Source organism: Pseudonaja textilis, chromosome 1 (genome assembly GCF_049901715.1).
Source record: "Pseudonaja textilis isolate UNSWEBS1 chromosome 1, rPseTex1.2, whole genome shotgun sequence".
Lineage (NCBI taxonomy): Eukaryota > Metazoa > Chordata > Lepidosauria > Squamata > Elapidae > Pseudonaja > Pseudonaja textilis.
The window spans coordinates 271,929,665-272,001,753 of NC_141990.1; the positions used below are offsets into that span (position 1 = coordinate 271,929,665).

Below are 72,089 nucleotides of genomic sequence, written 5' to 3' on the forward strand. Positions count from 1 at the left end.
TGTTGATGATCCAAACTCTGTCAAGGACCTTGGAGTACTCATCTCTAATGATCTAAGTGCTAGAACCCACTGTAACTACATAGCCAAAAAGGCATTAAGAGTTGTTAACCTAATCCTACGTAGCTTTTTCTTTGGTAATATCACACTACTAACTAGAGCATACAAAACATTTGCTAGACCAATACTTGAAGACAGCTCATCAGTCTGGAACCCACTTTACGTATCTGATATTAGCACAGTTGAGAAAGTCCAGAAATATTTCACAAGAAGAGTTCTCCATTCCTCTACTCATTGTAGAATACCTTATGCCACCAGACTTGAAATTCTAGACCTAGAAAACCTTGAATTATGCCATCTTCGGTCTGACCTAAGTATGGTATATAAAATCATACATTGCAATAACTTACCTGTCAATGAATACTTCAGCTTCAACCATAACAACACAAGAGCACACAATAGATACAAACTCAAGGTTAACCGCACCAAACTTGATTGCAGGAAATACGACTTCAGCAACAGATTGGTCAATGTCTGGAATACTCTACCTGACTCTGTGGTTTCTTCCCCAAACTCCAAAAACTTTAACCTTAGACTGTCTACTATTGACCTCACCCCTTTCCTAAGAGGTCTGTAGGGGTCGTGCATAAGCGCACCAATGTGCCTACTGTCCCTGTCCTATTGTTTCTTTTATTTTTCTTATATGTACCCATTTCATGTATTCATAACTATGTATATACTTATACCTATTATCTTGTAAGTGATTGACAAATCAAAATAAATAAATAAATAAATAAAATTTTGTTGCCTTCTGGGGTTTACATTCAGAATGAGATGGAAAAACTCCCAAGAGTCTTAATCCACTGGCATTTTTCTCTTTTCACCCTCACCTCCACTTCCAATTAGAGCCAGATACACTTGTGATGCAGCTTCCAGTTGCATTTTTCCAGTTTTCTTTTAGCATGCAGCCCAGGAGGAGATAGAAGAATACTGGAAGCAAACAGCTGGCTGTATAAACTGAATGGCTTTTGTACTTCAGCCTTGGGATATGCAGTATATCTATGATGAAGGGACTTCTACCGGTTCCGTTTTCCTGAAAACACAACCTACCCTGAAAGTAAGTCCTAGCTTGATTTTTACATGTGTGCCCTACCCCAAAATAAGCTCTAATTAAGATTCTGTCCACTTCAGAGTGCACGGGTAAAAATTAAGCTAGGGTGGGGATGGGGGGGGTGGAACTTCCCTACTACTTACCTTTGGACAGTTGTAGCCAGGCCTCACACACCCCAACACCTGCCTTGGCAGCCCATTTCTTCTGCAGCCAGCAAGGCTGGCGAGGCTTTTCTGAAGGACTCTGTAGCTGATAACAAAGCTCCGGATCGATCCGGAGTTCTGTTATCAGTTGCAGAGGCCTTCAGGAAAGCCTTGCCAGCCACAGAAGAAAAAGTTCCAGAAGACCTCTGACTGAAAAAGAGGCCAGGGCGACACGTGCAAGTGAAGTTAGCCAGTGGATGACATCCCCCCCAAATAAGGCTGGGGGCTTTTCTGGTGGCAAAAAATATAAGACAGGGTCTTATTTTCGGGAAAACACGGTAGTAAGAAATGTGCTGTCCCTCAGAAAAGCTGAGAAGAATTTGTCACCTAGCAAAGTTGATCCAGAGGGTTTGTAAACTGACTTCTGTAGGGAAGAGCAAAGAGACCCTCACCCTCACCCCACCCCCAAGAGTGAAGTGCCAGGCTAGGAACAGGACTGGGACTGATACAAACAGATCACAGAGACATGGCTAGCAATGAGAATACAAGAAGGAAGAAGCAACATCCTATGACCCCAGGTTTCCACTATCCTGTGCAAATGGACAGAGTATGGGGAACTAATAGGAAGAATTAGAAATTTCATTGGAGGAAAGCAAATTATTTTTATATATTTATTTTATTTATTAAAATTTCTATGCCGCATATCTCCCCTACAAGGTGACTGTGGGCAACTTACAAATTAGAAATGCAATTTAGGAGGCATCATGTAAATCTGGTAGGATGAAATTCATGAGGTGTATGCAAGAACTGAAAAGTATTGCATATTCAAACTCTGAACAGCAATATTTGTTTTATTAAATTTGTTGTGGCTGTCCACATCAGCAGACTCTGGGTGGCTCACAAAATCCAAATGCACATTAAAAATATAAAAAAGCATAAAACAGAATGTTTCAGCATGAACTAAAACAGCTTAAAACAATAAAAACATAACAGAGATCCCACAAACAGATTAACCCCAGACCTGAAAGCAAAGCCAAGTCTAAAAGGCTTTCTGGAAAGGATCAGGACTGTACATTAAGTTATAGTTCATAGATTTACTGCTCAAGAATGTACACAGGAATCTAGTTAACTGAAGTTCAATGCAAAATTGGCATCAAAGAAGGGTCAACAGAATTCAAGAGGGGTTTATGGCAATTCCAAGCTGATGATGTACTTAACTCACACACACCCCTTCACATGCGCACCAGCTGTTCTCCTATAGAGCAGACTGCCTTGGTTGGTGATGGACTCTTGGTTGCTAATATTTCATCAGAGGATGAAAGATGATTTGACAGGCTATAGTTCTAGATTCCTATACAGGTAGTCCTTAGATAGCAACAGCCTCAATTACAAACAATTCAGAGGTTGGACAGTGATGAAAAAGTAACTTTAACCCAATGCTCATATTTATGATCTTCAAAGATCTGTAAAGCAAAGGAAAACTAAAATAAGGTAATAAGCACATTCGTGGCTTAGTTAATGACCACGTAATTAAATAACTGAATTGCTGGTCCAAATTTTGGTCGCTAAAAGAGGGCTATCTGTATCGACATAGAGTTGGTATACATCAGGGGTGTTAAACTGGATTTCTTTGAGGGCCAGACCAGCATTGTGTAGTTCTCCGTGGGCCAGGAGGGAGGGAGGGAGGGGAGATGGGACAGACGCCTCCTGCAGCACCCTGCCAGCCAAAATGGGGTGCAGTGGGGCCATGTGCTGCCCCCACGCACACCCCTTTGTTTGGCCTAGATGGCCTCCTGCTGCACTTTGCCGGAGAAAACAGGGTTTTCGCTTGCAGAGGCACTGCAGGCCGGTCCTTTGCTATTTCCAGGCTGGCCTCAAAGGCCATATTAAGCACCCCATGGGTCACGGGCCTTGAGTTTGACACCCCTGGTATACATGATTTCTGCGATACAGGCCAACCTTACCTTCTTCTCCTATTATTGGCTTTTTCACTGCAGTGATTTTTTTAGTCAAAAGCTACAACTGAATAGGTTTGCACAGCACGTTTACCCACAAACTACAGTTAATAAAACATAATGGCTGGGTTTATGAAAAGCAGATTTTCCTAAGATAAAGCTGTCCAGCTATTTTGTACTCCAATATCCATAATATTCATTTAGTGTGGCCTGAGGACATGGTCACTTGAGAAAGAAGACTGCTCTAAGAGCAGTAAATGATTGGCATCTGTGGAAGTGTGTGTATGTCTTTCAATCCTTAGGCTATAAATAAATTGTGTTACCACCAAACCGCTAGTTTCTCCATGAGCTTTGCAACTTCCTTGGTACTTCTGAACATAAAATACCTTTATAGGATAATTTACAAGTATTACTTTCATCTTTTTAAAAGCAAACTGTTCAACACATGCAGACAATAAAGAGATGGGCAGACAATTAAGTGAAGTAGAGACATTGCTGATACATAGCAGTGGTGGGATTCAAATTTTATTACTACTGGTTCTGTGGGTGTGGTTTGGTGGGTGTGGCAGGGGAAGGATCTCCATTCCCACCCCACTCTTGGGGGAAGGTTACTGCAAAATCCCATTCCCTCCCCACCCCACTAACGTGCTTTCCAGCTCCGATCTCCTGTGCAGGGCAACCAAAGAAGACCCAGTCGATCAGTTGGGACTTGGGAGGCAGAGAGTAGATGGGGGCAGGGCCGGTCAGAGGTGGTATTTGCCAGTTCTCCTAACTACTCAAAATTTCTGCTACCGGTTCTCCAGAACTGGTCAGAACCTGCTGAATACCACCTCTGATACATAGTATTGATATAGGATTGGACCGATTCATAGATGTCATGGGGGTTAATGTCTATTGGTCTTGATAGTACTAGGACCAAATCTGAAGGCCACCTACAGGAGACTAAAGAGTTTCTTTGTGCAGTTGTGAGAACAGATTGTTAGACTAGATGGGTAGGACTCTGATTTAGTAGCATAACATATGTTCTTATTCATCCATTTTAAAGAGAAACAAGATCCGAGTAGGCAACATAATAGAATAACAGAACAATTTTTACTAGGAAAACTGGACTGATCTCGTTTTGCAAAGGGTCAAGGTATATTGTGGTTATCGTGAAGCCAATGAAAGTGGGATTCAATTCACAATTGTTTGTGCCACAATGGTTTGCTTTGGTCTTTGAGGTGCTACAATTCTCTTTTAATAGCTTTTAAATTAAAGAACCACAGCCCACTAGTGACACTCTGTGGCCTGTTTGAACATTTGAACCTCTGCTTCGTTGTACAGACTGACAATAGCATTGCCTCATCCCTAGTAACACTTGGAGAGATTGATCTATTTAGGGCAACTCGGCTCTTGACAACCTGGGACAGGTCGTTGGATCAAACGGCACTATTTAAGCCTTGATAAGCCTGTACTGTTTCCAAGCAGAATTCACACAGCCCTGAAACAAAACATAAAACATTGCAGTATACCTTTTCTTCCTCAAGAGAGTGCTCTTGTTCAGGATTTCAGTGTCATTGAAACAAAAAAATTCAATTTTTCTCTGCTACCAAAGTTCCCTCTCACTGTCCCCACCTCTGCTTTTTCCCAAGTGTTATCCAACCGTTTCACCCCCTGCTAACTTATTTGGTCCCCAATGGAGTATTTGGAGAACGTTGTGTTTATTGTCTCATTAAATTTGCTTTCTTAAATGCTCCCCTTTCAACTTCTGTGGTCTGAGTGGGGGCAAGGGGCGGCACTGGATTCTCTCAAGCATAGTAATATTTTTCTTTTATTTCTCAGTAATTTTGTGTCGGTTCCCATTCTTTCAGAACTCTACAAGATTGTTATTAGGCAGAATCTGTAATCTCCAACAACAAGCCTTCACAGAAGGGAAACCCTTCCTCAAACTCAGCTCCTCCAGATGATGATGTGGATGCACTCATGGAGTTTCTTCGTCACAATAACGAAATTGTTTGCCATCACCTTTCCATTCTAGTCTACAAAATGTAGCAATATTATACTAGCAGTATTTTACCCACTTATGGTCTTGCCACAATTACACTCTTGTTGAATTGGAAAGGAATAGGAAAATAGGATTGGCCGTTGTCTTTTACTATGTTTGCATATCACAGTAAGCCATTGTTTATTGACTAAACTACAACTGACTGCTAGTAAGCCATATTTTGTGATTTTCAACATTTAAAGTATTGAATTATACCCTGCGTAAGTCCCTTCTTTGTGTGGGGCCCAAGGCTACTGCCCCTTTACACTCCCCTTTTCCCAAAGATCCTGGGTATAAGATTTAAACCCTCGGCTACCATTTAGATTAATTGGGAAAGAAAAGCTTTTGCATGGCTACTCTACTGAATCTTACCATTTCCATGCTGCAAACAATAGATTGGGAACTAACTTGCAAGCCCCCATCTACATAAATGAGCCACCAGATTAGATATGTAATTTTCTGCTCTAGCATACTGCTGGGCACTGAAGACCATAATCTACGGAGACTATCCCTCAAACTTGTTCTAATATTTGTCCATTTCTTTCTTTCGGTCAAGTCACATTGACAAGCTATCGAGAACCAAGTGTCATTAACATTTTATGGGCAAAGATGCATAATGCCCATACTTCTCAATGAGCATACAGATTGAAAGTTCAAAGACCAAGCTATAGAAAAACATACACCAGAATGGCATGGAAGACAGAAATATGCACAACAGGATTTCCGGTGGTGTTTCCATTGAATATGCAACAGAAACTGCGATCGTGCATGGCTTTGATCCATGCTTGCCCTTTTGGAAGGGTGCCTGAGGGACCGGAACCATTTGACCCACCTTGTAGGGGTGGGGGAAAGAGGGGAAGACTGCCAGCTGGGTCGAGGGAAGACTGCCAGCTGGGTCGAGGGGAGCCACATCTCACCTCCCTGGCTTGGTATTCACTCCCCTAGAAGACAGGGAGAAGTGGCAGTTTAATGGCTGCCCTGAAAACGGGAAGCTGCCGGGACTTAAGTTTGTGCTGGAGAGTGGAAGTGGGGAGTGGTATGTAACCAGATAAAAGACTTTGAATATTTTTTTTGATAACCCCGAAAAGCAGAAAGAAAGAGCCGTCATTTGGAAGAGTGGTAGCAGTGAATGGGAAATAAGAGGAAAATATAAGGTAAAGAAAAAAACGGAAATAAAAGAATTATATGAAATCAGACATTAAATTTGGAATAACATACAAAATTGGACACTAATTAGGCATTGGACTAAATGCTGGACTTATTTCGAATGGATAATATTTAACGTTAATACTACGGAAAAGAGAATTAAAAATAAAAGAACTTTGAAAAGAAAGTAATATAGAGCAACACGTAATGGTTAAAGATTTCCCTCTCTTATGTTTCTATGGAAAATTACTGGTTGTATAAATATTTGAAAGAGAGAAGAAATGGAATAAAAGATTATTAATACAACAAGAAATCTGGAAGTTTTTTTAAAAGTATGGACTACTTTTCTGCCTTCTGCAGAGAGGTGGATTTGAAGCTGTACAGATGCAGATAGATAACTCAACAAGACGTCCATAACAAATTACATTTATTGGTTCATCAGGTATCCTCATAACGCACGTTTGTGACTAAGTTATTTAATGACCAATCCTTTGTATATCTCTCTTGTAGTAAAAGATGGTTATCTCCTAACCCATCTCGTAGTGATAAAAAGATGCCATGAGTTAGAGAGTTCAGGCAAAAGTGAGGAAAACCTCCCCCAACCTCTCAAGAGTCAAATTAGTGACCAATCAGGATGACAGATGTGGCCACATGACCTGGACTACATTTCCCAGGGTACCTTTAACTACATTTACCATGATGCCTTCCCTTAAGGGGACAGCTCATAATTCCTAAGTAACTATCCAATTCCCATAGACTGACTGGGACAGCACAACTACAGTAAAATATAAAGGAATGTAATAATTTGGGACTGTTGGAGGTTGGGACTCTTGTCACTGTTGGACTGTGACAAGAAAACAGAAGAAAGAGAAAGTGAGATAAACGGAGACTTTTGGCAAGGACTGTAACAGGAAAAGTTGATCTTTAATAAAACAAAGAATAACTCAATAGATTAAAGAAATGGAAGAAATAAGCAAAGAATGTAAGTCAGAGCTGCAAACTGTGAGAGGTATGTTAAAAGAAAGAATGAGACTGCTGGATATAATGGTTAGTAAAGTAATGGCGTTGCCGCTCACAGAAGAACAAAGAAAGCCCAGAGAGGACGAGTTAAAGGAGGAAAACAACAGCCTAGATGAATATGGAGAACAAGGACCATTGCCAAAGGACATAAAAGGACTTAAAATAGAGACATTGACAACAAATAAAAGAGATAATGCTCCCAAGACTAAGCAGAAGAAGGAATTATATAAGAAACCCCAAAAAAGAGAACTGAAAAGGGTGGGGGAAAACATGGCTGACAAGCAGAGGGAAATAAAAATAATACTAGAAGAAAAAAAGAAGAAAGACTGGGGAAACTTAGAAAAGGGAAAGCTGGCTAAAATTAGAAGAAACTTTAAAGCCGAGAGATTTAGAGATAAGGGTTAGGAATAGTATAAAGGGGATACCACATGGGAATGTATATTGGTATTTAGTTTTAAACTTGCTGGGAAATATTTTAGGATTGTATAACTATATATGTATAATTGTATATGAATTATGATGTTATGAACTCTTTCTTTTGAGGATTAAAAATAGGGGAACGGAAATATATTAAAACATAAAAACTTTGGCTAAGTGGAAAGGAAGAAAAAACATGATTATTAATGATTATAAGAAAAGTGAAGATAAAATGAGACATATTAAGAAGTTATTTTAGCTATTTTTATGGGGGGATGCTTTAAAATATATACATTTTAAAATATAGTTGATTATTTAATGGATACTAGAAGTGTATAACGAGAGTATTTTATTATGATTAAAGTAGGGGAATAAAAAATTATTATATTAGATAAATTGAGGGGATATACCATGTGGATCCTAAATATATTGGCCTTATTTTATTTTTACTCTTTTTAGATTATTTATTATATATCAGCCTAGAGAAAATTAAGGATAATAATGATGTGTAATGTAAAATAAAATAGGTGGTAAGCTGAAAATGGAAATAATAGGGGATAAAGAACTGAAAATTTATGTGTGAATGAAATGATATTGATATTGAATTAATGAATTGAAATATGAAATGGAAATTTATTTAAAGATGAATGAAATGGATAATGATATGAGGTGACATTATATAAGATTGATGGAAATGAAAGTATGACCATGTACAAGTGTTATAATCTGGAATCACCTTGTTCACGTGATGTGTAAAAATAAAAAAAAATAAAAACTTTTTGGGAAAAAGAAGAAATATGCACAACAGCTCTAGTATGATATTGATTGCACTCACACATCGCAGTAAATTGCAGTATAATTTGCTTGATTTCAGCTTATTGATATATGAAGGCATCCAGTGTGCTTTACCAATAGTATCTATAATTATGGGTGAACCCAGATTGTGGTAATATATTTTATTCTGCAAGTCCTTGTATAGCTTTGCATAGATCTAGGGACTAAAAAGTGCCCCTGGTGGGGGGCATTTCCGCCTGCTATGGGTGTTTTTGTCCTGTTATGACCTGCAAAGCTTAGGGGACCAGATATGTCGGTGAAAGGTCATAGTACATAGCTGAGCCATTCCCATGGGAATTTCCGCAGATGTATATTCTCATCCTGTTTATTCTCATCCTATATATCCGGTGGAAATAACATCCTGTTGAGGTCACTTGTTTTCTGTATATGCATTTTGTTCTCAATAAAAGCTGGTACCTGGGTTTACTCGGGGCTGGCATTTGCTCAGACGTTTTCCCTGCGTCTCATTTTCAAATGTCAGACCACCACAAGTGGTGACCCCGACGTGATAGTTTGGAAGGCTATACGTTTCGACGTGATAGCTTTGGAAGGCTATACGTTTCCTGCATCCTATACTCATCGTCGCGGACGTCGACTGGGCCCTCATCTTCTTCGCTGGACGGAGATAGATTCTTTTCGTGAGTATGGGAGGAGATTTCTCGAAGGCTCAGACAAAGCATTTCAGGGAATTGAGAGAGATCACTGGGAATAGGTTTAAGTTTGGAGTTCATAGTAGAGGACATGCAGTAGGAAAGAAAGAAATTGAGGACTTATTACAGTATGTTTGGAAACATATTCCGTGTTATCCAGAGGGAGGTAGTATTAAAGTAGAGTCCTGGAAAAAGATAGGGAAATTTTTGCACGAGGAGCCTCGTGCCCCTTCTTCAATTTTGTTAACCTGGAGGGTGGTTATGGATGCATTAGCTACTCATGAACAACCACTCCTAGCACCCCCTGAAGAAGGTTTGCCGCCTTACCATGCGGTACGTTTATTGCCACCGACAGCACCTCCAGATAAATCCAGAGGACTGTCAGGCACTGAAAATACTTTGTCAGAAGATAAGAGTTTGCCTTTAAGAGTTCAAGTAGATGCAGTTACTGCAGCTATTCAGGAAGCAACAAATAGAGGGGAATTATCAGGAGATGATTTGGTAGAATTTGGAGTGGAAATTCAACTTAATCCAGTAGAAATTGGTGTAGATGCTGCTTTAAATCAACAGAGAGATAGAATGCCTGAGGAGGGGTTCGTTCTTCTCCCACAGTTAATTTTCCAAGCCGTGGGGGCTCTCCCTGACGGCGAAGGTGGTGAGAAGACCTTTACTAACATCAAACAAGGGAACAATGAACCCTATGAAAATTTCATTAGCAGATTGAAATTGGCTATTGAAAGGCAAATTGACAATCAATTTGCCCGGAATGAATTGCTTTTGAAGTTAGCGGTAGATCAGGCTAATGTAGATCGCAAAAGATCCTTAATCCACTTATTGCAGTGGAAAGCGAGAGATCACAGATTTGATAAACGCATGTAGGAAGGTGGGGAGTCAGACTTTTAACATGGAAACTTTAGCTCTGGCTCTGCAGGCAGGAAATGCTAAAAAGGAAACTTTTTTCAATTGTGGGAAGCCTGGACATTTTAAAGCACAATGTTGGGCTCCTGGAGGGGGTCAAAGTCAGCAAAAAAAGAGATCAATGGGACAGAGTGTGACCTAAATCAGCCTATATCAGATGCTCCTAAAGTTTTTACTGATGGAGAAAAAAAATTTTTTTGGTGCTTGTGTTTGGAAAGATAAATCTGGAATTTGGCATACAAAAGTGACATCAGAGCAGAAGTCTGCCCAGCAGGCAGAACTTGCTGCTGTAGTTTTGGCTTTTCAAAATTTTCAAAATCAGGATTTTAATCTAATAGTGGATTCCTTGTATGTATATAATTTGTTACCCTTTGTAGCAGGTTCTTATTTGTCTCCTGGAATATCACCTAATATTCTACGTTTGCTTTTGTTGTTGCAAGGATGTTTGGAGCAGCGTGTGAATGTGTGTTTTGTTGCCCATATTCGTAGCCATAGTAATTTACCTGGAATTTTATCACAAGGCAATGCCAAAGCTGACAGTGCTGTAACTTCAGTTCTCACTGTCCAGCCGTGGACAGCCATAGTTATTTTCATCAAAATGCTAAAGCGTTGGCACATCAATTCAAGCTTACTGCTGCAGAAGCTGCTGCCATAATTCAACAATGTCCAACTTGTTCAAAACAGGGCACGGCTATTCCTATGGGAGTCAACCCCAGGGGTTGAAACCTTCAATGATTTGGCAAATGGATGTTACTCAGTATCCATCATTTGCACCTTGGAAGTATATACATGTGACTGTGGATACTTACTCAGGATTTCTAATGGCTACTCCTCAAAGAGGTGAAGCGGTTAAACATGTCATCAATCATTGCATTAAGACATTTTCAGTTGCTGGTACGCCTCAAACTTTAAAAACAGACAATGGTGCGGCTTATCGGAGCACAGTCTTTGATCAGTTTTGCAAACAGTGGTCCGTGGAACATAAATTTGGAATTCCATACAATTCCACAGGACAGGCTATTGTGGAGCGTTATAATGGCACGCTCAAGAACATGTTAGCTAAATTAAATAAAAAAGGAGGGAAGCTCCTGGGGCTTCCGGCAATTCAAGATCAATTAAATCTAGCCTTGTATACTTTAAATTTTTAAATTTGTCTGGTAACCCCCTGCGAGTGCGGCCAGCAGGCATTTTCTTCTCCTTCTACAGATGCAGCGAGGCCTCGAGTGTTGGTGCGATTCCTTCCGGATCCGGCATGGGTTCCCGCTGAGCTGATTACGTGGGGACGTGGTTATGCAGCAGTAGAACATCTTGGTCAAATTCGTTGGGTTCCTGGTCGATGTATTCGGCCTGATCATTCACAGGCGTCTTCGCAGGTGCCAGTGAGGGAGGTTCCTGATTCTCAGGATGGCGTTTCCGTGGTTCCTGATTCTCTTGATGCCGGCAGTCCAGGCGCAGCGCTGTGAAGGCTGGGAAAAGACGACTGCTTATCTGAGGTTATCAACTTGTATGCAGCAGGTTCCTTTGGGGAATCGGACTAAATTGGTCTGCAAACAGCGGCATCCTTTGACTTTTCCAGCATATTGGTCCTGGCATAAGGGTCAAGACATTCTTTACTCGGGACCTGATAAGGATATTATATCTTCAGCCTGTGCTACAACTCTGATCCTGTTTAATGTTTCTGTTTCAGACTATGGACAATATAGATGTCAATTGGAGTTGCCTAAGTTACCTTACACAGACTCTCTTTCCATTTGTCTTATGCCTCCACGGACTCTAATACGGAGGCGGAGAGCTGCTATTATCTCAGAGACTAGAGACCTTGGTGATAATTTATGGAAAGAAAACTCCTACATCAAGGACATTCGGATGGCGGCTAAGGGTTTAAATGTAACTAATTGTTGGCTTTGTATGCATGTGCCTGGGTCTGGGAAAGGTGGAGTTTTGTTACATGGTGTTCCTTTGAATGAGCAAAACAGTGCTAATTTTGATTATAATGATTTTAAACATTGGCTTTACTGGGGTCCAGACCCCGAAAAGTGGAATCAAACATTATTCACAACAAAGGTAACTTTCACTACCAAAGCATCGGTTTGTTATTACCGCCCCCCTGTAGGGACTCAATCTATTTTGCTGGGAAATACTACACCCTGTAAGAAGGTGATTCCTTTGGAAGGAGGATGTATGAGATGTGTAAAAAGCATTACTAGTAAGAGCAACTGCATAAATCGGACATCTTCTACGTTATCCAAGGCTTTGAAAGTTTCCCGTGACTGTTGTGTAAATCGGACAACCACTAAGAGGCCTGACATTGGTCACGGGGCATATATTCTCTGTACTTGGATGTGGCTAATGTGGGGTTGGGAAAGTCAGGCCTCCAATAATATCTATCATAAGCATTTAAAATACTTTCCTCTTCCGGATGGGTTATGGTTGCTATGTGGGGATACTGCTTATCAACAATGGCCAAAGGATTGGTCTGGGGTGTGTACGATTGGGCATGTCATCCCAGTAATATATAAGTTAGACCAACTGCCCAAGGCCGGATTCGTAACAGGAGGGAGGTGGATTCGGGTCTCACCACGGAGGGTGGTGGTTAACTCAACTTTCCAGGGCGGCATTACCACCTTTGGGGGTGGCTATGAATTATCGGGATCTGCATATTTTAAATAATTTCACTGTTGCTATGTTTAATAATACTGTTAAGAGCATTAAGATGTTAAATGAAGAAGTGTCTGAAATTCGCCAAATTACTTTACAAAATCGTTATGCTTTAGACATAATATTAGCTGCCAAAGGAGGAGTTTGTGCTTTAATTCATTCACATTGTTGTATTTTTATACATAATTATGAGCCTAACATTACAAAAACTGTTCATGATATGGAAGACCGCATAGCTGAACACGAAGCAGGAAAAGATGGCTTTGATAAGTCACCTTGGGCTTTGCTATGGGATTGGCTTCCTGACAGCTCATGGTTACGTTTATTGCTTCAATTAGTTATGACAATTGTTATTATACTTATTATGTTGTGTTGCTGTATTCAATGTATTCCTAATCTATTTCAAATGTGTACCTCAGCTTTTCAACGTATGGGACCAAGTCGCGAAAGTCGCGAGGGAACTGTGTATTATGCCACTAAAACACCCCCTATCTTTGAATAAATAAAAAAGGAGGGAATGTGGTAATATATTTTATTCTGCAAGTCCTTGTATAGCTTTGCATAGATCTAGGGACTAAAAAGTGCCCCTGGTGGGGGGCATTTCCGCCTGCTATGGGTGTTTTTGTCCTGTTATGACCTGCAAAGCTTAGGGGACCAGATATGTCGGTGAAAGGTCATAGTACATAGCTGAGCCATTCCCATGGGAATTTCCGCAGATGTATATTCTCATCCTGTTTATTCTCATCCTATATATCCGGTGGAAATAACATCCTGTTGAGGTCACTTGTTTTCTGTATATGCATTTTGTTCTCAATAAAAGCTGGTACCTGGGTTTACTCGGGGCTGGCATTTGCTCAGACGTTTTCCCTGCGTCTCATTTTCAAATGTCAGACCACCACACCAGATTTAAATTGATATAGCAAATTATTACTGTAACTAATATACTGTATGTGCACAACTCGAAGTATATTTTATTAGCTATGGTTTACTAAAATTGGTTAAAGAGGTCAAGGCATTAAACAAGAAACCGGAAGACCATGAGTTCTAGTCCTTCCTTAGGTATAATGTCTATCACTTTCTCTCAGCCCTAGAAAACAGGCAATGGCAAACCACTCCTGAAATCTTGCCAAGAAAACTGCAGGGACTTGACCAGGCTCTGGCCAGAAGTCAAGACTGACTTAAACCACCACTCCTTCTCAAAAGCCAAAACCAAGCCAAATATATTATGGCTTAAATGTTGTAATAATCAAAAGAGTCTGAATTCTTCAATTCTCTGGGCATTTCCACTAGTTGTTCAATACAATATGTGAAGTCTTTTATTTTACTATTAATATAATGTCACTGTAGCTGAATATTTTTAAACTGCAATCCTATTCAAATTCAGCTTTATACTAGTCCAGTAAACTACGGTTCTCTATTCTTTCTTTCTTTTTTTGGTAGTTTCTCAAGGATATCTGACTAGCCATTGCAACAATAGAAGAATAGACCAAATAAAATTTTTGTTTTAATCAACCAGGTTCTTATTATCACAATAAGCTATATTAAATGGTGCTTACTTCTCAGTAGTTCCAAATAAGATTGCACTGAACGTACATGCTTATAACATCAAGGCCCCAAAGCCATGGTTAATTCCTCAAAAAGTACAATAATCAAAAAATACTAACGGATATTTATGATGGAAGTAAAATGAGTCAATTTTTACCCACTAGTCATTGATTAATATAATTTGTATTATAACTATCTATGGACAGCCATTTCATTAGTAGCGAATGCTTTCTGCTTCTTATGCTCCTAATTCCAAACTACTCCAACCAGCTGAAATCATGTGTGCCCTTCCTTTCTTCAGTATTTTGTCTCAATGTACAGGAAATGTTCTCCAAGTCACAGTCTCTCAAGCCTAATTTCAACCTATTGATGTATCTGATATGCCATTGAATCATAGTTACTAAAGGCTTGTTTTTTGAATTATGGTAAGTCTGGAGCTTCTTCCTTTCTCTGAGCATGATACCAGCAAGATCCTAAGCCTTTCTCAAGCTGGCAAGAAATACCCTGGGACTGAGAAAAAAACACTGATCAGGCAAGCAAGTTATAAAGAAAATATTTTATTAAAAATTTCACTGTCAGAAAGGAGATTCAGAATTTGAGGGCTCAGAAAGCAGTGAAGAGGTACAGAAAGAGAGGGAAAAGGTAAGAGTTGACAGCTGTAGCAACATGGAATAATCAAGCCAACTCCAAAGTACTATGAATAATCTTTCGTCTCCTCTCGGTAAGGCACAATGACCAGGTCTATCATTTTCTTTCCCACCCCATTTTGCGATTTCTCATAGATGCTCAGCCAGTTCCATACTTGAGGTGATTTGGACCTTGGAGAAATAAACAGCTGTCTTTCCTTCAGATAATTCCCTAATAATCATTTCTCCTGTTCACTTTGCTGATGACTCTTCAGCTTAGCCAGCAGAGGTTTACATCCAAGAAAGAATCCTTATATACAGTACATCAATAAAACAAAATCTCATAACATCTACTAAAAAAAGAATAAACAAAACATCACCTCTCATTTGTATCATAGAGTATGTACAACGTTATGTACAACGTCAAACAGAGTGGATTTCACATGCTAACCACCTGTGCTAAATAAACAGAGTGGAAGATGATTCAAATTCAAAAGCAAGATTTGGATTTAAAAATAATATCCAGCTTTGCTATTGGATTCTCAAGAAGGTCAGGCAAGAGCTGGACCTGTAATACAAGCCAACTGTATTACAAGCCAATTACAGGTCAACCTTTCATATATTCCACCACTGTGAACTCCTTCCCGTTAGCTCCTGGGAAGATTCAGTGCCCTCAGAAATGTTTGAAGTCACATGTAAGCTTGACGGATGATGGGAGTGAACCCCATAGTGACCCCAAAGGATAAGCCCTTATTGCAAGAGCCCCCCTTCCATACATAAGCAAGTTCAGAGGAGTTTTCTATGCATCTTCAAATGATCAGAAATCAAGAAGTATAGCCTGATCAACTATTTTTTGAACTACATTTTGAAAAGAGATGGGAGAATTTATTCCAAGCATCTCTACCCATAAAGTGAACCAGTACTTAGGCATAACTGTAAATTATCAGGTGCCAAAAAATGTAAGACATCAATTTCCAAACTGGGGCGTAGGTCAAAGTGGGAAGAGGAAAGGGATTAAAACACCTCACCTCAAACAGGAAGGTAAATGAAAAAAACATCACAGGCATCAACCTACATATTTCACGTAATATATTTGTGGAAAATTGGGACAAACCTGTATTCTATATCTGGGCAACACCTGCTACTTTCTCTATATTTAAGCATAGCTGTGCAAGAAGCAGAGTCTGTCAGCTTTCATGACTCTCCTTTTGTCCAAGGATCTTGTGAAAATTAGCTCTGAAGAAAAGTCAATTTTGAAACTGCCCCTATGTAAGTACATTATTTAACTATTTAATGAGATTGTATAGTTGAAGACAAATTAGAAAATGAGGAATGTCTTCTTTTCTGTTACAATTTGATTGTAAAAATAAATAGATATGGAAGAAGAACTCAAAACAGTAAGATTAAACTAGAAATGATAACTAGAAGGTAAGAACAGAGGGGAAATCCAGAAGAGAAAGGCAGGGCCAGATTTTCGGCCATGACCTAATTTCTGTTTCCTTTTATATGCATTCAGATCAAATCACAATGTTGTCTGTTTTCCATTCAGCAATAATCTAGATACTTGGCATAGATAAGAGGAGCACAGGCCTTAGTACAGACATTAATAGATTTGTGAAAAGGACACCACTTTCACTTAATTAGTCCATCAAAGTATTCCATCAAAATACAAGTTTAAAAACTGTATCACTTTTTGTACCAGTTAAAACACAGGGAGGGTGGCTTTAAGGCAGCACAGGTTTTAAACAGAAAGGAATAGGAGTAAGAAGTGTGTTTTCTCTCTCACACACACATACACACACAAACACACACTCATACAATTCACTGAGTTTTGTGGGAAGAATAATCGCATTCACCAGATTAAACTAAGTTTCCTTCAATAGATATAGTAAGTCCTTAAACTTAAAATAACCTTCATTATAGAACTTGGGGAAACATGAACTCAAAACGCCATCCATGTATTGTCAGAACGGGCTAATTTTCTGCTCAGTCTTAGAAACTATCACAGGATCAGGACAGGTAGAGCTTGTAAGCAGCTAGTGGATAGTCTAAGGAAACTTTGAAAAAAGGAAGGAAAAATCCTTCAGTAGATCCCCTCACCACTCTCCCCACCCCATAACAAGCATTATGAGCAGTTGGTAAGACTGTCCTTCCCAGAAATGGAGGATAACTCTACAGAATCAGATGGGCTTTGTGGTGCTGTTGTACACCAGGTGTTCTGTGTCTTCAGCAGTTGATAAGACAGAAGAAAGTGTCGAATTAGCTGCAGTAGGGGGCTGACGACGTCTTCGGTACTTTTTTCGGTTCTTGAGGAAGAAGTAGCCAAGGACTACCAACACTATCATGATGCAGACACAGAGGAGCACAGCAATGGCCACTTCAAAAGCACCTGTGAGAGATGGAGCAGGAGTGGAAGATGGATAGAGAAATCATGATTATACTGAAATTGTCAGAATGCTTTGTTTTGCAAAAAATTTAAGATATGTTTTTGCTTCATGCAGGCTTCCCAATCCATTCAGAAACAAAGTAAGCACTGTTTGTAGGACTCTTCCATAAAAAAAATGACAGTACAGTATCAGCCTAAATCCATCTCTTGGTCACCTTAAGAAAACTATAATTATAATGTAACATTCTTAGGTGTGCATACCTGCTGACGTGATATATACAAACAAACTGGGGGTGGAAAGGGAAATTATTCTTTGAAATGCTGGTCTTCATTCAGGTTCTAAAAGCTGCTGAGTTCTGATATCTAAATTATACCATACCCCACAAAAACAAAACAAAACAAAATGTTCTTGTGGTAGGGAAGGTTAGAAAGAATTCTTGAGCCAGTAATTTTGTGGGAGCAAAAGTGCAAGTTGGGTAACATCTTATTTTCCCATTTTCTATGGTGTTTTTTTTATTCTTTTGTAATATGTGCTTTGTTATCAGTAAAATAAACCATTTTATTTAGAAACAGCCATCCTTCTTTCCTCCCACCCAAAAATTCCCGGCAAGTTGCTGTTAAAAATAAAAATCGTAACAAGCAGAAAACAGGAACTCAGAGTTATTTGGAATGTTGTTACATACTTAAACTAGCATGTTGATAGTCATATCCTCTCCATCTCTGATCAATCATATGTTGCTCTATATTAAAAGAAAATACAGGATTATGTAATAATGTTCAGAATAATGGAGACAACAAAGTACTTATAATATTAAGTTACTAGGAGTTACTTAATAGTTAAGTTACTATTAAGTAACCATCCACAGGAGGGCAGGGTGAGACCCAAGGATTGTGCCCAGAGGTTATTTATTAGTTACTTAGTATTTATATCCCGCCTTTATTATTCTTCTAGGTAACTCAAGGCAGCAAACACATCCAATGTACCTTCCTCCTCCTATTTTCCCCACAAAGACCACCATGTGAGGTGAGTTGGGCTGAGAGTGTGTGATTGGCCCAACATCACTCAGCTGACTCTCATGGCTAAGGAAGGACTTGAACTCAATAGTGTTCAACTTTCTATCTCGTACCTTCGCGACTAGACCAAACTGGCTCTCATAATAATCAAATTCATACAGCCGCCTATCTCCCTCAAAGGATACTCTAGACTAGGGATCTCCAATCTTGGCAATTTTAAGACTTGTAGACTTTAACTCCCAGAATTGAAGTCCAAAGCAAAGCTGGCTGAGGAATTCTGGGAGTTGAAGTCCACAAGTCTTAAAGTTGCCAAGGTTGGAGATCCCTGTTCTAGACAGCAGACAACAATAAATAAAAGAGTCAATATAAAAATGATAAAAACTAAATGGTCACTGTAATAAATAGCATAACGACAAAAATAGTAATCCTAAGTGGATAAAAATGGCATCTTTAGCAGTCAAGCCAACAAGACAGATCTCTGGTCCCCTTCAAGCCCCAGGCCTGGCAGGATCATAAGATACTGAAGGCTTTATGGAAAGTCAAAACAGAGATGTCATTTCTCTGATGTCTACCAGGATCCTGGCCCACTTGATTTTTTAAAAGAATTTTTTAAATTAACGTAATTAAATAAAAACTAGCATAGTGCAAAGCAAAACACCAGCCTCTGGCAACAATACTACTGTGTGCTGTAGAAGTCTCATTACAATGATAAAAAACCCTCTAAGATTTTCTTCTTACTTGTGATGCCTTTACATGATTTCATACATGTTTCTTCCTGCTCGAAATTATTTTTGTTGCCTTCACAGCCTCCATAGGTGAAGCGACCACACTTCTCAGTCAAAGGGTTGTAGTACCAGCGAGGTATACTTTCTTCACAAGGTCCAGTATCAGGCATATCCACACAATAACCTACCAGAAAGGAACAAGGAATATTGTTAGCTCTTAATTAACTGTATTCCCAATTCTATTGACCTATCATGATTAAGTATTTGATAAAACCATTAGCACTCAGAGAATTGGCCTACTACCTGTGTAGTACAGTAGCTTTTTTAAAACTTAAAATGTAATCCTTGACCTATAACCAATTGTTCAGCGACCTTTCAAAGTTACAATGGCGCTGAACAAATGGTAGCTAGGACCAGTTCTTGGAGTTCTGATTGTCCCAGTCAGGTGAACTGAGATTTGACTGCCCGACAACAGGTTCACACTTTTGACCCATTGCTTTTGACCCTGCAATCACATGAACATCATTTGTAACCTTCTCTGCAGGCTTCACCAGAGGGTCAATGGGAAAGCTGGCAGGGTAGGTAGCAAGTCACTGGGGAAAGTCCCCCCCACTGGGCACCATCCTCTAACCCAAGGGTCTTCAAACTTGGCAAGTTTAAGACTTGTGGACTTCAACTCCCAGAATTTCTGAGCTAACATGACCGGAGGAGGAATTCTGGGAGTTGAAGCCCACAAGTCTTAAAGCTGTCATGCGTGAAGACCCTTGCTCTAACCCCTCTGCCTTTGCACCATGCTGACCAATAGTGCACCCCTGCATAGCCATCTTGACATGTGACACTTGTCACACATAACCTTATACCCTTCCCAATCAATGCCTCTTGCACACATCTTTGCACCCTTCCAGATTCAGGACTCGTGCACATCCTTGCACACCAACTCCAAACTCCTATATTCATACTTTCCCTCACCTGATATTAGTCATTTACCTGCCTGCTGGCTTCCCCATGGACTTTGGTTGTAGTAAGCCAGCAGTAAATTCCCTTGCCTTAACAATGACCCTGGGATTCGGTTAATGATGGCAACCAGGAATGTAGGAATCGCTGTTGCTAAGCAATGCAGTTGCATTTTACAATGCACTGCTTAGCAACAGAAGTTCCAGTCCCAATTGCAACCATAAGTCAAAGTCTATCTGTATTAATTATAATACAAGTAGTAACGATAATAAACATATTAAATTTACATGCTGCTTGACCCCTGATGATTCTAAAATTTACAGTTTAGAAAACTACTTTACCTTGCACCAGTTATAATGGTTATTGTTCTTTTGCAACTGTTAGCTAATCCTAACATTATAGGATGAAGGCCAGTTAACAAACATTTCAAAAATTATAATAACAATGATTAACACTATTACAAAATGACGATTTCATCCACTGTGCTTATGTAAATGTGCCCTGCACTGGCTCCTCTGGCCAGTATCATGTGCCCCAGGTGACCATTGTGGCTTATGAACTAGAAAGGAGGCTAGGGGAGATCTCAGGGCTACCAAGTCCTTTCCAGATGCGTAAAGGACCTCTCTAATGCCAGATCTGCACTTGAGGCTTCACACTGACTATCTGAAGTCTTAGCTAGGATGCATCCTGATTACAACTAATAAAGCCAACTAAAATGAGTATAAGCTTAGCAGTAACAATGAATTGCTATTGTTATTTTTTGGGAACAAGTTCTACTTTATTACAGCTTGTAGTACATAAGACTTTGCAATAGTGGTGAATATCTGTAGCTAGGGTGTAGGATGGAGGTCAAGGTTCATTCTCTGAGCTTGAGGGTTGGTTTCTAAATGTTTAGTTACCAGGCAAGAACGAACCTTCACCCTCATTACACAAGACTGCCACAAGCAAATTTACTACATGTCCACATTTATGCTATATTTGACTTTACAGTTCCACATTTTTTTCATCTTTAGCTATTTTAACCATCAAACTGTGCTACTTCAAGCGGATCTGCGTGTAAAGAAACATGATGCTTTAAAACAGCGGTCGCCAACCGGTGGGCCGTGAGAAAATTTTGGTGGACCGCAGAGAAATCTCACCCCCAGAGCACCCCCCACAAAGCAATTAATCCAGGTTGCGCAGAAACGCAGGGCTGCATCACCCACATGGCTCGCGGGAACCCTCCCCGCCCATTCACTCCTTTACCCAGTAAACTTGCTTGCTAAATTTCGATTTTTCCTTTTTCCAACCATCATCTGTTCTGCTGTGCCGGAAGATTTAGATTAGCTAGGAAGCAGGAAATGGTTGGATTTCTTGCTTTCTAACTAGTCTTTAGATCTTCGGCTCTACTTTTAAGCACAGCTGAACCTCCCTTAGGACTGAAGGTTTGCTTGCAAGCAAATTCCGTACAGACTCACGGAAAGCGAATTTGAGAGACTGAGCTAGCCGATGGCAGATAGATAGATCACTGAATGATTCTGTGAGCAGCTCAATCTGCCTGCTTTGCCTGATTTTGGGTAAAAGTTGCTCTTTTTTATAAAAAAATCAATATTTACATACATGGTGTGTTGTGAGTGAATTTTATGAGTTTGCTCGCAAGCAAATTTTATGTGACAGACTGAGCTAGTTGATGGCAGATAGATAGATCTCTGAATGAATCTGTGATTCTGTGAGCAACTCAATCTGCCTGCCTGCTTTGCCTGATTTTGGGTAAAAGTTGCTCTATTTTTATAAAAAATTCAATATTTATATAAATATTTATAATATTTACATTCATGCCCAGCCAGTCACACCCACAAATTAGGCCACATCCACAGAACCAGTTTGTCGTCCCTGGGATGTAAAATTATGAGTTTGGTGGTCCCTGAGGTCCAAAAGGTTGGTGACCCGTGCTTTAAAACACTTGGCAGTTGGACAATAGCCAACTGAGCATATCTGTGGTGGGACAAATTTCCCAATAATAAAAGTTATTCAAGATTACACTCAAATTATGTCCAGAGTAGTTAATTTCTTAACAGAATCCAGTTCAAATTCTACATGAATACAGTCATCTTCTTCAATTACATTTGGAGAGATGCAAACATAGATTTTTAAAATGTGGTAAAATTTCTTTCAACTGTCATCATGTATTTTATAACATACTTACCTTTGGCACTAATATTGATTTTCTGTAACTTATCGAATCCTTGAATATCTGAAAGATACAAAGAGCAGGCAGCAGAATAATTAAAGACATGCATTTTATTTGAAAGTGGAAATAATTATTATGAAGTATGTCATAAACTATGTTACATATTTTAAAATCATTTTTGTCTGGTCATTTTGTTAATTCTACTCTGCCTCTATTTCTTTACCTCATTTACTAATCTGCTTTAGACAGAACTAGGCATATTTAACACTAAATGTTAAAACAATATTTAAAATTGATCCTATCCAAGGATCATGTAAGAAAAGAGAAGTTTTATAATAAAAATAAATGATGCAAATATTCTATTTTATTTTGTTGTTAATGTTAATTTGCTGTTTTGTTTTGCATAATAAATAGATTACATTTTTCTTTCTTAGGACAGAAAGCTGTGCATGACAGTGGAGTACAATTAAATGCACATTTAAAACAGCTGTTTTAAATTCAAAATAAGTTATTCTGACCTCTTAGGAAGTTTTCTGACCTTACCGGAATTGCTTTGAGCTAAAAACAATCCTATTTCAATCTCAAACCCGAGCCTTACTTACAAGGTCAGAACAGTTTCTCTTCAACTTAAAACATTTTAAATTTTGTGTTTGTGTGTGTGTGTGTGTGCTGCGTGCGCACGCACACATGTGCGCACTGTATGTATTATCTTCTACCAGGATAATTAAGAGGTCACATCACACCAAAGGCCTATCCAACACCCCAACTACAGTTTCACAATAGCCTTTAGATGCCCACCAAAAATTCAACAGAAAAATATAAGTCATGTGTTTGGGATATGCTCACATTCAGTGTCTTGTAATGAGCAGATTTGAACTTGGTGGCCTTCAATTCATCTCTATTTTTATTATTCTAAGACAATTCAAGGGTCACCCACTTACATGAATCACAAGATCTCTCATCTGACCCATCTTGGCAATCTGGAGTTTCATCGCATTCCAGAGTTTTATCAATGCAGCAGCCATCTTCACATTTGAAATGGAGGGATAGGCAGTTTCCATTGCATGCTGTGTAAGAAATATGAGTTAGTTCTCAAGGGTTCTCAGCAAAGATGATTAATCTTTGTGACATTTGGGTAAAAAGATGTTTTTCTTTCTTGAGCACGGCAGAAATACAGTACAGGTAATCCTCGACTTACAATAGTTCATTTAGTGACCGTTTCAACAGCAATGAAAAACGTGACCCATGACTGTTTTTCACACGTATAACTGTTGTTTGGCAACTGACTCATATTTTATGATGGTTGGAATGCTCTGGGATCATACTGAATCTTTTGTGACCTTCTAACCAGTAAAGTTAAGGGGAAGCCAGCTTCACTTAACAATTGTGTTACTAACTTAACAACTGCAGTGATTCACTTAAACTGTGGTGAGAAAGGCCGTAAAATGGGACAAAACTCACTTAACAACAGTCTCAGCAACAGAAATGTTGCTGGTTGTAAATTGAGGAATACTCATTAAAAAAGTATTTACAAGTGCTTCACTGCAATGCTACAAAAGCACAGAGTAAGATATCAACCAAAGATGTACCTCTAAATCTCATATCACTAAGGAAGTTCAAAAGAAATTTGAATGCTATCATGGAAAAGTACAGAAGAACTTACTTGGTTCTTGACGTTTTTCTACAGCACCTGAAAAGAAGGAAATTAGGGTGAGAATATTGTCCTTTCAATTTTTCAACTAGTTCTAATAAAAAAAAAAATCAGTCCAACCACTTTACCAATTCAGTTTTTTTTTAAAAAAAATGCGGACTTAGGGAACTGCCAACCCAGGAACTACAAACCACGTACTTTATATACTATTCTGGTATGCATAGAAGCATACTAGAAGCATACATCTAATGCATAGAAGCCACTTTCCAATTATTTCTCCAACACATAGAAATGCAGTGGAGGCAATACTTTTCATTCAATCACATGCCAATCATATGCTTCCCTGTACTGGTACAAAGACAAAGTGTCCCTGATTTTATAGCCTAGCTCAGCCTTCTTCAACCTGATAATGTCCTCCAGATGTTGAGTGATAGTTAATAGCTGTGCCCCAGTCTTGCTAATTGGAATTTATGTGGGGTTTAGCCTAGCGAATCCTTAAAGTTCCAGTTTGGAAAAGGTTCAATTCAAAGTCTCCCTTTTAATGTTTCTCTGACTCAAGCATGTGCAAACTGAGTTCACAAACTGAACCCAATAACTGTATTTGAAAAGCATGTGATTTTTTTGTTATGTGTGATTTGGGGGCACTATGATTTACTCAATAAATCATGATTAAAATGTTAGAATGAAACCAATCAAATCAGCCGAACTTGATTGAAAGTTATAAAACTGAGTAGTGTCAAAATAATTCTGAATTGGTTAGGTTTCCCCACTTAAATCTCTAAAACAGAGAAGCAATGTCTTCTAATATACGAACCTTGAACATTCTTGCAGGCAAGATCACATTCCTCTTTTCTTACATAATTGTTCTTGTTGGGATTGCAGCCACCAAAAATGAACTCCTGACACTGCTCTGTTTCCGGATTGTAGTACCAGCGATGGAAGGAGCCTCGACAACGTCCCACTTTATAAGGAGCCAAGCAATGATCTAGGAAGAACAAGGAATTTGAATTTATTTAGTTAATTATTTTGTCAAGCTATTATAAGATAACAGGTATAAGTATAAACATGGTTATGAATACATGAAATGGATACATATAAGAAAAATAAAAAGAAACAATAGGACAGGGATGGTAGGCACGTTGGTGCACTTATGCACGCCCCCTACAGACCTCTTAGGAAAGGGGCGAGGTCAATAGTAGACAGTCTAAGGTTAAAATTTTGGGGGTTTGGGGAAGAAACCAGAGTCAGGTAGAGTATTCCAGACATTAACTAATCTGTTGCTGAAGTCGTATTTCCTGCAATCAAGTTTGTATCTATTGTGTGCTCTTGTATTGTTATGGTTGAAGCTGAAGTATTCATCGACAGGTAAGTCATTGCAATCATTGCAATCATAAAATCATTGTATGATTTTATATTCTATACTTAGGTTGGACCGAAGGCAGCCTAGTTCTAGGTTTTCTAGGTCTAGAATTTCAAGTCTGGTGGCATAAGGTATTCTCACAGTAAGGGTAAGAGAAGGCATAAATTACATCTAGCCTATTTTCCCAGGTTTTACAGTGTTGTCAGTTGGAGAAAAGAGGGGAGCAGGCAACTGTCAAGAAGTTTGCTTCTAGCAGAATCGCTAAATATATTTGAATAGCAAATATGAGAGGTCAGTGTGCTCAGGGATCTCTTAAGATTATCTTACAACAGAATATTAAAAAGCCTATAGTATATCAATATGTCTAGCTGTCCCCAAATAAAAGCTCTGGGCCTTTCTTACCATTTGGTAGAGAAGGGCTAGCATTGGCTTTAAACCATAACGCCTTATTTATTGGGTAAAATATTCATACTCCATTTTTCTTTATATATATATATATATATATTGTAATACCCACATTTATATTCATATTCTTCATACAAATATAAAATAAAAAAAGAAGCAATGGGTTTCAAGGGGAAAATAAGTAAGAGCTTTTTGATGTTTATAAAGTGATGATGGGAGGAACTTTAACCATTCTAAGAAGTAATTGCATTTTTATTTGTGTATAAAGGTTCCTGACCTAAGATAACAATCCAATCTACGCCATTTCAAGACCTGGATGACTGAGAATCTCTACAGACTTTTAGCTATACAATTTGGGGTGAACACCCGTTGAATGGGGTGGAAGTAGGAATGGATTTCCAAAGGAAAAATTGCAAACTACAGGAACCAGGAGCACTATTCAAGTGGCCCTGAGGACACAGATAAACCTACAAGTGCTTCAACAACCCTAAAAGGATGCAAATGACCAGCTGTCTGCAAGGAATGTAAATCCTTCTATTCCCCACTATCCTGTCAGAGTTGAAGAAGCTTCTTGGATGAGAAGTGAAACGTCTTAAAAGAAAAAACAAGAAAGTCCAGTTGCCTCCTGAAAAAGCACCTTTGGGGCAACCATGACCTGGATGACTGAGAATCTCTACAGACTTTCTGTTCACATCTACCAACCCTTGCAAATTCCATACTCTAGGGAAACGGAATGTTTTGGGCTTCTTAAAAATGGCATTAAATGTACTGTATTTTAGGGATTAATGTAGAGTCTACATATTTTCTACCTCAAACAGTGGTAATCTATGGCATCAATTTTTAGCAAATTGCTATTGGCACCAAAAATCAGCAATAACAGTGTTAAAACTCTGAATAGCTTTGGGGCTATTTTCTTGTGTTACTTAAAACATTGAAAAACTAAGAACAGTATTAACGTAAAAAAAGGAAAAGTTTACTATCTTTTATAAAAGCTCAACTTTTTTTGTCTTCATACTTGTAACCTATATATGACTCCTGATTGTGGCCTTGGCAATCTGTAATTGATTCCAGGCTAAAAGGTGCACCTACAAATGACTTACCTGCAGTGTGTTCAGAATTAAGTACAGTGACAGTGATGTTGATGGAGTGCTGCTGATCTGCAGTATCTGTTACAGTGAATTGGAAGATGTAAATCCCTTCATTCAGATTTGAAAGCTTCATAATATCGTTCTGTTTCTGAAAGTACAAGAAAAAAAAATCAGAAATAAAAGTGACCTAAGCAAAAACAGATCACCTTGGTTTCCCTCACTTCAGAATTTATCTATGCAACTCTGAGGGTTGGTCATATTATAGAGTCCCATCATGTATAAATATAAGGAGTTGCTAAATTCAGAATTCTTTGTAGCACATCCCCAGAATTATGTAGATGCTTTAGAATTGTTTAGGTTGTGCAAATAGTTCATGTTATTTCTCTCTATACCAAGTAATGCTACAAACTCTTAGCAAACAATTTACAATCCAACGCAAGTTAAATAAAGTGGCATTTTTCCACTATCTAACATTTAGGAAATGGGCTATTTCATAGCTTATCAAATAGCTGTGTTCATTTTTTTCTTTCCTCTGGATTGTCTTAATTATAAAACAAGTTCTATTACCATACCGTACAAGGCACCTTACAAAACAATGGAAGAGAACTCTTAATAGTGACACATTTACAATATGCAAGTTAGAAGAATAAATTAAAGCATTATTACTATTAAACAAACTTCAACAGACCTACATTGATTAAACACACTGTTCCTAAGATGCAGCAATTAAATATAAAAGATGTCCAAGGTATATAGTTAGATTTAAAAATGACTGGTTTTTTTTAAACTTATACTCTAATGTTTTTGTGTATATATTTTTGATGTCCTTTGATTTACTGTTTAGATAAGCACTTCCTCCAATACTGAAATTGTGCAGGCAATAAATGTTTGTGAAAGAAAGAAAAGGGAAAAGGGAAGGAAGGAAGGAAGGAAGGAAGGAAGGAAGGAAGGAAGGAAAAGAAAGAAAGAAAGAAAGAAAGAAAGAAAGAAAGAAAGAAAGAAAGAAAGAAAGAAAGAAAGAAAGAAAGAAAGAAAACTATCTTACTCCTCATCCAATCTTTGTACTTTGTATCTCTCCCAATTATGTAACACACTTGCTTACATAACTGGGAAAGACACAAATACATAACTGACAAAAGCATTGCTTTGATGGGGAGCACTTGTCAGGGCATGGAGATGCCCAATACAATTATAAATAATTATTCATGCATTAGTCTTGATGTGTGTCAGTGATATGAGAACTCTTCATGTTGCATACGTTATACTGTTCTATCCATGAATTCCCAGAAGTAAGAATCTGTATTTAGAAGATTTGATAGCCACATTAAATCATGTTTACAACTTTTTAAAACTGATCTTTTCAGAACTGAAGATAGAAATAACCCATTGTTCAAGCTCATACTAGTCATGATGATAAATTGATGTTTACAAAGAACCTCAACAACAGCTAAATTAGCCAATCTATAAAGAGATCATATTTGTTAAGTTGCAAAAAATTATATGATATGAGAAGCCGGCAGGGAATTTCAGCAAATCCTGCTGAAAGATCCAAAACGATCTGGAGGAGTAAAGATAGCTTTACCTATTAGATGGATGGAATGTATTATCAGAGGTAAAAAGTCCTCATCTCAAGTGTATCACATTTTCTATTAAATAGCCATGCTAATTCCAAGGAATTAAAAATAACTTCAAATATCTTATAATCTCTTTGTTGTCTTAATAACAATGTGAAGTTTATTTATTTTTTCTTATACCCCATATATGGTGTTGGGTATATGGATACACCAACCAGGTTTGGGTTGAATAAATATGTAAACCTAGGATTAAGTGTCTATGTAGCTTTAAGCACAAGAAACTGCAATGTCATTGTGGGTGCGGTTGCAGGCAGTAATAAAGGTAGGAAGGGAAACGTAATAGACCCGGTTTCTGGATGCACCTGGTTCTGTTCCTGGTCTGCTGCCTGCTGTGTTGGAACGTCTATCTGCTTACTCTTGGAGGCTACTGTGCCAGATACCATTTCAACTGAACACAAAGACTGTTTGCTTGGTGAGCTGAGGATTCAGCGTTGTCTTTGAGATAAAGGTATCGGGAGGAGAAGATTTACAAGCAGATAAGGACATTGTATTTACTGTTAATGGACTTGATAACTGGATGGATATACTGGATAATGATATATGGACTGAATGACACTTCTTAATCTCTGTGTGTATTAAATAACTATTTTATAACTACAAACAGTGTTTTTGTCTCCAGTGTGTGTATACTCTTGGGCCCACTCTCTCTCTCATTTGCCTGCCTGGCTTGACTGCTGCTGCATACTCTGCTTGGGGGTTTATCCCCAAACACTAACATTGGTTATGGGCCCAGCAGTGTGCACAGTCTAACTAGCCAGGTTATACCAGTGAGAGTTTTTGGGAAGAGTTGCACATTACTGTAAAGACAAACTGTTTGTTAAATAGTTATTTTTCACAAGAGCAATGGCACAAGTAAATTTGCCACATCTGTCCATGATATCCAGACTAGATGGAACAAACTATGTTTCATGGTCAATGAAATGTAGTTTACTTCTACGAAGAGAAGGTTTGTGGGACATAATAGCAAACCCACCAGATGTATCAAACTTAAATCCTAATGATGAAGAGGATTATAAACTGATACAAGATTATGAACGAAAGAATGAACAGGCTTTGTGCATCATAGGTCTCACCCTGTCTGACCAGCAACTCATTCATATCCGTGGAGTGGAAAATGCTGCAGACTGCTGGGATAATCTCAAAAGGATTTATGTTCGAGACAGTGTAGGAGCTCATATCAATCTTACACGGAAGCTGTTTAGAACACATCTTGAGATAAATGGAGACATGTTGACTCATTTAAACTGTATGAAAAGCATTTTTCAAGAATTGCAAGAAAAAGAGCTTATATTTAATGAGTTGCAACAAGTATACATCATACTGTCTTCTCTGGATCGAAGCTATGATGATTTTGTGACTGCCTTAGAGGTATTGCCAAAAGACAGTTTATCAGTAACTGAGATAACCGGCAGGCTATTAGAAGAAGCCAGGAGAAGGAGTGAACGTGACCAGCTGAGGGAAGATAAGACTAATAAGGAAGAGAAATTATCTTCAAAGCTTGAGAGAAACCAGCTGTGTAAAGTAAAGCACCCGGAAGAAGAGAATTTATCTTCAACGGCATACACAATTAAAAAGTGTTTTAATTGTGGAGGCAGAGGACATTTGGCAAGATTCTGCAGGAAAGTAAAAAGTCAGAATGTAAAGAAGCCAAAGAAATCCTTTGAACTGGCCATGCTTGGCAATTGTGATATGAAGAATGATTTATGGGTGGTAGACAGTGGTGCATCCCACTGCATCACGAGAGATAAGACAAAGTTTATAAAAATGTCTACAAGCTCTCAGCAAATATCACTCGCCAATGGCTGGCACCTCAAGGCCAAGGGTGAAGGTATTGCTTATTGTCCATGTTTAAACCAGAATATAAAAATGTTGTATGTACCACAGTTAAAGATGAACTTACTTTCTGTAAGAGTATTGGATAAACTAGGATATGTGGTTACATTTAAGAATAATAAGTGCATACTGGAAAGAGACGGCAAAAAGGTAACTGCAGCTTTAAATGGAGCATTGTATGTCTTACATGATAGTAAGAAAGGGGAGGCACAAACTGTATTTAATAATACCAAGCCTCATGATGAATGTATCCATTTATTGCATAGGCGTTTGGGGCATGTGAATTTTAAAATGCTAAAACGTACAGTAGAGTTATCTGAAGGAATAAGGTTAAAACCCTGTGATAAGTATTTGCGTTGTAATGTCTGTTGTGAAGATAAGAGTAAAATAATGCCTGCAAATAGGCTAAATGGTTTCAAAACTACAGAACCTTTAGAAGTAGTATTTGCAGACATTATAGGTCCAAAGAAACCCAGTATGGGGGGTGCTCGATATATACTGAGCATTATGGACCATTACTCTAGATATGGGTTTTGCTACCTAATGAATAGCAAAACTGAAACATATCAACATTTCTTCAACTGGTTAAAGTTTGCTGAAAGAAAAACCAAACGGCAAATTATAACCTTGGTGACAGATAATGGTACGGAATTTGTAAATAGCAAATTCCAGAATAGGTTAAAGGCAGCTGGAATAGCTCATAAGACATCTGCACCATACAGACCACAGCACAATGCATATATTGAAAGGCGAGGCCAAACATTGCAGGCAATGACCCGTACTATGTTAACTGATTCTGGGTTACCTGATTCTTTGTGGGGGGAGGCCACAATGTGTGCTAATAATTTATTAAACAATGTTGTTAACTCAACCACTGGTGAAATACCATTCACCATGTGGCATGGCAGGAAGCCTGATTTGAGTTACCTGCACACATTTGGTGCACCAGCATGGGTGCATATCCCTACACAACTCAGGCGTAAAGGGCAACATAGAGCTAAACAATTATTCTTCGTTGGTTACCAAGCTAACCATAGAGCATATAGATTTTGGGAGAAAGGCACATCTAAGGTGTTATGTAGTGCTAATGCCCAATTTCTAGAGCATCTAGGATGGGATAAGTTAGAACAGGATAGCAATGACGAGGTGATTATTGAATCATATAGAAATCCCATTAAGTATCCCTGTAACTTTAAAAATAATGTAAAGGAAGAAGTACAGGAAGAAGTACAGCCCCTAGAGGAAGAAATAGCTGAAGATGAGGAACAGGTAGTAACTCAACCAAGCCCAGTAATACCCAGAAGGACTACACGTATTTCTAGACCGCCTGAAAGATACCAGGCTAATACAGTGTGCCAGGAAAATAGAATCCCAAATACTGTGGATGAGATTAAAAGATATCCTTCTAAAGAGAAAGAAAATTGGTATGCAGCTATTAATAAAGAATTAAAATCATTGAAGGATATGAAGGTGTATGAAAACGTGAGATTACCTAGTAATGAAAAACCCATTGGCTGCAAATGGATTTTTAAAATAAAGACAGATAAGGATGGAAACACAATCCATAAGGCAAGGCTAGTAGCCCAAGGCTTTAGACAAAGTGCAAAAGACTATGATGAAGTATTTGCACCTAGTCTTAAAGCAGCGACTTTAAGGGCAGCATTAGTGTGGGCAGCAAGCAAGCAATATATAGTTAACCATTTAGATGTGGAAACTGCTTACTTGCACGCTCCACTAAGACATACTGTGTATATGAAAAGGCCTAATGGATTTAAAGGAGACAATAATAATAATAATGATTGTTGGTTATTAAAGAAGAGCCTTTATGGTCTTAAACAATCGGGCTATGAATGGAACCAGTATATTGTAAAGGAACTGACCAATATAGGGTTTAAAGCTGGTTTAGCCGACCCATGTCTATTTAAGAGAGAAAAGAATGGGAAAATATCATTATTATTGTTGTTTACTGATGATATTGCTCTGATTACTAAAACTAATGATGAAGCAAATGAAATAATCACATCATTAGCCAAGAAGATAAAAATCAAGCAATTAGGTGAGATAAAGAGATATCTAGGATTGAATATACTGAGAACACAGAAAGGTTTTAAGATATCTCAGGAAGATAAGATATCTAAATTGCTAATAGATTATAAGATGGAACTTTGTAAGCCTGCAAAGACTCCAATGAGTCAGGATATTTGCAAAATGGATACACAAAGTCCCAAATGTGATAAGGAACTGTATCAATCTTTGATTGGTAGCTTATCATATATTAGCAATTGGTCAAGGCCAGATATTGCTTTTAGTATTAATCAGCTGGCACGACACAATAATGATCCGCTTCAATGTCACTGGATAGCATTGAAAAGAATCCTAAGATATCTTAAAGTTACATTACACCATGCACTGTATTTAGAACCAAAAGGTGATCTCATATTGAGTGCTTATGCAGATGCTAGTTTTGCAGCAGAAAGAGATACTAGAAAGTCGACTTCAGGAACAGCCATAATGCTGGGTAAGACATTAATAGGCTGGAAGTCAATAAGGCAACAGCATATAAGTTTGTCTACTATGGAGGCAGAATTCTCCTGTTTATCTTTATTGTGTACTGAGTTAATTATGTACAAACAAATGTTGAAGGATATGGGTATAACTGTACATTACCCTATAGTTGTACATGAAGATAATCAGGCAGCAATTCAAATGGCCACTAATATTGCAGTTAAAACGAGAAGTAAACATACAGATTTGAGGTATCTTAATGTAAGACAGTCTGTACAGAGTAAATTGATACAGCTGGAGTACTGCATGTCGGAGGACAATGTAGCTGATCATTTTACTAAAGCCCAAGGTGCTATTAAGCATCTAGAGAGTTGTGAAAAATATGGGTTTAGAATGTAAAGGCATTACATATTTATGTCACCCAAAAGGGGAGAATGTTGGGTATATGGATACACCAACCAGGTTTGGGTTGAATAAATATGTAAACCTAGGATTAAGTGTCTATGTAGCTTTTAGCACAAGAAACTGCAATGTCATTGTGGGTGCGGTTGCAGGCAGTAATAAAGGTAGGAAGGGAAACGTAATAGACCCGGTTTCTGGATGCACCTGGTTCTGTTCCTGGTCTGCTGCCTGCTGTGTTGGAACATCTATCTGCTTACTCTTGGAGGCTACTGTGCCAGATACCATTTCAACTGAACACAAAGACTGTTTGCTTGGTGAGCTGAGGATTCAGCGTTGTCTTTGAGATAAAGGTATCGGGAGGAGAAGATTTACAAGCAGATAAGGACATTGTATTTACTGTTAATGGACTTGATAACTGGATGGATATACTGGATAATGATATATGGACTGAATGACACTTCTTAATCTCTGTGTGTATTAAATAACTATTTTATAACTACAAACAGTGTTTTTGTCTCCAGTGTGTGTATACTCTTGGGCCCACTCTCTCTCTCATTTGCCTGCCTGGCTTGACTGCTGCTGCATACTCTGCTTGGGGGTTTATCCCCAAACACTAACATATGGCTACCGTGGCTTAAGTGGGGATTTTAAAAGTGTCATAGAAAGGAATCGTAGTAGACAGTTGATATGCCTTACCTCCATTACCACTGAGGAATCACCAGAAAGAAGTGTCCATTCATAATTCACAATTCCATTATCATCAGTACTTTCTGAGCCATTCAAAATCACTGGTTCATCTTTGGGCTGGACCTTCACATCCTTCCAGGCTCTCGCTTTAGGTGGCAGATCATCTAGTTTAAAAACAACAATCAGAATGCATTAATTTTCAAAAATTTCACAGGACATAAACATTCATGTTGGCCAACTTGACCAAGAACTATACGTATTACAATCCAAGTTAATTTTAGCGGAACCACATTAAACATCAGCCACATTCTTGAGTTTCTCATGTGCTATAAAAATACAAAACAACTCGGGGGCAGGGGGCTTTCAGTTAAAAACAAGCTGATAAAATATTCAACACTGTTCTCCAGTCAGTAGTTCTAGACAGAAAGATGCTTGCTGTCACTTAGTAAAATAAACATTTGAAATGTTCAGAAAACATATAGGAGGACTCAATAAATCCCAAAGTTGGCTTCGTATTGCATCTTTTTTCTTTTTAAAAATGCAGAGTACCTGACATAATAATGTGTTCAAACCAAGCCATAAATTATAACAAAGATGTAAGGACTACTGCTCTATGGTAGCTATATGGATAAAAGAAACAATACAAGTAGTTCAGCAGAATCACCGAGTCTAGTTATTCAGAACTTGGCAAAACAGGTTTATTAGGATCAAAGAAGGAAGGTACAAAACTTCCTGTGCATGGGAAAAACCTTTTAGGATGGTCCATGCCTCGACAAACAACATGTATCAGCCAGGCAAGGACTCAAAACATGCGTGTTCTGGGCAACCGCGTTTTAGGATGGGAAACCAGTGGGGAAAGAATAAGGCTATCAGCAGTGGCTAGTGAAGGAAAGAAAGGTATAAAAAGATTGGGGAAGGGTGATTGTGCTGGTTGTGTATGTGACCAACAGGAAGAGACTGATAGGAAGAAAGATGAAAAAAAAAGGCAAAAAAGCTTTTCCCATTCAACTTATCTTGTAAGACCCCTGAACTTTTTTACCTTAGCTGACACCTGAAACCAAAATGTTCTGAGCTTTGTCCCAGATTAGTTTGTTTGAACTTCCAGACAATGTTTTTGTTTTGTACATAAAACAAAGCACACATTTTTCAAAGCCCTAATTCAAAGAAAAATAAACCGTTCACTCAACTGAACATATTTGGCTAGGAGTAGCAACATGCATGACACTGGGCCAAAGATGCAAATTGAAACGTAGGTAGGATGGAACAAGTGGATGTCATCAGCTGCTTTCAAGTTGTCTCTAGGAAACGCTTAGAGCAAGCTTGGCTGTTGAAATAGTACTCTTGTTCCATCTCTTGTCCTATGAAACCCAGGAGATCAATTAGTGATGACCATCTGTTCTTAGTGTTCATTAGGTAAACTTGAACAAATTAAGCTCCCTTATGTAGGTGCCCAAAGTGCTACAAAACTGGAAGAGCTGTGACCAGAATAATGCCTGCCAGGTAAGAGCTTTTATGCACATGCATCTAACATCATTTAGTAATATACCTTGTGACAAGAGATAAGAGGAAAGAAGAATGTAAACATGCCCAATAAAATGGCATAATGCAATGAAACAGATGCAAGATCAGGTTTAATCTGGAAATTCATTTTAATCATACCACTTCCATCCCTGCTTCCTGGAGACTATCCCTTTTTCCTTGTCTCCATTAAAAACTAAGTGGAGGTGATGAAGTATACCAATTTTAAAAACAGAGAGAGGTTAGATTCTTCAGCAATGCTATTATATCAAATTTGTGGCTTTTGTTCTTTCATTTTGTTTGAGTATAGGAAAAAAGAAATAAGATACTGAAATATCAGATCCTATGAAACAGATATATATGATGTGATGTATCACATAGACCATATAGGAAGTCATATACGTATCTATTTAAGACTGTTTAACCTGACTTCCGGTGGTGTTTCCGTTGAAGACGGACGATCGTGCATGGCTTTGATCTGTGCTTGCCCTGTTGGAGGGGTCCCTGAGGGACTGGAACCATCTGACCCACCTTGTAGGGGTGGGGGAAGAGGGGGAGATCACCAGCTGGGTTGAGGGGAGCTGCATCTCCCCTCCCTGGCTTGGTTGTTACTCCCCTAGAAGACAGGGAGAAGCGGAAGTTTAATGGCTGCCCTGAAGATGGGAAGACGGGACCTAAGTTTGTGCTGGAGAGTGAAGTGGTGAGCGGCGTGTAGCTGAATAAAAGACTTTGAATATTTTTTTTAAAAAAACCCGAAAAGTGGAAAGAAAGAGTCCTCGCTTGGAAAAATGATAGCGGCAAACAGAGAATAAGAGGAAAATATAAGGTAAAGGAAAAACCGGAAATAAAAGAATTATATGAAATCAGAGATTAAATTTGAACTAATATACAGAATTGGACATTAATTAGAAATTGGATAAAATGCTGGACTTATTTGGAATGGATAAAATTTAATGTTAATACTACGGAAAAGAGAATTTTTTAAAAAAAACTTTGAACAGAAAGTGATATAGAGCACCACCTAATGGTTAAAGGTTTTCCTCTTACGTTTTTATGGAAAATTACTGGTCGCATAAATATTTGAAAGAGAGAAGAAATGGAATAAAAGATTATTAATACAACAAAAACCCCGTAAGTTTTTTTTTTTAAAGAGGGGACGATGGTAAAATATAAAGGAATATAATATTTTGGGACTGCTGGAGGTTAACTGTGACAAGAAAACAGAAGAAAGAGAAAGTGAGAGAAATGGAAACTTTTGGCAAGGACTATATTAGAAAAATTTGATCTTTAATAAAGAAATGGAAGAAATAAGTAAAGAATTTAAGTCAGAGCTGCAAACTGTGAGAGATATATTAAAAGAAAGAATGAAATTGCTGGACGCAATGATTAGTAAAGTAATGGTGTTCCAGCTCGCAGAAGAACAAATAAAGTCCAGAGAGGACAAGTTAAAGGAGGAAAACAACAGCCTAAATGAATATGGAGAACAAGGACCATTGCCAAAGGACATAAAAGGACTTAAAATCGAGACATTGACAACAGAGACAACAAATAAAAGAGATAATGCTCCCAAGACTAAGCAGAAGAAGAAAGAATTATATAAGAAACCCCCGAAAAAGAGAACTGAAAAGGGTGGGGGAAAACATGGCTGACAGGAAAAAGGAATAAAAATAATAGCAGAAGGAAAAAAGAAGAAAAACTGGGGAAACTTAGAAAAGGGAAAGCTGGCTGAAATTAAAAGAAATAATAAAGCTGAAAAATTTAGAGATAAGGGTTAGGGATTCTATAAGGGGGATACCACATGGGAATGTATATTGGTATTTAGTCTAAAACTTGCTGGAAAATGTTTTAGGATTGTATAACTATATATATATGAATACAAACTGTATATGAATTATGCTGTTATGAACTCTCTTTTTTTGGAGGATTAAAAACAGGTGAATGGAAATGTATTAAAATATATCGATAAACTTTGGCAAAGTGGAAAGGAAGAAAATATATTATTAATGATTATAAGTAAAGTGAAGATAAAATGAGACATATTAAGAAGTTATTTTAGCGATTTCCGGGGTGGGGGATACTTTAAAATATATACATTTTAAAATATTAGAAGTGTACAATGAAAGTATTTTATTATGATTAAAGGGGAATGAAAAATACCATGTGGATCCTAAATATATTGACTTTATTTTACTTTTACTCTTTTTAGATTGTTTATTATATATTGGCTTAGAGAAAATTAAGGATAATAATGATGTGTAATGTAAAATAAGCTGAGTAGGCTGAAAATGGAAATAATAGGGAATAAAGAATTGAAACCTACGTGTGGATGAAATGATATTGATATTGAATTAATGAATTGAAATATGAAATGCAAATTTATTTAAAGATGAGTGAAATGGATAATGATATGAAATGATATTATATAAGATTAATGGAAATGAAAGTATGACTATGTACAAGTGTTATAATCCAGAATCATGTTGCTCATGTGAAGAGATGTGTAAAATTAAAATTAAAAATTAAAAAAACTTTATTAAAAAAAAGACTCTTTAACCCATTTTTTTTTCACTAAAAGGCATCATTCACAGGGATCTCAAGCTAATGCCTCTTACATTCAAACACCTTGCCAAGGAATTTCTGTCTGTAGTAGAGTAAGGCTATTCTTTAATTATCAATTTCCCCCAGCCCCATAGATGCCAACAGCTCAACTGGCTGCTTCTGTAGCTGCTTTACCTCTTATAATACTGATCAGAAAGTTGAACATGTGGCAATACTGTACTCATTTTGTCCTCTACCACTGGTTTCTGCCATACCCATCCTTATTTTTGCCTCCCACCTTGTTGACTTATACCAGTTGCAGAGATTAATGGGAAGTTTGACCTACAGAATTCAAATATTAAGGCAGTCTTGTTACTGCTTAATGCACAGTTGAAGCATTTTGATTACTCGACTATCAAACTGTAGAATAATTATTAGTTCCCTATAAATAAAACTTCCTTAGGTTGTTTCAGGAGCTAAACAGTATGACTGATCATATTTAGGGAAGGTTTTGGTAGAATTACTATGACAAGCACAATTACTTGGCATTTGTATCGGTCCACCTCTCAGAAAATTGTTTCCCGGGGCGGAGCTGGCGTCACGACGATACAGCATGCGATCTTGGAGATCTGAGCTCGCAGCTGATATCTTTGCTCCTGGACGGTCCAAACGGATCTAAACCGTCCTGAAGAGACAGTGAATGTAAAGAGCGCATCCTGTCGATCCCAGGGATATCGCAAAGTCCCTGGTAGATCCAGGAGAAGCTCTTTTTGCCAGTGGCAAAGAGGCAGCCATTAAAACTGCTGAAGTTGGGACAGCTCCGAAACGAAAGAGAATGGAAAGAGAGAGTGTGCTGGTTTGGTGAGAACTTTTTCTTTATTTTAAGACTTGAAAGGACACCCTAAGGGAAAGAAAGAATCTGTAAAAGTTTTGACAGAAGTGATTAAGCGGCGATTTTAAACAGGAATGTCAAAGTAATTTTTTTTTTCTCATTGCTGGATTTCCTACACATGATCTTATATTTTGAAACTGGACTGGTTTTTTTCTTCTTTTTATATATTCTTCTCTCCTTTTTGATTTTATAATATTTTAAGCCAGAGACTCCCTTTTAGTTATTTTTTAAATATCTTTTTCTTTTTTTAAAATTAATTCTTATTATATTTTGCTTGGAAAAGGAGGGGGAAAGTGAAAGCTAAAGAAACTTTGTAACACTGCCAACTAGAAATATTCTATTTTCTTTTGACCAGACAAAGCTGAGAAAGAACTGAGACTCTGTTTCAAGGACATTGCATGCTTGAAAAGATAGAGGGAAGAGCACGGGAGAGTATTACTACAAGTGCTTTTCTGGGTTTCTATCAACAGTTGGAGTCTGGTGTTGAAGCTTAGGAAAATAAAATGTGATAAGTGTTTGGAGAAGAGAGTTATAACAAGAGCCTTGGATAATCAAACAAAGTGCAGTGTGCTCTTTTTATTCTTTTTGAGCTGTGCTACCCCTTCTCATCAGTTTACTTTTTTTTTTGCAATAGCTATTTGGATTTTTGGCTCTCTGGAACTTGTCTTGGTTTTTTTTTCTTGTATTTGGAAGTTAAATTTCTACGTCTGCTTTTTATTTTAAAGGAAAAGCTTTAGTATTAATGCTTCCCTTCCCTTTCTTTTTAAAGGAGTATCCTTTTTCTTCTCTTTCCCTTCCTGATATTTTTGTCTTTCCATCTACCTTCCATATTTATTTTTTTTTCTTTTTTTCTTTTGGTTTATTTGAGACCTCTTAATTGGATTAAGGTGTTGAAGAACCTGAAGAATTTTTCCTTTCTTTTTTAGCTTTTTTCTTCACTTTTTCGCCTTTTTTAGGATTTTACAACTTGTGTGTGTGTGTGTTTATGGTGTGTGTGTTCATGGTGTGTTTATGGTCTTTTCCTTCATTTTTGAATTTTTACTGTCATCTAACCAACCGATTGGATTAAGATATACAAGAACCTGATCAGAATTTTATCTTAGATTTCAAAACATAGAGGAAGAAAAAGGACAAAATCTAGCTGAGATAATGATAGAAATACTGGCTGAAGCTTTAGAAATAACTGAAGAGAAGATGATGGAAGGAATAGATGAGGTTTATCAAGTCTTCACAAGATATGCGATGAGAAATAGCTTACCAAGAGAAGTTCACATCAGATTTACAAAGAAAACCACTAAAACGCAAATATTGCAAGTGGCAAGAGAGAAAACATTGAAATACAAAGATAAGGAGACAGTGTCTTGAAACAAGTACCCAGAAGAGTGAGAGAGATGAGAAGGGAATACCGATTCTTGACCAAATTATTACTTTAAAAAGAGGTGAATTATAGATGGCTGATTCCAGAAGGTTTAATGTTTACATGGCAAGAACAGAGATATAGAATTGGCTCAATTGAGAAAGTGGAATCATTTTACACAGAATTTTTCAGAGGGGAGGAAGAGGCAGAAAAAGAAATTTCGCTAATTGAATTCCAAGAGGACTCCCAAATGACGACTGAAAAAGAAGAAGGTGCAGTAGGTGGAAAGGAGGAAGCCAAAGAACAATGTGAACCAAGATCCACTAGAGCTGTTAAACCTAATTACAAAATATAACCATGGAAGAGAAAAAATTGATTACAATTAATATAAATGGACTTAACTCAGCCGTTAAAAGAAGGAAAATCTTTCATAAATTAGAGAAATTAAAATTTGATATAATCTGCCTACAAGAAGTACATATTAAAAAACAACATGAACAATTGTTGATACACCCAAAATTAGGGAAAATATTCACTTCCTTGACACAATGTAAGAAAAGAGGAGTGGTTTTATATATTAAAGAGACCATCTCAGCGAAACTGATTTATACTGATGACGACGGAAGAATATTAATGGTGGAAATAATATGAAATAATACGAAAACACTCCTGATTGCAATTTATGCTCTGAATGACGAACAAGAAGAATTCTACAAAAAATTACATATGAAAATAATTGAACTGGATTATGTTAATATAGTTATGATGGGAGATTTTAATGGAATTGTAGACAATAAATTGGACTATACAGCACAGAAAACAATAAAGCAAAACAGAAAGACTCTCCCTAAATTTTTTTTTAAAATGATAGATGAAATAAACTTAAAAGATACATGGAGAGAAAGAACTGCTAAAACTAAACAATGCACCTTCTACTCAAATAGACACTTATCATGGTCCAGAATAGATATGATATGGATGTCAACAGAATTGTTAACTAATATTCAAGAAATAAATATTGAAACAAGTACTTGGGCAGATCACAATTCAATGACAATTAAATGGAAAGGACAAAGAAGAAGAACTAGATGGACGTTAAATAATACTATTTTAAAGGGAAAAGACTTCACACAGTGGATTGAGAAAGAACAAATACATTCAAGGTATGATAAAGATTCTAAAAGAAGGTTTCTATGATAAATTGACTGACTTAGATAAGATTTTGACAGGTACTGATGAAAAGGGGATTAAAAAATTATATGGATATTTATTAGAAATTAAACTAGAGGAAGAACAAGTTAAAGAAACTATGATTGCTTGGGGGAAGAATTTTGGATATGGGATTGATTTAGAGAAATGGCAAAAATTGTGGTCTCAAAATTATAAAATGACAATGTCAACAGTATATAAAGAAAATTTGTATAAGATGTTTTACAGGTGGCATTTTCTCCAGACAAGAATAGCAAGAATGTTCAAGAATAAATCCGAAAAATGTTGGAAATGTCATCAGATACCTGGCTCATATTACCATATGTGGTGGACTTGTGCGGATGCTAAAAAATACTGGACTAAAATCCACACGTGTTTGGAAAAAATGACAAAAAAGCATATAGATTTGAAACCAGAAATATTTTTATTGGGAATTTTACCTGAAATGTATAGTAAAGACTTGAAATACCTGATTGTAAATGTATTAACAGCGGCTAGGATTGTATTTGCTAAAAACTGGAAAAATGAGAGAATACCATCACAGGAGGAAATCATTAAGAAAATATTGGAATGTGCTGAAATGAGTAGATTGACATTTGAAATTAGAGAACAAGATGATAAACAATTTTATAAAATTTGGGATCTATTCTATCAATGGTTAAACAATAAAATATAGTAATGAAATATGTAGACTTTTATAAAATAAATATATAAAGATGTATTCTTTTCTTATGATATCTACAAAATGATTCTAGGATAGATCTGGGATGATAATCTGAATTGTCATAAAACAAATTAAGTAAAATATGATCATTTTGGAAAACATGAATGAATAAAAGTATTGTCAAATGATTGATTAATAATGTTATTAATATATTTAATATATTGATTGAAAATATGAGATTATATACAATGTAATTATAATTGAAGGCTATGAAATGGAAGCACAAAACAATCTGTAAACCAACCGGCACACTGTATGTACATATATGGAAGATGATTTGATGTTTTTATGTTTTTTTGTTTATGTTTGTTTTAAAAACCAATAATTTATAAAAAAATAAATATGAAAAATAGAAAAAAGATATATATATATATATATATATATAATAAAAAAAATTAAAGAAAATAAAAGAAAAGAAAAAAGAAAAAGAATAAAGAATTTAAAAAAAGAAAATTGTTTCCCAGAAATTTCCCAAAAGAGCATTAACATGCTACAGGTAGGAGGTCCTTGACTGGAAAAATTGTGCAATTAATTATTTTCCCTAGCCAATCAGGAAATAGGTTGTTGTCCAGACTTTAGTATGTCTGACATCATCTACAAATTTCCCTGATGACTGCCTGGAAATTTTAATCAGACAATTTTCTATTGTATTCTAACTTTCCTCCAAGGTATGTCAAATATGTCTCTTCGACCATAAGCAGCTAAAGGATGTTGCTCATCACAGGTAATCTTAAAATCCTTTACTACCACTGCTTATTGGAATGGTTTTGTTCTTATATTAACTCTACTAATAATTAAATGGCTTACCTGGCTATATAACCGTAGTGAGGGAGAGATCTCTACCTTTTCAAGTATTTCAGAGTATATCATACACATATCGTCCCTAACTTCCATTATTCTGTGTAAAATGTTTCTTCCACCAAAGCTAGTGCAGCACAATTTTTCTCCACGATACATCAATGAATGGTACCTTTGCCAACTATGCACAAACACATGTATCATAGATGCAGATCTAAGTTTAGCTTTCTGAAATTATCCAGTTACTTCCTGCTTTGGCTCTTACCAATTAATTCACAGTGGGTTTTAACCTTCATTAAGCACTCACAAGGTTAGCTTTGTTTGAATGCTTTTAAGCACAAGACTTTATTTTGCAGTTGACCTGTCTTCTGGAAAAAAAAATACATAAAGCCAGGCAAAAAAAAAATCTCCACTTAAAGCCCCTTCATGTTCACCCTACTATATGTTATTCCATTTTTCTTTCAAAGAAAACTGCTTTTTAAAAATGAGTGTGATATATGAATTTGGTCTGAATTATAAGTTATATTCAATCATAGGCCATTATGTCTCTTCTACCACTTTCTCCATAAAATATGAATATTGTTTGAAGTATGGGAAGGAGAGCTTAGAGAAATGTTATCGTAAGTACTGCTGTATAACCCGCAGTTTTAACTATGATTTCATGTGAACATTCTTGCTCAATGTGCAAATATTCTTTTTTTTTTTTTTAAGACAAAATTGTTGACAGGTTTCATAAGCAGATTTCTTGGTTATTGCAATAATGTAAAATTTATTCAGTAAATCCACCAATGTCATAACAGATTAAAATATTGTAAAATACACATTAGGTGCTCTGAACTAATGGCTTTTCCAAAACTCTTGTGATATAATCAAATGAAATAACCTGGGTGAAATACAAAGGATTGCAAGTTCTGAAATAATAGTGACCAAAATCTGCAACCTTGACATATACCTATAAAAAGGTAGTGACGGCATCTGAGATTTTCCAAGTAGTTGGAGGATAGGTGGAATTTTCAAGAGATCCGCCCTTTGAGAGTTGCATAAGGCACTCCAAAGGCACATCCATTTGATCTGAATGTGACACCATAGCTACCACAGTCTGACTTTACTGCAGCAACTGAAAGTGTTCGTAGTGAGACAACACAATGTTTTGCTACCTCAAAGGGCTTACGCCTGGCTCTGAAGAATGTGAACATTCTTGCTCAATGTGCAAATATTCTTTTCTCAAGAAAAATATTCTGGAGAACAGTGTTTCACTAGCTATAAGTGGAAAAATGTATTATCTAGCCAATTTCATTCTGAAATTGATTTTGATTTCACTGACTAACAACTTGATCTAAAAGAGGAACAAGAGAAAATGTCCATTTACTCTGTTATTGATATTTGATATAATAATTCTTCAGATCATTTGAAACAGCACTATGGATTGGGATCTGATGATTCACAACAGTTCCCCTCCTATCTCCAGAGACGTTTCAGGTACTGGTACTGGAGCAATATTGCTCAGCCAAAAAGTAACCATAGAGGAACTGTACTTGGCAGCTGCGTGATAGGATCCCCTAGAAATCTATCCTGTTCTCCAAGTTACTGAAAATGGTCAGATGATGTGATGGCAACTGATCAGAGGGTGTGTGTTTCCATGCGCCCATACTTTGAGTCAATGTTCCTTTCTTCCTAGGGCTGAGAGAGAGTAACTTGCCCCAAGTCACCTAGCTGGCTTCGTAAACACATGATCTCCCATGCCTTAACCACTACACCAAACTGGCTCTAGACAATTAAAGAGCACTTATTATCAGTATGTATAAATATGCAGGTCTTCCTTTTTCAATCCAACTCTAGTGAAACTATAACTCCTGCTGGATCAATGCATGGGGATAGTGAAGGGAACCTCCTTCCTCAATTTAACCACACTTTTACCATGTGAACTTCCTCTCCCATAATTTTCAGAAGTAGCTATATACTGGCTGAAGAATTTGGGAACTGAATCTTCCACATTAATGAACAAACAAACTCTGAACAAACTATCACATTTCACTGTCTGTAAAAAAGAGGAGATCAGCAACTTGCCAGGAAGTTGTTTATGAAAATGAGAAAAACAAAAAAAACCCCACAAAATAACTTGAGCTCTGTCATACTTCAGAGTTAACATTTCTTGAAAATAAACCCCTAATTTATTTCCTCAGCAGTTATTTCAAACTGATGGCCTTTAGGGCAAAGATTGCTTTAGGGTGGTATCAGTTCGAAGCATTTTTCCCCTTTAACCCCCCCAAAAACAAAAAAACAAAAAAACAGGAAAACGTTCAAGGAAATTATTGTTACAGTCACCTTGACCCAGTCTGACTAGATCCAGAACAAAACAATGAAGCCATAGCTAAAATCTTTGGGTTATACAGCAGTACTTCCAATAACATTTCTCTAAGCTCTCCTTCCCATACTTCAATCAATGTTCATATTTTATGGAGAAAGTGGTAGAAGAAACATAATGGCCTATGACTGAATATAATTCAGACCAAATTCATATATCGCATTCATTATGGTTTGCTGAATAAGCTATAATGGGCTACATACACCCACAATAAACTATAGTTTATAAACTACAATGGCTGGATTCGTGCAGTATGCTAAGCCAAGACCAAACAAACACACTTAAGATGATATATAAATGAAGCCTTTGAATCTAGGAATCAAATGAGTGCTGCACTGTTCTCTTGGTAAGTTACCATTGATAATGACTTCAGTGGCTCCCATAGCTCGCAGAAAATTTCATTCACTGTATCATGTTCCTGCTCATATTAATGTTCTTAAATAGGGGAAGCTGTGTGTGTGCTGGTAATAGGCCCGGATTACTTTCCTCACTCAACAGCCCATAGATCAGACCCAAATCCATGCTTGCTCTACCACCCCAGTATAGGAACAGTAGTACATTTTCCTCATGGATTGATTGGGAAGAGGTAGAAGCAACACTTGGCATGAAAAGGAGAAGAAAAAGATCGACCCTGTTTCACTTACAGCAGACACTGTTTTGCTTCCCTTTCCAACCTTACATAGAATTGATCTGTGTTAATGTCTGTTTTTGCTTTGCTCCCACACATCCTCTTTTGACAGAAAAAAAAGTATAGAAATTGCTAAATTCAAGTTTCTTTTTGGGGAGAAGGAGAGCCACTCTCTCTTTGAATCTAGCAGCCATGGTGACACAGTGGTTAGAGTGCAGTACTGCAGGCTATTTCTGCTGACTATCAACCCCCTGCAATTTGGCAGTTCAAATATCACCAGGCTCAAGACTGACTCAGCCTTCCATCCTTCTGAGGTGGTTAAAATGAGGACCCATCTAGTTGGGGGAAAACCGCTTAGAGAGAGCTGTAAAGCACTGTAAAGCGATATATAAGTCTAAGTGCTATTGCTATCTATGTGTAAAACACAATTCTGTCTTCTTCCCTACTTTAGAAACATCCACTTTATTTTGATGCAACTGGACATAAATTCCAATTTTATCCAAATACATAAATAACTCTTAAGCAATGACTTGGAAAACATGATGGTTTTACCTTTATATTTGACAGCAGACATAAAAAAAAATAATGTGGATGAGGAAATGTTACCAATGCTTTGTGATCCATTTACAATTAGAGCATACCAAGCGAGTGAAGATTGTTACCACCAAAACAGGGTAGGGCTCAGAAATCATATTAAACATACCAGTTGGAACACTTGACCTACAAGATAACTAAAGAGGAAGTAAAATACCATCTCAGCCTATATAGATGCATCCTTTTCCAATATCATTATATCACAATCTAATCAGTTTTAGGTTTTACTGACACACATCTAGACAACTTGCCCACTTTCCCCTTGCTTTTCTCCTGCATTGTTTTCAGGACCTGTGAAATTAGAAGAAATGCACTATTTAGGGGAATAAAGAGGCAGTTAAGAAATTAGAGATTTGACTGTTCACACAGATTTAGTTCAAAAACATCAAGAGAGGGGCCAATGCACATTTACAAGCTGGAGATTCTACATCAATCTATATTGGTATGCTATTATCAACAAATCTTTTAAAATATTTGATGCCAGAAACATTTTCCAATCATTCTACCATTTACTATATGGTATAAACTGAGCTCTGTTTCATCTCACTGTGATGGAAACTGGTGGCATCACTTTTCCCTCAGTAAAAGTGGACAGGGCATTAAAATCAAGCCTCTTTACATATCATCCTTCCCCTTCCTTGACCAACAAAGGTCAGGGCTCCTTTGTTCATGGCTTGATCCATGTAAAGAGACATATAGAGACATAGATGTCAGGAGGCTGGAGAGGGGCAAATGTTATTTTAACTGCAAAAGGAGGATGTTTTGTAAAGCAAGGAGATGAGAGAGAAGGGAAGGAAATGCCTCACTAAAACCACCACCTATTCCACTACATTGGCACACAGGTGAAACTTACCAAATATCTTGGAAATTCTGATGTAATTCATATATTTTGCAATGTATTATTTTTCTCTTTTGTTTTTATTTCTTTTCCTACTTATTTCTTTTTCCCCTTTTCTTTCTCACAATAAAAAGAAATTGGAACTGTGGACGTTGTTTAAGAGGACAGGCAATCAAAAACCTCTGATTTAACAGGGAATGAAATAAATAATCTCTTGCAGCAATTCCTACTATTGCAATCTGTTCTTAGTCTTTCTCCAATGTAATTCAATCCAAAAAGGCTCCCTCACTGGTCTTTAGATGTCTATTAGTCTTTAGATGTTTATTTCTACGTTCCAAAAGTCCACCCGGTTCACACACACTTCTAACCTAAGAAAACAGCAGTAGGAACATTTCCCATTTTTGCACTGAAAGCAGAATTCAAGAGGTACAATATTATTTATCTTTTTCTCTAATTTGTAGAGCTGCCCATCTCACCAAAAGCCACTCTGGGCAGTGAATAAGAAATACTCCAACTGCAAGAAATAAAACATATAATCAAGCTGCATGGACCAGAGCATTAAAAACATATTTTCTATCTTTCTGGGTTTGGGACTGCATGCAAAATCAATCAGCCCCACTCTGGATTCTATTGGGAACAAAACATCCCAAACACATTCATGCACAAACCATCCCAAACCAGCTCTTACATTCATGCAATCAATACAATCAAAAACAATGCACACACAATATAACTGATGTTAGATTATTATGCAACTGGGGATTCTCGTAGCAAAAGCCCCTCCATGCATGCACATGCCTGTCTGTCTGTCTGTCTGTCTATCTATCTATCTATCTATCTAAGGTATCTACCTACCTAGCGTACAGTAGGCATAAGACATAAAGTCAGCAAAGACTTTAGCCTAGTATTTTCCCTCACAAGCTAATTTTTGAAAGTAGTATAAGAAAACTCCCACTTGCAGTCCAAGGCCCCAGATTTCCAAATGAGGTCATCCAGAGATTCTGTACCATTCTTCCCCAACTTTGGATCGTAACTCCCACCCAGATTATCAAGCAATGCCATACTCTGTCCCCATTTAATTTTTAAAGAATTGCACCTGCATGGCATTTTGACATCGATTTTATTTAGGTAGTTGGAGACAGTGCTTGATGGTGAGTGGTGTTGGCACTGTCAGACATCCTTGTTGCAACCTGCAAAATTTCTCCCCAAAGCCAGTTGAATATTATAACTATCCTACGAATGTCCCCGCACTCTATTGCAGCTAAAGGCAGCAACTAGCTAAGGATGCTCTGGGCAGGCCTCATGATCTCTCCAACTTCTTACCACTGCTTCCTATTCCACTGTATCTGCTCTGCTTCCTGGTTCTGCTCCACCTGACCACATACAAAGGAAGTGAGAATAGATGTAAAATAGTCTCAGTCCCTAGAAGCAGAAAAGTATCTAGATTGGGATAGAAGGGATAGGGAGACACGGAACCAAGAGAACATTTAACTCTTATTTTCTTATTACAATGTTGACAAAAACAGCATTCTTCAGCAATTGCTTTCAGTACCATGGCAAGAAGAGAAAATTAAATGCTATATGTTATTCTGACTTCTAAAGCATAGATATCACTCACATTTACACAACTGATCCTAAATTGTATTCATGTCTTGTAACTGCTTGTGGTTGTTGTTTGTATTCTAGGTAAATTGGAGACAAATACAATAGTGATCAAGCCTGGAGCCAAGGTTAAGGAAACCCAAGTTCAAATTCAACTCAAGTGAACTTAGTGAATGATTTGGGCTAGTCATGCTTTCAAGTTCAACCTACTTTCCTGGGTTGTAGTTGGCGGGGAAAAATTTGAAGAATCAATTTTATATATCCTGCTTATGTTCCTGGAGGAAAGATAGCAATAAATAAACATAAAAGTAGAATACGCTCTTACTATACAGGAAGGTATGTAATATTGCCCAAGACCAACACAAAAGCTGGTGACATAGTGTCATGACTGTATCTCTCCTATCCCAGCTTCATGAGCTGACAGCCTGATTAACACAGGGGCCCCCAAGGCTGTGTGCTTTCTCCACTTCTCTTCTCCCTAAATACCAATGACTGCATCTCAAACGATCCATCTGTTAAAATACTGAAGTTTGCAGATGATACAACAGTGATTGGTCTCATTTGAGACAACGACGAATCCACGTACAGAGAGGAAGTTGTTCAACTTGCCTTGTGGTGTAACTGGAACAATCTGGAACTGAACACACTCAAAACCACAGAAATGGTAGTAGACTTTAGGAGAAACCCTCCCATACTACCACCTCTTGCAATACTAGACAACACAGAATCAACAGTAGAGACCTTCAAGTTTCTAGGTTCTATCGTATCACAAGACCTAAAATGGACACCTAACATCAAAAACGTCATCAAAAAAACACAACAAAGAATGTGCCTTCTGTGCCAACCTGCCTTCAATCGAGGACCTGTATACTGCATGAGTCAAATAGAGGGCTGTGGAAATATTTACAGACCCCTCACATCCCGGACATAAAGTGTTTTAACTCCTTCCCGCAAAATGACTCTATAGAGCACTGCACACCTGAACAACTAGACACAAGGACAGGTTTTTCCCGAATGCCATTATTCTGCTAAACAAATAATTCCCTCAACACTATCCAACTATTTACAAAGTCTGAACTACTATTACTTTTAATCTTCTCATCACTCCTTATCACCCATCCCCTCCAGTGGTGGGATTCAAATTTTTTTACTACCAGTTCTGTGGGCGTGGCTTCGTGGGTGTGGCCATGTGACTAGGTAGGTGTGCCTTTTTTTTCTTTTTTGCAGCCCCCACCCGTTTTTGGGAGCTTCCTAACCTCAGAGGAGCCTTGGGGGGGGGGGTGTTTTTGTCCCCGAAAGCTCCTCTAAGACTCGGGAATTAAAAAAGCAAAGCATGGAAAGGGCATGCAGCACCCCTCCAAGCTCCATTTTGGGAGCTTCCTAGCCTCAGAAGAGACTCAGGGAGGGGCATTTTTGCTCTCCTAAGGCTCCTCTGGGGCTCTGGAAGGCAAAAAATGGAGGGGGGGGGCTGAGCTCCTCCCTCCATTGTTTGCCTTCCTGGGCCTCAGCAAGAGGAATCCCGGCAGAGCTGATCTTATCTACAGCTGATTATCGTGAGGGGGGAAAAAGAAATACCTTAGGGGAATGTCAGGCAGGCGGGTGGGGTGAGTGAGCATCGGGCAGGAGGGCGACCGGGTCAGGGGCGTGGCCAGCCAGAACTTACTATCAGTTTGGCAACCCACACCAAATTCTTGCTACCGATTCGCCTGATCCGGTGCGAATCGGTTGAATACCACCACTGATCCCCTCCCACTTGTGACTGTATGACTATAACTTTGTCGCTTGTATCCTTACGATTTATATTGACTGCTTTCTAGTATGATTTGATTGCTTATTGTACCCTGTGACTATCATTAAGTGTCATACCTTATGATTCTTGGCTCTTGATGAATGTATCTTTTCTTTTATGTACACCGAGAGCATTTGCACCAAGACAAATTCCTTGTGTGTCCAATCACACTTGGCCAATAAAGAATTCTATCTATCTATTAGCCACAGGGGAGGGGGGAGGATGGGATTGTAAGGAAGAAGTGGGAAGGATGGAAACCCAGCTGAGCCTTGTGAGAAGCTTTACTCAGCCAAGGTCAACTAGCAATATGCAGAGATGGGAACCCAAAACCTGTTTCCTAAACAATACACAAGCATCTAACTGGACATTTACAGTTAACTGGGGAATGGCCAGGGGAAGGAGAGAGGAAAAGTAATTTTTTATTGTTTGCATGGAAAATGTCAGATTGGGCTTAAACTATTTCTGACTTTCTGACAGTGAGAACAACCAACCAATGGAACAGCTTGCCCTCGGAAGTTGTGGGAGCGCCATTACTTGAGACTTTCAAGAAGAGATTGGACTGCCATTTGTCAGAAATGGCATAAGGTCTCCCGCTTGGGCGGGGGGTTGGACTAGATGGCCTACAAGGACCCTTCCAACTCTGATTATCTGTTAAATCTGTTATTTCTGTAACCACTTAAGCTTCAGTAAAGTATACACCTGGCAAAAATAAATGGCCAGGAGTCTTTCTTTGCTAAATGACTGTGCGATGGTTGACACATAGACTCTAACAATTTGTAGATATGAAATAAAAAACTAACAATTTCACCTCCTGCCCATCTCATGTGGTCACTAAATAAGGATTATATTCTCAAATACTGTACTTATGATTGTTAGAAAAAGCTGTAACTCAAAAGTACACAAATTTGTCTTCAACTTACCTCAAACATTCCCAAGACAATTACCTGAATGCAATTTGGTATCTATTGTATGAACGTGATTAACACTTATGCTTTAAAACTGGGAGAAGATCAGAAGATCAAAATTCCAGGAAAATCAGAAAGAAAACTCGTGCCAAGATGTCAACCAGGTAAATGAAATCACCTTATTGCTCAGAGGTTTTGTTAACTCTGTCTCCCACAAATGAACTCATGGTGCTCTCATTTATCCTGCTTAAACAAACCACCAACTTTCTCATTATTCCCCACCTCCTGACCCAGTCATAAATTAGAACACTTACTAAGCAACTGGCCATTAAGCCAGGACCACTTATATTTGGTTTGCCAGTCACAGGGCCACGCCCACCCAATCACATGATCACCAAACCATGCCCATCTGGTCACGTGACCACCAAGCCACGCCCAGCCAGTCACATGACCACCAAAGCATGCCCACAAATTAGGCCATGCCCACAAAACCAGTTGTTAAGAAATTTGAATACCACGCTTGGGTGGGGGGCACTGAGGATGAATTTGTAGCACCAAGGGCGCGGTGGACTGAAAAAGTTTGGGAACCAGTGCTCTAGGCCTTCCTGTCCTCTACCATCCTCCAGAGTCCATTTAAGCTCAGGCCTACTGCTTCAGTGACTCCATCCAGCCACCTCATTCTCTATCATCCCCTTCTTCTATTGCCCTTAGTCTTTCCCAGCATTAGGCTCTTCTCCAGTGAGTCCTTCCTTCTCATTAGGTGGTCAAAGTATTTCAGTTTCTAAATACAGAGCAAAAAAACATCAACAAATTGAAAACTCATGCAGACATAAATTCATGGCCTGCCTAAAAACTGATAAAAAATGGGAAGCAGGCATCAAGCAAATCACCCTAGGAATAACATTATTTCATCTAGGTGCCCCCAAACTGGGGACCATGCGTCACATTATGTATGATCTTTGTATATGTAGACAGATTCATATGAAGCAAGAACATTTCCTTAAAACAGGGCTGTCAAACTCCCGGCCCATGGGCCGGATGCGTCACACACTGGCTACACCCATGCCCGGTTTAGCGAAGGGAGAAAAAGTCCCAATATGTCATGTGATGCCGTCATAATGTAAGTTTGACACCCCTGCCTTAATACAAAGGGAAAGTCATATGCATCATAGTTCTTTACCCAAACATCTTTCTTACCTAACTGGACAGGTGTTCCCCATTAATAAATTAGATATTAAATTGATTTGGTTACAGAGAAAAGTGTAAAGACAATTATCTATAAGCACATTATTCCTGGGCTAAAGTGTAGAAAACAAAAAAAAAAAAGCCTGGCCAGTTATAATGTTATAATAAAACTAGAGCAGCTTACTTACAGGTAGGTAATAATGAAATTATTTACAATAGGAGAAAGCACATCTAAATGTTAATTTTGAGGTTGACTAAGTAGCAATGGAGATTTTATGGAAATTTTGTTGACTGAATATAACAAATACCATTATCATGACATTCAATGGTAAGTTTATATAGTTTATATGGTTTAACAATTACCAAAACTCTGTTTTTTTACATATTATGTTGTGTGTAGAAATTGCATTTGCATTTCACATTTTTTAATCCTCTAGAAATTTTCAAATAGCTAATATTGAAAGGTGAAAACTTACATAAAAATGCGCACATTTAAATGTGAAGAAAACAGAAGTTTGATGGATGTTCCTCAAAAGTGCTACCATTTTCAGAAGGACTTAATATTCAACAAATAAATGTAATTTCAATGTTACCAGATCTAGCAATTTAGTGCTTAGTACAAAATTGTTGGAAGAACCCCAATTTACAGCAACTACAGGCTGGTAGTTGTAATTCTGGAGGGCTACAGTACTGATCTAGGTCAAATATAATCCATTATGATAGTTTAATTATGCCTTTTTGTAGGGAGAATATCCTCACTCAGCAATTAGCTGCTGGGGTGCTTTTTTTAAAAAAAAATGAAATAATAGAAAGCTATCACAAGCATAAAGAGTTCAGCTCAAAATTAACAGAAACATACTATTTTCTATTTCCATAACATGACTGCAATGAGATACATTATTTGTGTTGTGCAAAGGTATTTTCCTATGCCTAATTATCTATCGCAATCTCCTAGAGCACTGGCCTCAATACAAGTTCAACTTGATTTTTAATGCTGACATGTGACTAGAGTGACCAACATGGTGTTAACTTTGTGACAGTTTTTAAGAACACTTACAAGATCAGCAATTATTCAAAAGCATGCAAGAGAACAAATGTAATCTGATGCAGGTATGCGCATTTATTATTTTATGGGATCAATTATGCACACAAACTGTATCACTTATGAAACGGACTAAAGAGCAACCAAAAGACACTAAAATATTCAAAATCTGAACAAAAGAAAGGAGGCAAACGCCCTGGTTCAGGCCACCACCTAGCTAGCAGTCTCAATACAGTATGGTATGTAGCATTTATAAGAGAGAAAGAACATCTCTAAAATTGAAGCATACCGCTACAGAACAATACTGTAATAATGTAAAAATCATAGGATGGCTGAAACAAAGATTCAGATGTGCAGAAAAGATTTCATTATTATTAGATTTTCACATCTATCTGCAGTGAATATACCTAATATTCCTAGTTTCTATTTTTCCTACAACTCTTGTGAGTTGAGTTGGACTGAGAGTGACTGGTCCAAACCAACCAGCCAGCTTTCATGACTAAGGAAGCCTAGAATTCACAATCTCCTGGGTTCTAGGCCAACACTTTAACCACTATACCAAATGATTCTGTTTAGAAACATTTGCTAAAATAATAGGTTTGTTCTGTACCATAGTATGTTCCTTCCTTGCACATGTCTTCAGGTCAAACAGAATCACAGGGGTATTGGGAATTGTAATTAACATTGAAATAGCAGGCATAACCTGTAGATCAAAGACCCATCTTGTTTAAACCTATGTTGTATGCATTGTACACAGAAAAGGGGCAAACTTCAATTGCCCAGATCATAACCACCATTTTGTTATTGTTCATTCTTCTCTGCAGATATCCAAATGGGGATTTAGAATGGATTTTTACCAGTCTTTTAAAACTTAGTATTCTTCAGATATACCACACCTTTTAGAAATCCAATTTTCTCCCTGCAAATAACATCTATAAATAGAAAGGAGTGGTTTGTATCCTAAGTGAAACAAATGTGGACATTCTTGCATCATTGTCCTTTTGCAAGGAAAAGAGATTCAGTGCTAGTCTACAAACGATGTCCCCACCCAAATCAATTTCTGACAATAATTTCTTTTCTTCATTAGATCAAAGTTCACCAGGTTAATTTTCTGCTTCCAACAGGATCAAAGAGAGGCTTTTAATGTTCATGATCAAAATCCAAAAGGAAATAACATTCCCTAAAGTTTGCCTCTAGAACCTGTCACACAAAAATAGGATTACTCATTAGGTTTAATTCACTGTGGCATATCAACCTGTTACATTAATTTGTCGTTTTAAAGAATTAAAAAGCATTTAATTAGCATCCCAAAATGGTTTTTCAAAAGGCAACTGGACTTTAGGGTTTTCATTTGTTTGTTTGTTTGTAAGTGCAGCTGCCTTTTGAAAAAACATCTTTGGGACAATCATGACCTGGATGGCTAAGAATCGCCATAGACATTTAATTACATCTACTGCAACCTATCACTCTATGTAGCGATTAAAAGACCGTCTGTTTTTCATGATAGTCAATGAAAACTCCAATGTCAAACTGGAACAAGGCATTTTGCTATCATCTCACCCAACAGCTGCTATCATAAGTATCCTGTGTTGTACTCTAGAGATAGAAAGGAACTCTCATTACTAACAACCATTTAATTGCATCCAACACCATTTTAAGCACCATGCTCACACAATATCCTTACTCATATTTAACTGTACCATAGTTTACTCATTTCACCTTTGTTTCTGATTTGCATTGTTTCAATAACACCCTCACCTTTATACCGTTGTTGCTTTAATGCCAAATGGTCAAATAATCATGCCAAGGCTACATGTGGTTGGCAACCTTGTACTTCCATGTACCGTACCAACAGCTGGGGTACAGGTTTCCTGAACTTTCTTGTTAATGGCATCTCTTGCAGTTCCCAAATTGTCATGGCACCTAGAACACAGTTCCATTTATTATGTAGTAAAATATCCTGTGACACCCCTGTGAGTTCACTGTGATGTCCTTATGCACAGTTTAGAAACTTTGGGGCTGGGGTCAGGTGATATTCAGTAGATTCTGACCAGTTCTGGAGAACTGATAGCGGAAATTTTGAGTAGTTCGGAGAACTAGCAAATAGCACCTCTGACCGGAGATTTTACAGTATCCTTCCCCTGCCACACCCACCAAGCCTCACCCACAGAACCAGTAGTAAAAAAATGTGAATCCCACCACTGCTGGTCACACTATGCCAATGATCAATTATTCTATCATCAAGACGAGTGTTAGTTGATGTCCACCACAGTTGATGTCCACCACATTATGCCAAATAACCAAGAGATGTTCATAGTTTGGGGTCCCTAAAGACCAGTTCAGTTTATTCATACATGTAAATGAAGTTTGATTTGAGGACAAACTTTAACCATGGCTTATAATGATATAGGAATCTTGACACAAATGATAGAATTTACATATTTGTGTCTGACGTTCAGAGCAAGTATTAAATTTTATCCTTTTCTCAAGGACATTATGACCCATCTATTGCCATTTGGACATTGCTTGTTAGAGATACTGATCAGGGCAAGTATTTGTTTTTTTAAAATGAAAAATGCTTATGGTCTTAAGTCTTATACTTTCGTTTTCACGTTTCCAAATGGAAAAGGTGTGAAAGTGCCCTAGCATTTTTCAGCAATCATGGCCAACAACGGTGCCCTGAGCCATCAACACTGACAAGGCCCTTTGGGGCCTTAGCATCTTGAGGCGGCCTGCTGTCCTAAGCCAGAAGCTGCCAGGTTCATAGTCACACGACAGACCAGGTCAAAGCAAACCCAACCAGATCAGACCGGGCATAACTGCAGGACCGAGAGGGAAGACAGCAGCTTCTCTCGATTCCAACCCGGGATGGGCACCCTTGGCTGAGAGAAGCGGGGCTCTGGTCTCCTTACCGCGGTTGCCTAGGTTTCGCATGGTCGCGTAAGCGTTGTAAACCTCCCGTCTGACATAGTTCAGGAAGCCGTCCTTCTTGGCAAACCTGCAGACCAAGGCCTGGTCGTAAAGGCAGTTGAGAAGGAAACAGCTCTGAATGCCGTCGGGGTCCTCCTCGGGGCTCTGCTCCACCAGGGCCAAGTTGCATTCGGGGTTCTTGCAACAGGCAAGGACGCAATCGCGGCTGCTTTCCACAAGCGGCGAAGCCAGGAAAGTGGCGCCGTTCTCCACCGAGGCATTCGTGTCCAGCACAAACTCCGGAAACCCGGCCGTAAACTGGCCAAGACACGTTTCTCCAAACGAGGCTCCTTCCCCATTTTGTTCCTGACCAAGAACCAGGCCGGCTAAAAAAACCCAAGTCACCAAAAGTCCGGCCTGAAGCCGGCTCCTACTTCGGCCCATCTCAGCCCAAACGAGCCAAACGGCGCAGTTCCCCGAGCCGGGGGGCTTTTCCAAAGGCCAAAACAACGGAGGGCTGGGGGCAGACTCGCTCACGACCGCCGAGCAGAGAGGTGAGAAAAGGCTCCGGACGCTCAGGAGCCTTCACCCCTCTCCCTTCCGACGGTCCTTTTATCCAGTGGGGTCCCCGCGTGGCACTCGAGCGCTTCTGAGAGAAAGGACTCTCTTCCCCCAAGTTGCCTTCTTCCTCTTCTTCGGGGCGAGATCGCCGCCCTCAAGGCTCTCTTGCCCCCACACGTCCGGCAGGGCACCCCTCGCCCCTGGTTTGCAGACGGTCGGAGGCTGGGAATCCCGCCGCCTCGACCCCGAAGCTCTCAGGGTAGCCCCTACGATGTAGCGGGGCGGCTCTCTCGCTCCGAGCCTTGGGCCCTCTTCTTTCCGGATCTTGGCTCCGGTTCCTTTTCCTTTTTTCCCCTCCCTTCGTTTTGCTTCCTTTCCTCACCTGTAGAGTTTCAGGTGAAACTGACTCACAGGCTACTTACTCCACCGTCAAAGAGGGTGGCGCCCTTTCCGAGTCAATCTCCACTTAACTCTTAATTCGCTGCCCGGCCGGTGGCTCTGTCCTGCCCTTAAATCGCATTCACTAACAGACAAAGGACTCCTGCCAGGTGACAGGAAGTGAAATTCGACGCCCTCGCCTCGGTCTTTCTTTTGTTTTGACTGCAGGAGAGAAGCAGGGGGACGGACTTGATAAAATCCAGGTTTCTCTTCCCCGCCCCCACCCACCCCCAAAAAGCAGAAGGGCCAGAGTTCATAACTTATTTAACCATGGGGGGCGGGGGAAACGGGGGGGGGGGCACTATTTATTTCTGCTTTTGTAATTGCTTATGTAGGGAATAGGTTTTTGTGTAAGGAAGCATAAACAATTGCCCAATATATCTAAAAAGTATAGTGGGCAATCTTTATTAGAAACAAGGGACTGGAGTAATACAGGTATTACCTTTATTATCATCATCAAAGATGGAAAAAAACCCACATGTTTTTTATTCAAGATCAATGTTAAAAACAGAACAGAATTTGTTCATGAAAAGGCAGGATACAAATATCATATGCTTGAGCAAGTTCACCGAAGAAATCTAGAAAGCCACTGATTTAATCCTAAATTTTTACACAACATGGATATGCTTGCCTGACAACTAAAATTATAATCTTATTTAAACGATGTTATTTTCATTTATGTATTTATTTAAATTTGTTACAGCCATATTTTTCATATTGATGGAGGAAAAGAGCCCATTGAACACACTAGCAATTCATTTTGAGTAGGTCACTATGTATTAGAAGAATAGAGTTATCTAAGGTGTGATAAAAAGCTAAAAAAAAAGAGTCCCAGGATGTAAATAGTTATGAAATTGATAACAAGCACCCCATGCTTATTGAAACTACTACTCTACTTGTTGTAGAATACGTTATGCCAACAGACTTGAAATTCTAGACCTAGAAAACCTTGAATGACACCATCTTTGGTCTGATCTAAGTATGGTATATAAAATCATGCATTGCAATGACTTACCTGTCAATGAATACTTCAGCTGCAACCATAACAACACAAGAGCACACAATAGATACAAACTCAAGGTTAACCGCACCAGACTTGATTGCAGGAAATACGACTTCAGCAACAGAGTGGTCAATGTCTGGAATACTCTACCTGACTCTAGTTTCTTCCCCAAACCCCAAAAACTTTAACCTTAGACTATCTACTATTGACCTCACCCCTTTCCTATGAGGTCTGTAGGGGGCGTGCATAAGCACACCAACGTGCCTACCATCCCTGTCCTATTGTTTCTTATATTTTTCTTATATGTATCGATTTCATGTATTTATAACTATGTATATATTTATACCTATTATCTTGTAAGTGATTGTCACATCAAATAAAAAATAAACTACCAAATGTGTGTGTGTGTGTATACCACATTCAAATAAACCACCTACTCCGCCAGATCTTTTCAGGGTTTCTAAACTTTAAAATCATAAACCCATAAACGCCATAACAACCAATGACCCGATTGTATGAAATATATGAGTGTGTGGGAAAGGCCTTTAAAGGATATACAAAAAAATTGCAATGAATTGTCCAGATTGCCCTTGTCATTAACTAATGGATATACCTATAGAAATGGACAAATCTTTAAAAAAAAATCTGGGTCCAGGACATTTAGGTGCTCTAACTTCAGTGTTATATAATACCTCAGTCTGTTTTACGGAATATTCTTTCAGCATTTCATTTATTTCTAATTCAAATTTTCTATACTGTGATCCATGCATCCCTTTCCACCAGACACATCAGATGAAATATTATCACAAATGAATGCTATAAATATACTTGAAACTGTCCTCAGTAAATTTTAATTTTAATGTTATTTGTTTGGGAAAAAAAACAAATTTATATGTTGTTAGTTTACAAATTGTTAGTTTACAAATTCAAATCTTCCAGGAAAGAAGTAGTAAAATATCATAAAATAGTAATATGTAATCTCCCACCAATATAATTTCCCCCCCAAATTCAATTATACTAATACAGGACATGTTGAGAAATTAAAATTGGACTGATACTGTTCTACATTTCTCAAATGAGATATTAAACAAGTATGTTTTGAATAACTGCCATGTGGGATAGATTTAAAAAATATTGTCTGTTGGAATTAAGCAATCACCCTATATCCACTAAATTATGCTGCTGAATGTATTATAGGCAGCATTGCAACTTTTGTGGTACATTTTCTTTTTAGAAATCTCATCCTTCTAATAATGGCTTCAATAATAAGTTAAAGTCTTCAGAAATTATTATCCAACCTATTTTTAACCCCCACCCCAAATAAGCAAAAACAATTTGGCTGAAGCTATAAGCATTTTCCATCTAATGTGGTTTCTATATGTGACTATAATTTTATAGCAACCTTTAGAATCTAAAAACCTATTGTAAAAATATTTCAAGTTAGAAGATATTTTCACTAAAATTGCCATTCCTTTGTCCTATTTTGAATTTTTACATAGAAATCTATTCAGTTTTTTTTCTAAAAGTTTATTTCATTCAAAACTTTGTTTCTTGCACAAAAAATCTATTTAATCAGTTGAGTTGATGTCAAAGGATAAACCTTCATTTAGCTCTTCCTTTCAATGATACAAACAATCATTTTTAAAAAAAATTGAGTATCATATTATTTTGGAGTGGCAAGCAGGCTAGAATCCATGTGCAAAGTAAAAGCAACCACTATTTTTAAAAACTGAAATCTTCAATTTTATATGATTCATTATTGCTGAAAACAACAAAAGTCCTCTTGGCAATGAATAACTTTTAAAAGACATGTAATAAAAATTCAGAATGGCAAAGAGGAATTAAAAATATAACTAATTCTCCATACCACTGAATCATTTTTGATTGAGCTGTTGTGGCACTTCTACATCACAGCCATCTGTTGTTCATAATTACCCCTATATAATTAGTACTGTTAGAAATAAGAAGAATGTTTTAATCCCTTGTTGTCTGGCCATTTGAGAATCTTAGTAGAAATCTCTATACTTCTGTATCTTTGTGAAAGATAAATCTGGAAATAGCTTGTTTCTTTGCCTCATAGTCCAAAAATGTTGCCATTCTAGCTGCCTGCCATATGTTGCCTCAATAAACTTCATGAAAAAAAGTTAAACAGCAGGATCAATGGATTCTGAAGAATTGTATCTCAGTAAGCTACGTCCATAGATCCAGCAACATTTACCTAAAACAAGTCCAACAATACTTTTGAAAGCTTCTGGTAAGGTTTGTTGTGTCATACATAACAGAATCTGAGTAAACGATTTTCTCCCCATTTTCTTGATCTTAGATATGTTCTTCTTGACAAGATACCTTCAAGCCACCAGTATCTTTCAAGTATTGGAATGCTCGAGTTAATTTCTTGTTTGCTTCACTCTTTTAGGTTTTTGTTCTTTGAACTGGTTTTTGATCTCACTCAATTGCCTCCTGATCGTTTCAAGTTGATCATGAAAAACTGAAAAATGATGATTCAGCCAATTTAAAATAACAAAAAACCTCAAAATTTAATGAAGAATCACATCAGATGAAATTTCTGAAGTAAGCAGTAGCTTTTTGTGTTATCTTCCATCTGAGTTGGGATATCAGCCAAAATGTCCATCTTTCAGATACAGCAAATAATCTTTCACTTGAAATTTTACTCCCCTCTTCAGAAGCTGAGACTGGAAAAAGGTTAAGCAATCTATTTATACTAGAAGAAGAAAGAAAGGAACCATGTGCTTCCTTGTGCTGTCCAGACAGTATATAGTTAATTGGAAATTGGGATAGTTAGTTAGGAATTGGGAGCTGTCCCCTTAAGAGAATGCCTCATGGTAAATGTAGTTAATGCATCAGGGGAAATGTAGTTCATGTCATGTGGTCACATCTGTAATCCTGATTGGTCACTGAATTGACCCTTAGTTGGGTTGGGGGAGTTTCCTTTACTCTTGCTTGGACCCCAGCACCCTGCTGGTGTCTCACCCTTTGCTCCATTGTTATGGGATGAAGATCACTATAATTTCACACTATGAAGTCAGCTATGCAAAGATTTGGACATTAGATGAATCTCGACATAACTGTGAGTTATTCCTTGAGAATGCCTTGTGATCCAATAAAGAAAGTTGGTGTGGAAGCCTTTGTAGAGTTCAGCTGCCTGTCTTTATATACAGCCAGCAATTAAAAGACAGAACACTTCCTAGGTTTTCAAAGCATTATTATCTTTCCAATATGCTAAAAGTAACAGAAGCCATTTGATTAAATTTCAGCTCACCAGCTTTTTTGGTATCTTGTTTGAAACAAAGTTTAACAAGTCTCAGGAACAAAGTACAAAATTAATCCACCTTTTTATTTCTATAGAAATTTATATTCTGTAGATGTAAGTTGATATAGGAAATAAACAGATAAATTCTTAAAAAAAAACCTGGATATGCACTTAGGCAGGCTGGCTGCACCATTAGCTTTACAAGAAATCTATGATTCTATCAATAAGATGAAATCTGGAAAGATTCCCACATCACATGGAACAACTACAGAATGGTATAAAAAAATTAAGGAGAAAGTACCTCTTATATTTTTGGAGATATTTCAGATAGCTTGTCATGCTTTGAAGTCTCTATTATAGTAATTTAGAAGACTGATAAGGTCCTATCTAGTATATATTTATTGCCTGGTATTAAATATTGGAGCCAAGGTTCTTAAAACTGCGTTGGCTAAAAGATATTACCTACAATAATTTGTCCTCTACAATCTGGTTTCACCAAAAAAAAAAGCATCAACCTTTACCTAATATAAAATTTGTTGATAGAATAGCATTCTATACACTACATCCAACACGGGAAACCTGTAGACCTCCAAGTATTGAAAAGCTATAATTCTTTTTATGCCCCATTGCTGGTCATCCTGACTGGAGACAGTGGAAGAAGTAAGGCAGCCTATTTGGAGGGACACAGCATGAGAAAGTACTGCCTATGGATCAACATGAATATGATAAGACAATCTGGTATTTCCTATATGCCAGGAAAATTATAACATGAGAAAAACACTTCATGCTTACTAAGAGCATCAGAAACATTTCTCATAAAATTTTATTTAATTATCTTGGCTGACTTCATTCATTATGGACACCATAATGTGTTTGTTTAGGGGTTTTTTTTTGCTTAGTGTATTGTGCAAACTCAACCATTGTTGTTTTAAAACCATGGTTTACAGTTTTGTATACATTATAAGCCATGAATAAATGGGTCATAACTCGATGTAATATGAGAAACTAATCCTGGTTGCTGAAATTTCTCAGACAAGCAAGCATGTTTAAATAGTCCTGATTCACATACTACCAAACAGTAGAGACTGTGCAACAAGCACTAGAAAAACAATAGCTATATTTGAACAACATACATGAGCTGGCCACTAATCACTCAGGTCACTGGGAAATCAAGGATCTCTTTCACATTTCAGGGAATACCTGCCAATTTCAATTTACCACCTGCTCTGAGGAGAATCAGGAGTGAAACAGAAGCTGGACTATCTCCTTGGCTCTTTCCCATAGAGCAGGGGTCCCCAAACTTGGCAACTTTAAGACTTGTGGACTTCAACTCCCAAATTTCTCCAGTCGAAAGCTATGCTTCCCAAAATGTGATCTGTGATCCAGTTCCTAGTTCTTTTGAAGAAAAAAAAGTACTGGTCCTTGAAAAATTCAGAAATAAGTCATTTCTTTGCCCTCTGACCAGAAAATGTAGTCACAATCTTGCCAACTTAGTGATTGGAAGAAAAGTTGGAAGAGCACTGACAGGATTCCATTTCTTGCGTATTCCTCCAATGAAAACTTACATTGACACCATGTAAATTTTGAAAATTAATTAGCCAAGATAGATTATCTGCATACTATTGGCAAAGATATAATCATTCTTTTGTTGAAGATTGTTATATCCCAGATTTATGGACAAAAGCAAGCAGATCAGTTGTATTTATTGTAATTATTCAACCATTCAATGAAAGAGAATTGAAAATATTGAGGAAACTCTTGTATATTGAATACATAATAGTCAAATGTTTCATATTACAAATAGATGAAAGTAGAGCTCTTCCAAAAAAGCAGTGACTGTGATTAGGAGGTTGGGGGAGGGGAAAAGAAAAGCTGTCTGGGAATGTGCAGTGGGATGTGTGGGAGAGATTCCAAATAATTCCAGTCATCACAGATAGCAAAAATTCTAGGTAATCTGCAAGGTATGAGCAATATATACCCTTTCTGCCCGAAGAGAACTCAAATGGCATCTTTTGCAAATGCAGGTAGTCCTTGACTTACAACAGTTCATTTAATGTCCATTCAAAGTTACAACGGCACTGAAAAAAGTGATTTATGACTTTCACATTCATTTAACAACCGTGTAACTAACTTCACAACATCAGTGATTCACTTAACAACTGTGGCACAAAAAATTGTAAAATGGGGCAAAATTCACCTAACAAACGTTTCACTTAGAGACAAAAAAACGGGGTTCAATTGTGGTCATCAGTCAAGGACTACCTGTATAAGTTTGTGCATCGATTGCAGGAGAAGGCAATAGGCCTGGGGACAAAATTGCTGCACTGCAGTTGGCCATGGAAAGGAGAAGTGAAGTGAAGAAGAAGTTCTCTGCTCCATGGGAAGAGCAGAGAACACCAGAAAACAAAAAGAGGAAGACAAGGGAAGCTTATGACCGAAAGAAGAAAGAGAAACTAGGAACCGTGGAAACAGAACTTAGCAATAAGTACCAGTCTCTTGCTCTAGTCTAGAATGTTAAGTTTGGGAAAAGAGAGGCTGAACCAGAGCATGAGTGCAACAATACTTTATTATAACAATAAAGGGCTGACCGTGCTTGCCACGCCTGGAACTGGCTCGCAGCAATCAGCGACTGGTTGGACCCCGCAGCCTGCTTTTATAGCTGGCTGCTGGGGAGAACCAACCAATGAGGAAAGGGGGAGAACGCCACACAAAGTGAATGGACCTGAGTGAGAACTCCTAGAGTTCTCAGGACATAACACCCTTCCCCCAGATGCGGCAACATGCATAGTCTTTGAGGTAGGCAGGAGTTTTATGTTGGCGCCTGGAACGGCGTAGCTCTGGAAAGTCGCCTGTCCGTCCGGGGTCTGCCTGGGAAGGCAGAGTCGGCAAAGTGTCACCAGTGTGCCCCTCGGTTCGGGTCTGCCCGGGGCTCGTAGGGTTGATCGCTGGGGATGTGCTCCCGTAGACTGGATCAGGCTGGTCAACTGTCTGGGCGCCGCTGTCTGTGTTCGGGCTTTCGGGACCGGCTGTAGGTGTGGAACTGATCGCCGGGCGTGATGTGGATGTGAGGCTGAGGATGAGGCCTCCCTGCCTTGTGCCTCTGGGTCCCTGCTGGCGATGGTGCTGAGGCGCCTACGCAGTTGGTCTATGTGCCTTCTCCAGACGCCGCCATCCTCCAGTCTGACCTGCACGACCGCAGCCCGGTGATAGCTACAATCTTGCCCGGGATCCACAGGGGTCTCCAGCGAAGTTCCTCCGAAAACTGGCTCCTGTAAGATAAAATGTCTAACCCCGATGTGGAAGCGAGGGAGAGTCAGGGCAGTATTGTGGATGTAGTCTGTCCAATACAGTCCTCAGACGCCTGCCCATCAGGAGCTCAGCTGGGGACTTATTGGTGACTGAACAAGGAGTTGAGTGCTGGCTCATCAGGAACCGCGAGAGTTTGTGGTGCCAGTCATCCTTGTTGAACCTTGCCAGGGCTTCTTTAGTGGTCCTGACGGCCCTTTCAGCCAATCCGTTACTGGCAGGATGAAATGGGGCTGTGAAAATGTGGCGGATACCCAGGTTGGCAGCGAAACGGCTGAACTCAGTCGATGCGACCTGTGGGCCATTGTCGGAGACAATGGAGTCGGGTAGCGCAAGTTCATGCTACTTAACAGGCGTGTTAACATGTTGGTGATTGCTAGTGTGGTGGTCGTGGATAGCTGTGCTACGTCAATCCATTTGGAATAGGCGTCCACGACCACTAGGAACATCTTCCCATGCAGAGGGCCGGCCAGGTCGATGTGAATTCTGGACCAAGGAGCGCTGGCGCTTTTCCCATCTAGTAGGGGTGGCAATGGGGAAGCAGGACGGGATTCCTGGCAAATGCTGCAGGAACTTACCCAATTGACAATGTCCTCGCCGAGACCCGGCCACCACACGTAGCTGCGTGCTAATGCCTTCATTCTCACGATGCCAGGATGTCCCTCGTGCAACGCTTCCAGAACTCGGGTACGCAGTGAGGCCGGATGACCACTCAAGTGCCCCATAGTAGACAGCCCTGCAAACTGGACAACTCTTGCATGCGAGTCTTAAAAGGTGTGAATTTGTTATCAACATTGCCACCCGGCCACCCCCTCCTCACCCAGTCGAGCACCTGGGCGAGCGCTTGGTCTGCCTTGGTTTTAGCAGCAATGTCCAGGGCAGTGATGGGTAGGTCCAACTGGGTGATCTCGAAAATAGCGTGGACAGGAGCAGGGTCTTCAGCCGGGCCGGCAAGGGCAGCGACTGAGTGCGCCAGCGTGGGACAGTGTTTTACCCGGGCGGTGTATAAGTTTGTAGGAGTAGGCTGCCAGGAAGAGAGTCCACCTTGTCATCCTAGGGAGAGGACTTGAGGGGTCTGCTTGTCCCCTGCCAGTAGGCCCAGGAGGGGTTTGTGGTCCATGACCAGCTCGAAAAAATGGCCAAAGAGAAATTCGTGAAATTTTTCACGGCTGCAACAGCTGCTAGGGCTTCCTTATCGATCTGGCTGTAATTGCGCTCCGTTGCAGAGAGCGTCCTTGAGAAAAAGGCGATGGGAGCCTCGGCGCCATTGGGAAGCCTGTGACTTAGTACCGCCCCAATTCCAAAAGGGGAGGCGTCTGCTGCCAGCACTAAAGGGAGGTTAGGGTCGAATTGAATAAGTACCGCCTCTGACGTGAGTAGTGATTTGACGGCGTGAAAAGCATGGTCTTCTTTGTGCCCCCAGTGCCACGGTGACTTTTTATCCAGTAATCTGTGTAGGGGTTCAGCTACTGATGCTTTATGGGGCAAAAAGGATGCGTAAAAGTTCAATAGCCCCAAGAACGCCTGTAGTTCAGTTTTGGAGGTTGGAGTGGGTGCCTGTGGATTGCCTTAACCTTGGACTCCAGGGGGTGAATGCCAGAGGCGTCAATTTTATAACCCAGAAAGTCCACCTGTCTAGTGGCAATGGCACATTTTTCTTTTTTCAACTTGAGGCCATGCTGTCTGAACCTCTCTAACACAGCTCGAACTCTCTGGAAGAGTTGGGGTCTGTCCCTGGCCGAGACTAAGATGCCGTCAAGTAGGGTACTACACCAGGAGGCCCTGCAAAATCCGCCCATGAGGGATTGAAAAATACCAGGGGCAACACTTACGCCAAATTGGAGACGCTTGCATCGGAAGGCACCCTGTGAGTGACAATTGTCTGGAGTTCCGCTGTTTGGTTATCAACAGGGAACTGCTGATATGCTTGAGACATGTCCAATTTAGCAAAATGCTGCCTGGTTCGGAATGTGTGTAATAAGTGCTGAATGACGGGCACAGGATAAGCGCTAACTTGTAGAAATTTATTGATTGTCGCCTTGTAGTCCGAGCAAATTCTCAGGCTACCATCTTTTTGAGGGTGTGACAATGGGCGCTCCCATTTGGCGAAATCTGTTGGTTCAATGACCCCTTGTTTTAACAGTTTATCCAATTCCGCATCTAGTTTTGGCCGAATAGCAATTGGGACCCTACGCGGTTTTAGCCTGATTGGGACTGCTTTGGGGTCAACTGAGAATGAGATGGGGTACCGCTATAACACCCCAGCTCTTCGCTGAATACATCTGAGTAATCAGCGAATAAGGAGTCAGTGTCTGAGGTTGAGACAGCATGGACTCCTGTTAGTCCTAGGCCGAGATGGGGAAACCAATCGAGCCCCAATAAGGTGGGTAGATTGCCGTTAACTACCACTAGAGGTAGGTGACCTTAAAAGCTCTAAAACTGACAAGGAACTTGCCTCTGCCGATTACAGGAATGGTCTTCCCTGGTAGTCCTTCAGGCCAAACTGGCATCTCTGGAGCCGGCTAGTGGATAGGCTTGGTTGGAGCCTCTTGAGGGTGTTCCACGAGATAATTGAGAGCGCTGACCCTGTGTCAACCTCCATGCGGCACGGTTTACCTTCTAGGGAAACGGAGAGAGAAATTTTACTAACAGTGTGGCAAGTGTGCTTGGCAAGGTGGTGCGTGCGACAGTTCAATACTTGCCTCTGTGGCCCCGAGTGCGAGGGGGTGTCTTTGTGCTGCGCTTTGGGGGCTTGGCAGACTCTTGCGATGTGTCCCCTTTTATGGCAGTTATTGCAGGTGGCTCCTTTAAACTTGCAGGTGGCCCTCTGATGAGATCCCCACAGGCTAGGCACAGGGTGATGTGCTGGGTGGACCGATGCCTTCTTGTTTGGCTCCTACCTGCGGCCGACTGTCATTGGAGAGGCGGTGGACTTCGCTTTTCATCACTGATGGTTTCCTCTGCTACCACCTCCTCGGAGTGGACTGGAAGTGATGTCAGCTTGGCACTTGGGCCCTGGATTTCGGTGGCTGAGTTCGTTGCCAGCTCAGCTGCCAAGGCCTCCTCGACTGCTTGTGCGAGGTTGAGGTCTTTTTGGCGAGAAGGCGCCTTTTGCAGGTGGAGGTCCTTGACCCCGCATACTAGTTGATCGAGGAGCATGTCCTCCAGGTAGGTTCCAAACCCACAATGCAGTGCTGCTGTTCTGAGAGCGGCCATATATTGATTGATGGTCTCCTTGCTCGATTGCTTCCTCATACGGAAGGTGAATCTCCTGGCAATCTGTGAGGGCCTGGGGAATAGTGGTTAGTGAGAATTTCAAGTAACTCAGACCACGGAACGCTTTTCAACTCACGAGGAGCCACGAGTGCCGTGGCAGTATCGTAGACGGTGGCTCCACAGTAGATTAGGAAATACGATTTTTCCGATGCTCTCCCGCATCCGCCAGGCCAACTGCATCGATATAATGATTAAAGCGGTTCTTATACGATTCCCACTTCTCCTCGTCTGGTTTGAACGCCGGAAGACTGGATTGGAACTCATGGTGCTGGGACCGGTTGAACAACCTGTGGAAAAATCTCTCTGGGGCAGCAGACAATGTTTTAGTGCCCGTGGTGGGCAAGTGATTTCAGCTCAGGAGAGGCTGTTTGCAATCCTCTCTTTCTCTCTGGGTTAACCACGCTTTGGCTGTTAGCCGCTGATGGCGTTTGATTCGCGCCTGTGTGGGCATCAGTGACAACCGCTTGAATTTCGCGCCTGATACTGAGCGGCTGCGGCTCGCAGCGCTTCACTTTCCCTGTAGCTGGGCTAACAAGCGGCTACAGACGCTTCTAACTTTCGATTCTGACCGCTCTCTCTGGCTGCGGATCAGCGTTTGCTTCTTATTGCTTGCTGGCCGCTTTCTCTGTCAGCGGATCAGCGTTGCTCTTTTTGTTTGCTCTTTTGTTTGCTGACCGCCTCTCTGGCTGCGAATCAGCGTTTCTCTTGCCGGCCGATCGCTCTCTCTGGGCTGCGGATCGGCGGCTAGTGACTCAGCGGTTGCATGGTGCTTCTGGTAGCCATCCCACCCTCGTCGCCAGTGTTAAGTTTGGGAAAAGAGAGGCTGAACCAGAGCATGAGTGCAACAATACTTTATTATAACAATAAAGGGCTGACCGTGCTTGCGACGCCTGGAACTGGCTCGCAGCAATCAGCGACTGGTTGGACCCCACAGCCTGCTTTTATAGCTGGCTGCTGGGGAGAACCAACCAATGAGGAAAGGGGGAGAACGCCCACACAAAGTGAATGGACCTGAGTGAGAACTCCTAGAGTTCTCAGGACATAACACCCCTTCCCCCCAGATGCGAACATGCATAGTCTTTGAGGTAGGCAGGAGGTTTATGTTGGCGCCTGGACATAACATAGAACATAACTCAAAATCACAGACTTGCTAAGCCTGGATTCACAAAACATGTGGAAGACACTCAAGAAGGCCATGTGAGTCAAAGAAACCCAGGAAGCACCTCGAGGGAGAAGGTACATGCTACGGTGGTGGAAAATGTGCTGCTGAGAGGAACCAAAATCACAGTATAGAAACCTGATAAGAAGCATCCAAGGGAAGGACAGAAAGGTTGCTGAGAATCTGAAAATTGTGAAGCTTTGGGCAGGGAAGTGAAGGAAAGGAGACCACAGGTTGTCTTTCCTCAATCATTTCATTGAGGGTGTAAGAACAGAAAACCACAGAGTACCACCTCCACTAACACTGGCAAAGCTGCTAAAAAGGAAAATGGAAGACTCTAAAGATCCAGCGTGGATATAGACATCTTTATAAAACAATGAAAAGGAAAAAAAGAAAGGGCATGTATGAGAAATGGAAGAATGTATGTATGAGAATGTATAAGAATCAGAGGTGGTATTCAACTGGTTTGCATCAGTTCGGGTGACCCGGTAGTGGTGATTTGGCGTGGGTCGCCGAACCGGTGGTAACCCCTGGCTGGCCATGTTCCCTACCCAGTCGCCTGGTTGCTCACTTGTCCCAGTCGCTCTCCTAACTTTCCCTACCACATGGCGGCCACAGCACAGCTCAGGCAGATGTCCCATAGTTGCTGCACATGCACACTGCATGTGCAGCCGCTATACATGCAGTATATCTCTTACTGTCTAAAAATTGTGCCTAATATCAAACCTGAATCCAGCAGATTTGGTGGTGCAAATTTATCTCTGAGGGGCTTCTGGCAAAACAAAAAACAAAAAAACCACCCCAAAACAAAACCCATTCGGCAGGCAGACTCGGCAGGCAGTCGCAATCTTTAGTTGGGCTTTTTTTTTTTTTTAATCAGCCCAAGGGCGGAGGTTGGGGGGAAGATACATAGGAAATCACCCTGTCTCTGCAGCATTGGTCATGTGACTGAGTGGGCATGGCCAAGTCAACACCACTTGCAGCAAGGTGCCACACCACCTTGCCGAGTTGGCCACGCCTACCCAATCACATGACCACCAAGCCACGCCCATCAAACAAGTCATGCCCATAAAAAAAATTGAATCCCACCACTGATAAGAATATATGAAAATGTATAAGCAAAGAAGGATATGAGGCAGTTGCCAAAAACTGTAGTGATTGTGTCAGAAAGGCTAAAGCTCAGAATAAATTCCAAGATTATACCAAAATAATAGAGATTAAAACTTTTTTATGTACTTCAAAAGTGAAAGGAAAAGAAGCTGTACTTTAGCAGAAAGGAGTGAAAGGGCAACAAAAGGAGCGAAAGACCAAATGCTTCAACTTGTTTTTTATTTTGATTTGTCTCAAAAAAGAAAAATAGTTCATAGCTGGCCATCCTTCGCATGAGATCTATTAGCTGCAACTCAGGACTAACAATCTGAGAAAAAAACCAACCTAGTGTAAGTGAATTCAAGTCTTCAAGGTCAGACAAATTATGGCCCAAGGTACTGAAAAGACAAGTGAATGTGATCATAAAACTGCTAACTGTAATATTTGAGAACTCCTGAAGAACTGGCAAGATTCCAAAAGTCCAAAGGAGAACAATATTCTCTGACAAAAAAAGAAGAAGGAAGGAAGGGGAAGTATTGGGGAAATTACAGAATTCTCAGTCTGGCATCTCCACTGGGTAAGATCCTTAAACAGATTATTAAGCAACATGTTCATGAGCCCTTTGATAGGAATGCAGCAACTAACCAAGCCAAAATGGTCACAAACTAGTTCATGCCGGTCTAGCCTTATCTTCTTCTTTCTCTGATTTACTAGATTAATAAATCAGAGAAATGCCACGGACAAGGAGTACTTTATTTCAACCAAGCCTGCCTGACATGATATTAATAACATGATAAAATACGAGCTACCTGAGGTAAAGGTTAAATAGATGTTAAACCTGGAGAAACCTCATAAATTCCTCACAATCATTCTGGAGAATAATATTAAGTGGAGTGCCACTGGACTTTTCTTAGGGTCTGTGCTATTCAAAGTTTTTATTAATGCCTGAAAGAGTTGAGGAATTGATCATCAAGTTTACAGATAACCCAAAACTAAGAAGAGAAACTAATGCTTCGGAAGGGAAGGAAAAGATTCAAAAGGATATGGACAGGCTTGAACATTGGGCCAAAACAACCAGAACAAGAGGATTATGAAGACTTCCATCTGGGGAGGAAGAAAACAGAAAGAAAACTTAAATGTAGGATAGGAAAATTAAGAAGTCCTGCATGAGAACAGTCAAAAGAACTGAGTGTGTTTAGGCTACAGAAGAGAAGATGGAGAATAGCAGTCATCAA

The 72,089-nt window shown here is 39.1% G+C and overlaps 1 protein-coding gene across 2 annotated transcripts; it reads right to left on the minus strand.

The window, feature by feature from the left end:
* Window positions 1-14,958: 14,958 nt before the first annotated feature.
* SPINT1 (serine peptidase inhibitor, Kunitz type 1) lies at window positions 14,959-57,862 on the minus strand. Of its 2 annotated transcripts, none has more exons than XM_026710055.2 (10): window positions 56,754-57,862; window positions 33,867-34,021; window positions 26,809-26,944; window positions 24,758-24,928; window positions 23,956-23,982; window positions 23,234-23,359; window positions 22,308-22,355; window positions 19,182-19,352; window positions 18,113-18,169; window positions 14,959-17,432 (listed from the first exon to the last, which is right to left on the minus strand). In XM_026710055.2, exons 1-10 carry the CDS (start codon window positions 57,193-57,195, stop codon window positions 17,224-17,226), a joined length of 1,542 nt encoding a protein of 513 aa, XP_026565840.2. In that variant the 5' UTR covers window positions 57,196-57,862; the 3' UTR covers window positions 14,959-17,223. The 2 variants fall into 2 exon arrangements, with proteins under 2 accessions (XP_026565840.2, XP_087777920.1); XM_087921794.1 differs by having other exon boundaries at window positions 19,182-19,357; window positions 22,310-22,355; window positions 56,754-57,721.
* Window positions 57,863-72,089: the final 14,227 nt, after the last annotated feature.

Bases quoted from the DNA above. Each gene is read 5' to 3' on its own strand.
- SPINT1 (XM_087921794.1), bottom strand. From the start codon at position 57,195: ATGGGCCGAAGTAGGAGCCGGCTTCAGGCCGGACTTTTGGTGACTTGG. The intron at 23,983-24,757 runs GTTCGTATATTA...CCTTCTTTTCAG, and splicing joins TGCCTGCAAGAATGTTCAAG to GTGCTGTAGAAAAACGTCAA. The intron at 19,358-22,309 runs AGGTAAGTATGT...TTGTTCCTTTCT, and splicing joins AAAATCAATATTAGTGCCAA to GGTAGGTTATTGTGTGGATA.